Consider the following 60,948-nt stretch of genomic DNA (forward strand, 5'->3'; position numbering starts at 1 on the left):
GCTGGGGCCACCTATCAGAGACTGGTTAGCCAAATTTTCAAAGACCAGATCGGCCGAAATATGGAAGTCTACGTGGACGACATGCTGGTGAAAAGCCGAGCGGTGGAACACCACATAGCCGATCTCGACGAGACATTCGCCAAGCTCAGAAGATACAAAATGAAGCTCAACCCGGCGAAATGTGCGTTCGGGGTCACCTCGGGCAAGTTCCTCGGTTTCATAGTGACCCAGCGCGGAATTGAAGCTAACCTGGAGAAAATCCGGGCACTACAAGAGATGTCGCCTCCGAAGACAGTTAAGGAGGTGCAGCGGCTCGCAGGGCGAGTTGCCGCCTTGGAAAGGTTCGTCTCTCGGTCAGCCGAGCGCTGCCTCCCTTTCTTCAAAAGCCTCAAACGGCCGAAAGACTTCCGGTGGTCAGAAGAATGCCAGCGAGCCTTTGAAGAGCTCCGGAGCCTTCTAGCCTCTCCCCCGCTGCTCACCAAGCCCCAGAAGGGCGAGGTTCTTTATCTATACCTGGCCGTCTCCCCGGCCGTAGTGAGCTCAGTCCTCGTCCGGGAAGAGGACAAGCTCCAAAAGCCGGTCTATTACACCAGCCGGGTTCTCAGGGATGCTGAGACCCGATATTCTAAACTTGAGAAGACCATCTTCGCTCTCATCATCTCGGCTCGGAGACTCTGGCCTTACTTCCAAGCCCACACAATAGCTATATTGACCGACCAGCCTATGAAGCAAATATTGCAAAGGTCGGATCGTGCGGGGAGGATCGCCAAATGGACGGTTGAGCTCGAGGAATTTGACCTGGAGTATCGGCCCAGGCCGGCTATCAAGGCCCAAATACTCGCCGACTTCATCATAGAGTGTACTCTGCCGGACGACCCCGAGTTGCCACCCGTATCCGCGGAGGAAGCCCCGAGGCAGCCATGGGTCCTGCACTCGGACGGGTCTTCAACCTCGGGGGGTAGCGGAGCCGGACTCATCCTCACCAGTCCAGACGGAGTAGTGGCCGAGCAAGCCTTGCGCCTCGAATTCCCGGCCTCGAACAATGAGGTCGAGTATGAGGCTCTCATCGCCGGGCTCAAGCTGGCGAAAGAACTGAAAGTGGAAGACCTGACGGCCTTCAGCGACTCCCAGCTGGTAGTGAACCAGATACAAGGAGACTTTGAAGCTAAAGAGCCATCCATGCAAAAGTATCTCCAAAAGGTGCGGGAACTTACGTCTGCCCTGAATTCTTTCAATATTCAGTACATTCCCAGGGCGGAAAACTTCAGGGCAGACCAGCTGTCCAAATTGGCAACCTCCCGCATGAGCGAGCTTCCCAAGGGAACAACGCTCGAGTATCTCCAGATCCCCAGCACGGAGGAACCCGAGCCCACCATGTGCATCGACTCCGAGCCAAGCTGGATCGATGGGCTCGTCTGCTACCTCCAAGACGGGACCTTACCTCATGACGAGACGGAGGCTCGCCGAATCAAGCGCCAAGCCCCCCGGTATGTCCTGTACGAGAATAGACTTTATCATCGATCATTCACTTCTCCCCTTCTCAGATGCCTCCGCCCCTCCGAGGCGGACTATGCCCTCCGAGAGGTCCATGAAGGGATCTGCGGAAATCACATGGGGAGTCGGGCACTGGCCCACAAGATCCTGCGGCAAGGATATTACTGGCCCACACTCCAGAAGGATGCGACGGATTTCGTCCGGAAATGCGATCGGTGCCAGCGAAACGCCAATATCCAGCGCCGACCTTCGGCCCTGCTGACTTCTATCATCGCCCCCTGGCCATTTGCCCAATGGGGGATCGACATCCTGGGGCCCTTTCCCCAAGCCTCCGGACAAAGAAAGTTCCTGGTCGTCTCCATCGACTACTTCACCAAATGGGTCGAGGCCGAATCCGTCGCCCGGATCACCGAGCAAAAGATGCGGGACTTCGTGTGGAAGTCCATAATCTGCAGATTCAGACTACCCCGTATCCTTATATCCGACAATGGTCGACAATTTGACAATGTCCATTTCAGGGAATTTTGCTCCGAGCTCGGCATTGATCACCGCTTCACCTCGGTTGCTCACCCCCAGACAAACGAGGAAACTGAGGTAACTAACCGCACTATTTTGCAGGGACTCAAGGCTAGGCTTGATCGGTCCAAAGGACAGTGGGTCGAGGACTTGTACAATGTCCTTTGGGCGTACCGGACCACGTTCCGACTGCCCACAGGAGAGACCCCCTTCAACCTAGCATACGGCACTGAGGCCGTCATCCCGTTGGAGATCGGCCTGCCTTCTCCAAGGGTGGAGCATTATGACCCCGACACCAATTCCTCCCAGCTCAGGAGCAACTTGGACCTCGTCGAAGAGACACGAGAGGTCGCCCGGGTCCGCATGGCAAGATACCAACAGCGAACGGCCCAATACTACAACTCCAGAGTCAAGCCCAAGCTCTTCAAAGTAGGGGACCTCATCCTCAGGAGAGCCGAGGCTTCTCAACCGACCAAGCAAGGAAAGCTCGCCCCGAATTGGGAAGGGCCGTATCAAATCGCCCGGGTACAACGATCAGGGGCATACAAATTGAAGTCCCTGGAGGGGACTCCGATCCCGTAAAGCTGGAACTCCGAGAATCTACGAATGTACCACCAATGAAACTCCTAGGGGTTCAGAACAATCAGGACAATGGACTCAGCTTCCTTTTTGCGAATAATTCTCTCATTTTGATGACTGTAATTCTCTTCTAATGTTGGGTCGTCTGTGATCCTCAGATTCTCCGGCCAAAAATCGGGATGCCCCGAGGCTCGACCGTAGAGTCCCAAACTCCCTCGACCTCGAGAAGTATCGCAGGACGACGAAACGTCGACCGACGCAAGACTTCCTCGACTAAGGTCGGGATGCCCCGAGGGTCGACCGTAGAGTCTCAAACTCCCTCGACCTCGGGACGAAGCCGTGAGGGGTGGAAAGGGTGGTTCCACCCGGGGCGCCACAAACTGGACCCCCGGGAGCGGTCGACGATCCCCGATCCCCTGACGAACGATCCCTCGACTAAGGTCGGGATGCCCCGAGGGTCGACCGTAGAGTCTCAAACTCCCTCGACCTCAGGACGAAGCCGTGAGGGGTGGAAAGGGTGGTTCCATCCGGGGCGCCACAAAGTGGACCCCCGGAAGCGGTCGACGATCCCCGATCCCCTGACGAACGATTCCTCGACTAAGGTCGGGATGCCCCGAGTGTCGACCGTAGAGAACCAGACTCCCTCGACCTCGGAAAGCGTCGCAGGTCGGTAGAGCGTGCCCAGACCCACCGACCTGACGAACGATCCCTCGACTAAGGTCGGGATGCCCCGAGGGTCAACCGTAGAGTCCCAAACTCTCTCGACCTCGGGACGAAGCCGTGAGGGGTGGAAAGGGTGGTTCCACCCGGGGCGCCACAAAGTGGACCCCCGGGAGCGGCCGACGATCCCCGATCCCCTGACGAACGATTCCTCGACTAAGGTCGGGATGCCCCGAGTGTCGACCGTAGAGAATCAGACTCCCTCGACCTCGGAAAGCGTCGCAGGTCGGTAGAGCATGCCCAGGCCCACCGACTTGACGAACGATCCCTCGACTAAGGTCGGGATGCCCCGAGGATCGACCGTAGAGTCTCAAACTCCCTCGACCTCGGGACGAAGCCGTGAGGGGTGGAAAGGGTGGTTCCACCCGGGGCGCCACAAAGTGGACCCCCGGGAGCGGTCGACGATCTCCGATCCCCGAAGCGGACAATACTTTCTGAAGCAGAGCTCTGCCATTGAACTAGCGCGCACCCTACTTCGGTAGAGCGCCCACAGGCCCGCCGACCTGACACAAGACTCCTCGACTAAGGTTGAGGCGCCCCGGGGTCCGACCAGAGGGTCTCAAGCTCCCTCGACCTCGAAAAGAACTGTAGATCAATAAAGCCTCCCCAGATCCTCTCAACTTCGGTGGGTGTCGTCGGGTCCGTGAGAAGCCCGAGCCCCCTTACAAGTCAAAATGACTCCGGAGGACGACGAGGAAGGGAAGCAACCTACTCCGCCATGTGGAACACAACTCCGAGAATGCAAGAGGTACATCTAACTCGATGCCCTCCTTGTCAAATTGTATCTACATACCGCTAATCATCTAACGTTGGAGTCCTATCCCGCCCCAAAGTCGGGCTACTCCAATGGGTCGGCTTAAGACCGATCTCCTAACTACATTATGCATGCTCCGTTCGACAAGTCTCCACTCGTCAAGTCTCAACTTGAACAAAGTCTTCGTAAGTTAGGGCCCAACTCGGCCCCCATACATAGACTCCGATGTCTAGCTGAGAAAGCGGTCCCGGCCGCGAGTGCACCAGCCGAACACAGACACTAAGGCGATCTTCAGAGATTCCAGCCTTACTCACTGAAATCTCGGCAGAGTCCGACAACAATAACTATGAAAACCTTCGGCGATAATTTGACTATTAGCCCGCGCTCCCTACAAAGGACCCGGAAGTCAAGTTCGGAAAACCGACTAGACTCCCCCGAGTAGCGGCACGAACAGACCTAGCCCGGTCCTACTCGAAGGGCTAAGGCCCGACCTCAATGCCTTGGGATTTCCCTAAAGGCCGAACGTGACGACTTTCGCGATTCTAAGGTCCGAGTTATAGGACTTAGGAAAATTTTTTGGAAACCTAAGCTCGGAGCTCCCTTTGCTCGGAATGACTAAGATCCGAGAAGGCTAAGGTATAATTCAGGAAAAGGGCAACTTCGTTAAGTGGCCCGAGAACTAAAATACAGAGTTAGAGGTCGTCGAGGCGGTTAGCTAAGACTCTAGCCTCATTCATGACAAGAAAGGGAAAGACAAGCACAAAATGACAAAAGTATTTTTCATTGACAAAGGGCCGGAAGGCCAATTACAAAATTGGAGGTCGGCCATTCAAGAGCCGACCTCGGATACAATGAAAAAGAAAAAATACGCCAAGTCTTAAGCGGCGACAGTAACATCCGCGGGGTCGTCCGTGGCGATGGCCTCAGGACCTTCAGCCGGCACAGGCTCGGGGTCTTCTCCAACTGGCTTAGCACTTCCCAGATCATGCCATCCCCCTTCCCGTTTCAAGTCAGCACCTTTCTTTCTCCCTGACTTGTCTTGCCCACGCTTCTTTAGCATCTCTATCAGGGAAGGATCCATCTTCTCCGCCTGTGCCTCCACAATCTCGCCCGCTGACATGAAAAAATGCGCCAAGCCTTAAGCGGCGGCAGCTGCATCCGGGGGATCGTCTGGCACTGTGATGACCTCGGGATCTTCAGCCGGCACAGGCTCGGGGCGGGGGCAGGGGCCTCAGGTGCCGCCTCCGGGACGTCGTCCGTCTCGGCCGCCGGTGCCGCCTCCGGGACACCCTCCGTCTCGGCCGCCCTCGTCGAAGGCTCGGCGGGGTCTTGTTCGTACAATCCTGCTTCGGATGTCAAAATGGCAGGAAGGTCTTCCGTGTCGGACCCGTAGCCCGCGTCCATCCTCGGACGGACCGTCGAAAAGTCGTACTGGGGGCAGTACCGGATCACCTGCAGCCGGAAGTTCTCGAAACCCCGGAGAAACCCGTCGACCGTCTCCTCCTCTAACATGTCGCGGAACTCCTGCGACCCCTTGAAGAGCTCCACGGCATGATCAGCTCGCTCGAGTGCCCTCCTCTCTCGGGCCTCGAGCTGCTCGATTCGGAGGCGGAAAACCCCGTCCTCATACTTGAGGCCCGCAACCTCGGATTGGACCTCCCCCAGGCGCGCCTCCGAGGCGCGCAAGGCCGACCTGGTTAGGGCGTGAGCAGCCTTCTCCTCCTTGAGCCCCTCCGCCATAGCGAGGCGCTCGGCCTCGGTGGCCGCCCTCCGAGCCTCGGCCTCGGCCAACGCCGCCTCCAGCTCGGCGATCCTTTTCTTAGCCGGCTCCTATTGCCGGCTGACCCGCCGGGTCTCTTCCTGACATCCCCGGGCGATGAACACCAGGGAATCGAGCTCGTGAATATGCTGTAAAGAAAGAGACAAAATGATCGTGAGTTAAAAACATCTGGACTCGCTAATAACTTTAAGAAAATCAAGAAAAGGACTTACCCGAGCAGTGTTGCAGTAGGCACTGTCAACAATGTCCTCCAACGGAATGTTCCGGAACTCGGCCCGGTCCGCCGGAAGCATCGCACGCCGAAACACGACGCGTGCGACCTCAGCATCATGAATAGCCGAACTCCCCACAGGGATAGGGGAGTCCGGCTCATCCGACTCCTCTTCGAAGTACCTTGAGGAGCTCGGCGCGTCCGGCCTCGGGACTCTGGGGCCGCTTGCCTCAGGGCCCCTGGTCGGCTCGGGCCCCGGACGCAGTGAGGAACCCGAAGTCGGGCCCTCCCGCTGGGAAACGGGGGCAGGGCAAGGAGGGGCCGACGGGCCCGCGTCGTCGATGACCCGCGCCCGCCTCGGGTCGGCTGAGGAGGCCCCCGCCTCGGGGCCGCTCGTCTCGGCCGACGTAGAAGCGCCGGCCAGCCTCGCCTTCTTCCGAGGCCGGGGTATAGCTCCCCCGGCCTCGGCCTCCCGCCTCCTCAGGCGAGAAAAAAGCGACGTGTTGCTGGTCGGCATATGGGAAATATCTGAAATCAAAAATATCATCAAGTGTTAGACCATTAGCAGTAAGAATAAAGGACAAAAAAAAAAGGGTAATGTAACTACCCTTACCCTCGGGGCGCGCCGAGCTCAGACCCACGCTCGCCAGGGCGTCCTCCCGTAGGAGCTCGGTCAGGTCGTAGCCCTTCCCGAGGGCTCGGAGAGAATCCAGGGTCCTCTGCTCCCTCCCCGAGGGCTCGGAGAGCTTGTTAAGGGCCTTCAACCGAGGGTGTCCCCACCTCGGATTAAACCCCCACGGCGCCTCAGACGCCAGAAAGAAAAATTTCCCCTTCCACTCGTGTATAGAGGAAGGGGCCCCGCGGAAGAGCGACATACCGCCTCGGAAGGCAAAGTATAGCCACTCCGCGTCCGCCGGGTTCTTCTTCAACAGAAAACACCGGCGGAAAATACTCACTGAAATCGGGACCCCATGCCCAAGGCACAGAGACAGGAACCCGATGATGGTTCTCCACGAGTTCGGAGCGAGCTGTGCTGGGACAAGTTGGTACTCGACCAGCAAGTCGTTCAGAAACCTGTGGACAGGGAACCGCAGGCCGGCCCAGAGGGTCTCGCGGTGAATCGCGATCCGACCTGGGGGCGGCCGCGTCACCCTGTCTTCCGGCCCCGCAGTTTCGAGACGAAACCCGGGCTGGAAGAAAAACCGGGAGCGGATTAACTCCAACTCCTCCCCTGACAGGCTGGACCCTACCTCCTCCGGACCAAGACCCATTTTACAGGAGCGAAGTGAAATCGAAAGCAGAGAATGAAAACTGGGGAAGGAAAAGGAAGGGGAACCCTAGCAGTTGCAGGGTAGGAACCTACTAGACATCGCCAGAAATCGCTCCAGGCACCGACGGCGAGGTTCGGTTGAGGAAGGAAGCGAGGGAGAAAGACAACAAAAATAAGAAGCAGCCAAGTAAAACCCTTAGGGCAAACTCGAGGGGTTTATATAGACCCCCTCGGCGGTCCAGATCGGCAGGGTCGGTTCCCATCCCCCGATCGGATTGCGCCACGTGTTGACCTCGAAGACCGAGGCACCGTATTCACTCCGGATCAATAAATCGGGTACGAAATCGAAGCCCTGTCCCATCGAATCTCGGGGCCTCATTATGGGTCCGCAGAATCGAATCGCCTTGAAGAACGAACGGACGGCACCTCCGCTCCCCTCATTTAATAAGGCCCTGGGGCACGTGGAGCCCCGACGTAACCTTCACCTCGCCGGATCCATGATCCAGTAATACGAGATCGGAAGCGTCCGATCCTAGGTCATGCCGCGTGTCCGTTTTGAACCCCGTAACGGCACGCTCATTGATGAGCGGAGAATTCCGATTACGGGATCGAGGCGTCACCTCGTCGAGCCCAAGGACCCTCATCATGAGTCTGCCGCACGAAGCGATCTTAGCGATCCAAGAGACGCCACCCCCGTTACACCCGCTCCGAGAAACGTAAAGACACGAGCTCCACCATAAGTTCGCTGAATAAAGCAACCTCGAAACGCCCAAGGGCGCGGGTCTCGCCATAAACACTCCGAGAAACACGAGGGCGCAGACGAGATTCGCCCCCCAACTTTAATGATAGACTTTACTTCCCACGTCCGAGCCCGCAAGCCGCTCGAACTCGGAAGTCGGGGGGTAGTGTTGGGGGAATAAGATTTTTCCCCCCAAGTGACACAAATGCCCCCAAGAAGCCGCACAATCGCCGACACTGAACAGCCGAAGTCGGCGTCCGACCTCGGAACGCCCGACCTCAAGACATCCGACCTCGAGACCTCCGACCTAGGAAAATCCTGACGCTCAAGGTCTACCCTTGTCAGCCACCTACTACGGCCGTACTCCTCCGAGGTCCAACTGAGGACCATACCCTGCCACTGCTTCAGCATTTATTGCGCATGGCCGCTGTAACCCTCCGGTTCACTCTACAATTAATGTGGATCTCCGGCTTACTCCACCATTAATGCGGATCTCCGGCTTACTCCACAATTAATGCGCATAGCTCCTGACATCTACGGATCCTCGGCTCTCCACGGCAAGTTAGCCCAGCAGAGTCTGGTCAACCATGATAAGTCTCTGATCTCGGCCATACCTCCAACACCAATGCAATGATTCGCCTGGTAGCGTACTGGTTCGGGTCGTACGACGCCCTCACCGCCGACATCAGCACAATGATTCGCCTGACCGTGCGCCGACCTGAGCCACATGCCGAGCCGTACTATGGCCTCGCCCTGTTACATCACAGGTAAACCGACCCCCACCTATAAAAGGGAGCCTTAGCTTCTCAGGAGGAGGTTGGGAAATTCCGCGCCTTACAAGCACTGTTCATCTCCTCCTTACACTATCTGCCCCCTCCCTGACTTGAGCGTCGGAGGGCCGGCGCCGGAAAACCCGGCCACCGGTTTGTCTGCAGGCACCCAGACGGAGGACGCCGCCCGCTGACGGATCGCTGCCCCGCTGTGAGGACCTCCTGCTCCCTCTTTCCAGCCACCCTAGACGGAGGACGCCGCCCGCCGACTGGTCGCCGCCCAGCCGTGGTGACCCGCAGCTCCCTCTCCCTCGACCGAAGATTGCCCCCAGGTCCAATTTCCAGCAACAGACAATAATGATGCCCTCCGCACCGCGGTGTTCCCCTGGCTAGCCTTTAGCCACATGCTCCCCTTCCTCCAGCTCTCCAAAATGCTAGCCAAGAAAGGCCACCGCATCTTCTTCCTCGCCACCCCAAGGAACATCGATATGGTAGTTTACTTAGGCATAGGCAAGATTCCAACTTTATCATTGCGTACGACAATCCAGCGAGTTTACTAACTAGACTAGGCAGTACCCACTCATTAATTATTTTATCATACGTATTCCACATGCAAGATATAAAATATAAATACAAACAACAGCCCGCCATATGATATGTCTGATCGCAAACAACAGCCCGCTATATACGTAATATGTCAGATTGGTCCACCCCGAGTTGATGAACCACTGCCTTAAAACCAAACGTGATAACGACGGTCATGCAATGCTGTGCACGAGGAATAATTATATAATAGAATGAATGCAAGGTTTCAATAATGCTGCCATCCCATTACAGGGGTCCCAGGGGTTCGTTCATCATTATTGGCAATTATAGTGCATATATCATTGCAATTTGCCCAGTTCAACAATTATTTCACAATATATAGCAAATAATCAAAGCATAAACTGACAAATCACTGCTCATGATTTCGGTGAATTGAACCTCTACATACCTATTTTATAAGTATTACTGTAGAAACAACAACAAGGCGAGGACCTCCCAAGCTGATGCAACCGCTACTCATAAATTCAAATCAGTGATGAACCCGAGATATAGAAATCAACTCAGGGCGCAAGCGGAGAAGTATGAATTGCATGGCACGGACAGCCAACAGACACGATTTTTTTTTTGCTAGACAAAACGAAAAGAAAAGAAAGGGATAAGCTTACCTCCACGTAGCAATCTTTATTGGACCTCTATCCTATCAAAAAAATATTCGATATGGATAGAATTGATTATATGTTGAACATGCCAACTATTTTTACTCATATTTTCTTCATTCGTAGTTCAGCTCGTTTATTTTTTGATCACAATTTGAATTTTTATGTGAGAATATCACATTCGGTATTATCGCAGCGAACCAGTAAGTTCTCCGCGTCCGTATGCTTCGAATCTGGACGGCGTGCATGAATATAAAGGCTCAGTTTCACAGGCCAACGGACACGGTTCGGTGGACAAGACCCGCCACCCTCCACGGACACGGACAGCCAACGGACGCGGTTCGGTGGACAAGACCACCCTCCACGTTTTAGCAAAAAAAAAAGACCACCCTCCACGGACGTATTTGGATTTCTGGGCTTCCACCCACAACGGACACGGTTCGGTGGGCCCCTTCATATTCATAAAAAAAAGGTGCCAGACGAAATTGTCGCATGACTAGACAGTGAGAAGACGCGCACTAATTGAGGATAGGTGTGGATAGTTTTCTAATAAAAAAATATCGATAGATAAAATTTAATATATATATATATATAAAGTTATTTAAAAAATTTTCAATAAATCATAATATTTTATATTCAAGACACAAAAATATAATATATATTAATATATAAATATATAATATAGTATATATAATATTATATAGTATAGTACAATATAATATAATATTATATTATATTATATTTATAGTATAATATAGTAATAAAAATATAAAATATTATAATTATTAGAATAAATTAATTTTTTATTTTCCTAATGAGTGTGGTATAACAAAAAGTTCTTTTTGGCAAGAACTATTATTTTCGGTCCAAAAATTCTGCTAATCGTACTTTGCGATCTCTAATAGCAATTTTCATTTTTTAAAATTTCGAAGATGCCCCACGATCTCACCAAAATGATGGTGGAGGGTTAAACTCCTTACGCAAGAGAAGATGCCGAAGATGAAGAGGGCGAAAATAATGATGGCAGCCAACAAGCCTAAAGATTTGATGAAGTGCAGCGGCTCCACCTTGTTGAGGGAGTTATAGAGGGTGATGGAAGGCTAATTTACTTTTTCGGAGGGTTTGTTATCAAGAATATCGAAACGCGTTGTTAAGAAACGCTTGCCCAAGTTGACAATCATTTCGAAGTTCGCACAACTATTTTTTGAAATACATCTACAGTGTTATGTACAAAATTTGTCACACCTTGCATGATCTGAAGCAACATTTTATGCTTGATATAGAAAATTCAGCACATTTACGGTTCATGCTTCTTTGTTCACTTTTCTACCATGGAATCTGTTTTCCTATGGTCAAATGACTTCCAGTATTCAATAGGCATGTGGTGTTAACCTTGCAGGAAGAGAACCCAAATAAATTGAAGTATATATAGAACGTTATTTCTTGACAACAGACAAGAAAGAAAGAGATTAGGGGCGCTTAGTGTTGTGCAACTGAAGCTCCAATAAGTTCCTTAACTTGATGACATGAATTTGACACATCAAAACCAATAGTCTGCGATAACTAGTTAATACTAATCCTATGACTTGCGGAACACTGATATGGTAGTGAGGCTAATCTTAATATTTTTTGATAATATTAATATTTTCTTCACGTAGCAACCTTTTTTTAAAAAATCTCTTTATCTCTTCAATTTTTTTAAAAAAATTTAAAAGAATTTTCAAAAAAACTGTTTTAACATTTTAACAAAACTAAAATAATTTTTTAATTTTTTTATCAAATATTTTTATTTTATTTAAAAGTATTTGTGAACGATCAAAAAGTACTGGCCTTCAAATATCCTGCCCAATGGACCTAAGCAGATTACAAGTTTGGTCCGAGCTTGAAAAAGGACTAATTCGTATTCTCGCCCTTGTAAATGGCTTCGCTTTCACTTAATTCTTTTTTATTTGAGTAGAACGGATGGATTAATCATCTTTTTAAAATGATTTATATAGCGAACCAATGCCTCGGGAGTTAGCGTCTCTCAACGTCGGCACGATCACCATTCGGCATCTCCTTCCCTCCTCCACCATGGATGATGGCCCTCTTCATGTTGTTGTATTCCCCTGGCTAGCCTTTGGCCACATGCTCCCTTTCCTCGAGCTCTCCAAGTCCTTAGCCAAGAGAGGCCACCGAATCTCCTTCCTTTCCACCCCAAGAAACATCCAAAGGCTCCCGAAGATCCCTTCCCAAATAGCTTCCCGTGTAAACTTGGTTTCTCTGCCCCTTCCGAAGGTTGACGGCTTGCCGGAGGATGCCGAGGCCACCACAGACCTCCCACCACCGAAGGTCCAGTATCTCAAGAAGGCAAATGATGGCCTCGACGAGCCCTTCACAAGATTCCTCCAAGAGGCTTCTCCAAAACCAGACTGGATAATCCATGACTTCAGCCATCATTGGATTCCACCGATCGCCTCCATGTTCGAGGTACCATGTGCATTCTTTAGCATATTTCCTTCTTCCACTCTTGTTTTCATTGGGCCGCCCTCGGAGATGAAACTCGGAGGCCAGCGAAGGACACCCGAGCAGTTCACGAAGCCACCAGAGTGGATCTCCTTCCCTTCCTCCGCAGCTTTTCGCCTCCACGAGGCCCAAGTGTTCACGGAGCACTACCAGAACAACGCCTCGGGGTTCTCTGACTTCAGGCGCCTCGAGCTGATCATCCAAGGGTGCAAGCTTGTGGCTGTTCGCAGCTGCAAGGAATTCGAATCCGATTGGCTCGCCCTCCTGGAGGAGCTCTACAAGAACAAACCCGTCGTCGTTCCAGTTGGCCTGCTACCACCACACGTGCAAGAAAGCATCGAAGATGTTCATACGGACACAACCGGCGCCGTGGCACAAGTTTTCGGGTGGCTCAACGGACAAACTCCAGGATCCGTGGTATATGTTGCTTTGGGGAGTGAAGCCACGCTGAGCGTCGAGCTAGTGCATGAACTAGCTTTGGGGCTCGAGCTGTCTAAGGTCCCCTTCGTTTGGGCTCTTAGAAAGCCGGCCGGCATGGCCAGCGACGTGGAGATCTTGCCGAAGGGGTTCGAGGTTCGGACCAGGGGCCTCGGAGTCGTCGCAATGGGTTGGATTCCTCAGCTCAGAGTCCTGGCCCACCCATCGGTGGGAGGATTCTTCACACACTGTGGTTGGAGTTCCACCATCGAAGGGCTTCAATTCGGACATCCTCTAATTTTGCTGCCCATATTTACGGACCAAGGCCTGATTGCTAGAATTATGGAGGATAAAAAGATTGGACTAGAGGTGCCGAGGAACGAGGAGAATGGATCTTTTGGTAGAGAAGGGGTAGCCAAGGCCATTAGGTTGATCATGGTGGAAGAAGGAGGGGAACCATTCAGATGCAAAGCCGGAAAGCTGAAGGAGGTTTTCTCTGACAAGGAATCCCAGGAATGCTATGTGGACAATTTCGTTCGATGCTTGCAAAATCACAGGGCAAAACAAGGCTGACCGGTGAATCCTTATCTTTTTCTCTTTTCTTTTGTTGGCACGTATATGTTGTGGAGTAATCTTTCATGCAGTTTGTCTCTAATCTCCAATAATGGCCGGGTGGTCCCGTTTGCGTCCTTTGCAATCAAAAAAAATAATCTTTTATCCAGTTGTCTTCTTATCGAAGAATTTAGCAAGGAGTTAGGAGGGGATTTGGTGTTGCAAGCAGTAATTAGTGTGCGATAAATGAGTAAGTATTAGTGTTGAATTTCCAACCCAGCAGTTCTGTACCCAAATAAACCGTTAGTGCCCCCGCAATGGGCACCTCAAGGTATTTTGTATAATAAAAAATATATTCTTCTTTCAATTTTAATCTTCCCTTGAGCATTTGTTTTATAAATTTTTCTATTACAAAAATGCCATAGATGTTAACAGTTTCATCTGATTTATCTTTTCATAGTGTATTTTGCTTCTTTAAATAAACAATTTTCTGATAAAACTAAACAAATTAAACATTAGTTTTGTAACTTTTGTTTCACAATCAGAGTATTTTTATTTTGAGAGAGAAAAAGGAGGGATGGTCCTCCTGTTATAATCATTCTCTATGGGGGTGGACGATAAAAAATTCACACGGATTCTTGTGCCCTTTAGCCCAATAATACGGTCATTAGCTTCAGTGACACAACTATGTTTTATTTAAATATTTAAAAAAAATAACAAAAAATATTTTTCTGTTCGGTTATAATCGGTATATCTAAAAAATTATATATACTTGTGTACATACTCAATACAAAAAAAATAATATAGGCTGATATAGAATCACACTAATAATGAAAAATATTGTTGATTGATACCAGTTGTTATGTAATTTTTAAAATCATTCGAACAACATAATGCTAATAAAAAAATATTATAAGTGATACAGATTATTACGTGATTTAATATTTTTCAAGAAAAATACTATGCCTGCGTATGTGTAATGCTACAGATAACATTGCTTGGGCATGATTTGGTAGCTTCCGATAGCAAATCTTGAAACCTCTCCAAACAACACACATACAATGCATCTAGGATTTCTGATAGCCACAATGTCATGCTGGTGATCGCCCTTCTCGGAACTGCAACGGCTACGAGTCGAATTGGCTCCAACTCCTTGGAGAGCTTTGCGAGAAGCCGGTGGTTCCAATTGGCCGACCAGAAATTCCATGATACGACTACCTCAGGATCTGTGTTATATATTGCTCTAGGGAGCGAAACCGTGCCAAGTATTGAGCAAGTGCATGAGCAAGGCTTTGGTCCTGTGCCATCCAAAAAGCCCTTCCTTTGGGCTCTTTAGGATGCCAGCTAGCATAGCCAATGAGGAGGGGATCTTGCCAGATGGGTAAGGAAAGTGCATGAAATTCTTGGTCCATACACTTTCGTGAATCCTTAAATAATTAAATCAGTATTATTATTATATTTCAAGTAAAAATATGTTGAATATTTCATTAGTGCCAAGTCTAGCATTGCTGCCTAGATTAACTTTTGTCGGTGAGAACCAATTTTAGCCGGACTCGAATTCATGAGTAAATCTGGATAAGAAAAGATCATAGAGCTCTCCATCCAACTTCGGACTCTAGAGTCTAACTCCGATGGAATATGGACTCTTTATCTATAAAAGGAGACCCAATATACCAGATATGCATTAAAAAAATATGCATACTCTCCACTTTCTCTCTCTACTTTTTTAATCTCCTCCTACAGTTCTCCAGAGCTTTAATTTGGCTCGATCGTATCAGTTTTGGCCGCAAGATAGTAGACATATGTAGTTCAGATTTTCCTCTTCCCGGAGCATAGAATCGTTAATGGCTTTCTATTTGCCATATCGGATTTTGGCAGCAATAGAACTAAAAAGTAATTAAGTACTCATCATATCTAATTATTTAAAGATGCCATTTTGCAATTTTTAAAAAGCCTCAAAAATTCAATTCACCAAGATTTTCAATATTGTAGGTAGATAGGTGAGTTACAAATCAAAAAATCAACACAAAATTAATGGTAATATGGAAACTTGCAACATAATGAAGAACAAATATTAAAAAAATTCACAATGAATATTTCAATATTTACAAATAATTACATATGCATACATAGATTTTGTAGATAAACACTTCGATAAATGGGATCATACTTCCAAATATATGCTTGAACAATAACTCGATAGGTTAATAAATTGGATACCTAGAGTTCTCGGATGTATAATAGACTCAGATTTGAGCAAACCAAAATCTGACACAGCCAATCTTATTAAAATTTTAGAATCATTGAGTGGTCCTTCAGCTTGATCTGACTATGGGGCAAGAGCGCAATGTTAGAAGTATGCCCTAGAAGTTAATGTGGCTAACGCATATTTGTAATCTGAAACATAAATTTGTACTTGACCCTTATTATTTATTAATAAAATTGGGCATTATTTTCATTCATGTTCGTATGTATCCATGAATCGTCCAAGAAATTAATAAGATGATGACACATATTTTCAAGAGTTGAAAATTTGAGGCATGTGTCATTAGTGATTAATTCCTAAATACTCCTGATCGATGGATCATCACGAGGATGGTGAACGATCCGACGAGATTAGTGCACAGATCACTTAGTCAGATGGATGAGTCTCGAGTCCACAGTATGGGGACACTAAAGTGATTGTGCAAGTGCTTGTTAGAGAACAAGGGTACTGAGCATGACCAAAGCAAGTAGTCACATTGACAATAACAGTCCATAAATCATAGTCAAGTGCTTGAATAAAAATACGCATACGTGCTTTCCAATAAGTAAAGTGTGTGCCATTGAAAAGAGGTGGTCTGTTGGTAGATTGCCCTTTGGTAATAGAAGTTCCCATAAAGGCTGCCATGACCTTTAACTTTTGATTGTTAGATCAATAAGTTACTGTGAGTATCAGGCTCTGATACCACTTGTTGCCCAGAGGTGCAACCCAAGAGAGGGGGTGAATTGGATCTTTTTAAAATTAATAGCGTGAAGTGAATGAGTTATAGTTATCTTCTAGTAACTTGTAGATTTAGCAGCGGAATTAAAGTTGCATAAATAAAGCAGTGAATAAGATGAGAAAAACAGTTAGAAATATGCAGTAGAAGAAGAGAGATAAACCATACACAAATATTAGAATTTATAGTGGTTCGGTGCACTCCCAGCACCTACATCTACTCCCCAAGCCTATCTTGAGATTTCACTATAACCCAACAGATTACAGCCTGATTGTTTTCCGGGCTCACAATCAAAAACTCAGTTGGTTTTCCCAGGCAACCAACCGAAAACCTATCACCGTTTATTTTTCCGGGCTCACAAGCAACCCAATTGGTTTTCAGACAAACCAACCAAAAACTTTACACCATTTGATTTCTTAGGTTCACAAACAACCCAATTGGTTTTCAGACAAATCAACCAAAAACTTTTTTCCTCGCTGAATACTCCCGATTCAGCAACTTTTAATCAAGGCTTGAAAGAGCCTTTACAAGTTTCAGACAGTGAAACTGTTACAGCAGCAAATAATCCAAATCAATGAATGTTGTAACCAGAAAACTCAAAGCTTCAGAGAATATAGAATAAATCAATAGAAATAAAAGCTGAAGCTGATGAAGAGGTTGGCTGTGGAAGAGTGTCCCAATACTTGAACACCAGCCCTTCTTGATGTGATGAGAAACTTCGACTGATTTTTCCACAGAAAAAGGTTTCTGAAGAATGTCGGTGAGGATGATGAACTTTTCAGCTCTTTTTCTTCTCTCTTTTTGATTCTTGTGGTCTTTTCTCTTTGATTATATTTCTTTTCTCGTTGTCTTTCCTTTCTGAGGTTTCCTTCAATTTATAGACGGTTCATCAGAGGGATTTGAATTCCTTTCTTTCCGTTTTGATGGAAATCTTTTCTATTACAGAAAAAAGACAAAAGTTGTTACAAGCTTCCCGTTGTGGTCCCAGCAGTACAGGAGTCGACTCATGTAACTCAAGGGTCGACTCATGTTTATCCTAGGTTGGCACTTCAAGATATTGAGACGGCTGTTGCTGTTGTAACTTCAAAGGGTCGACTCTTTAACATTAAGGGTTGACTCATTTTCTTCAGGAATCGCCTCTTTAAATACAAGGGTCGACTCATCTAATAATTTTTCTAGCTGACGCTGAGACTGAACTGGGGTCGACTCTTCAATTTTGGGGGTCGACTCATTTGGAACAAGGGTCGACTCTTCAAACTTTGTCTCAGACAGTAAAAGCTCTCTGTTTAATTTGAACTATACAAGGGTCAACTCATGTTTTGCGGTGGTCGACTCATTGATTGTGCCACTTGAAGAAAACGAAACTTGTCCTTTTTGCTTAGGGGTCGACTCAGGTTTCTCAAACAGAAAACTTTAGACTTCATCTTTGATCTCCATGGATTAGATTAAGATTATTTTCCTTTTAGAACATATCCAATAAAGTATTTGTGAAGAAATAATGATTTTGCAGTGCTTCATTTCTTCTGATTTTTCTTGACTTATAAAACTTCACAATTAAGCCAACAATCATTAGTACACAATATTATCTTAAGTGTTTTGTAATCATCAAATTCATCCTTTAGGGTTGACAGGCCAGCTACTTCCTTCATCCGAGCCAAAGAGCGATTCGATCTCGGAAGTCATAAATCAAGTTAGTAACATGTTAATGTGGTCATTTATTTTCTTTAAAAGTTCATAAGTGCTTGATGGGGGGCAAAATGGATTGTCCTGCTCACAATAATAGAATCACCTAATTTCAGCTAAATAAACCTCAGCACCGATTGAGCCGGGCCTCGGTCCTGCTAAGAGCTAATCCGAGCTCGAACTTCGTCGAGAGCTCAGCCAACCTCAGACGGGTCTCTCTACTGCTACGACCTGTGTCAACCTCTTCTGATGCTCATAGCAACGACTCGAGCCCGAGTTCGGGGCACCCAATTGTTTGGATTACGAGCCCAAGAGCTCCTTCGACCACAGGTCTATTTGTCGACGCGCCCCGACCGAGCTCGAGGCGCCCCCGTTATATTCACCGACGCTTCCCAACCGAACCCGGGGCGCCCTTATATTCGCCAACGGGCCTTGGTCAAACCCGAGGCACCCTTATATTCGCCGATGCGCCCTGGCCGAGCCCGGAGCGCCCTTATATTCGCCGACGCACCCTGGCCGAGCCCGGTGCGCCCTTATGTTCGTTGACTTACCCCGACCCTCTAGCTCGGGGTGCCTTACCGAGAAAACCTCAAAATTAGGGATGCTGGGCCGACCTCAGCACCCGCCAAGCCGGCCTTGCCAAATATATGATACGACCTCTCATTGAGCTCGGCCTTGCCCACGGCTGCATCCACGTGCATGCCCACACCCACCTATGTGGCCGTACATTGCGACGCTAGCGCGTCATGCTTTACTTGCTGGCCAACAACAGTCAAGGATAATGCCATGCTGCTCCAGCCATACCCTGCCACACCTATCAACGCTTTACCGTTCACAAGAACGGCCTACATCGTGCGCCTCACGTGAGCCCTAGCTATGCGCCATCTGGCTTGAAGCCATCTCCTCCCATGATGGAAACGGGCCATACCTTCGCCACCTGGGCACCTCTAACGCCCAAGGATCTTTTTTGGCTGTACCAACTGAGATCCACTCTAACTTGAGCGTCGGAGGACCCTCACCAGAAACACTAGTGAGGCTTTGTGCAAGTACGCCGTCACGCGGGAGGTGGCTCTCCTCTCTCTCTTTGCTTCAGCCGGTAGCTCCCTCAACTCTCCCGGCGTGGTCACTCTCGGGCCAAATTTGAGCCACAACAGTGCTATATAAAATTAAATAAGATTACAAATGAAATCGGACATTTGGATACGAACTGGATAGTTGTTTATCCATATCCATATCCATTTTTCTTTGATGAATATGGATACAAATATTAGTAGGATATTTAAATTTTTATCCATATCCGGATAGATTTGGATATGAAAACAAATCCAAATGGATAGGTAGAAACATCATTTGGGTACATGGAGCAGAAGCCACGCAACTGACTGCTAAGTGGAGTGAGCATAGTCTAACAGTAAATTACTTGAAATCCCGCAGTTGCATATGGACTGGGACAAGAAAATTGTTTATAGCTCCTAATTAAACAATAAATTACCTGTGTTTCTCAATGAGCAGCTTCACTTATAAGGAAAATAGTTTGTAGGCCTCTGATTGGACAAAAATTACTTACAAGTCCCTCATTTAAATTAAGAAACGCTCTTATGGCCATCTAATTGAAACTCCTAAGCCTGGTCAGGGACAGCAACAAGTTTTGCTGTATTCTCAAACTATTTACACCCGCAGGGCTATGCTACGGGCCACCAACTTTAGCCTTAAGATTGTATTTCCTCTATTGGCCAACTAATGACTGATATTATTAAATATCCAAAAAGAAAGAACCAGGAACTTAGTAATGCCGCAAAGTAATCAGAACCCTATATGCAATAATAGTTTTTGCAGAGACATAAAATCTCTATACGCTGTGAAGTAATCAAGTCCACATGCACATTATATTTGCAACGTAATGCTCTCTATTCCCTTGACACTGAGTTTTAGTTTCATACTTATCCTTTGAAAAAACTGGATTTCTGAAGCTTGATGGAATTCCTGAAGGGAAGCACAAATGTTTCATCGTTACAAACAAGAAACGAGTTCAACAAATCAGTTTTGTTGATATTTCTTATGCTGTCATTGGCTAAACGGGCAATTGACAAGCCATTTTAGGTGCAAGCTTTACATTATAATGTAAGCAGAAATATAATTTTGCCCTGTGGCTGTTAATTCGTCGGAAAAAAAAAAGAAATATAAACAGAACAAACAAGTAATATCTGCTAACAGTTATGACTTTATGAGCAAAACTACAAGTGTTTTTCCTGCTTTTTTGGTAGAGGCAAGGGCAGAAGTATTCCAAACAAACATTTTACAGTAATCTTCGATCATTAGCGACTAATCTTGGCACATTCTGCGGTAAACATTGATGGATGCATTGCTTGAGGGAAATAGATCACACTTACAACTCTACTGCAGTATTAATTGCCTAGGGGTGGCAAAGTTTTCAGGTACACGGCCATGAACATTAAACTCTCTTAATTCATGGAATGCTCCAAAATGCAAGAAAATAAGATGTCTGCAACCTCAAATTTTGCGATTACCAATCATAAGCGACAACAAAAACAACATGCCTCAAATATTATATTGAAACAACTTACAATCAAAATATGCTTCCTATGTCATATCAAGTTGCCACGCTATGTAGCCAATTCAACCCAACCCTCCTGAACGTAGCGCGTCCATTGCACAGTTAATATATATCCAGTAAAATGCATTCCATGAGTGGCTGAATTCAGCACATTAAACGAAAAACTATGTTTTAGGTAAATCTCAATGTTGAGCATCCACATTGCATATCCAAAGGGAGGTTACTTGAAGGGTGCTGGTGGTGAAAGAGCCATCAAGCAGTGGACTGTGCACGAAGGGGCATGTTCAAAGAAAGTTTGTCACGGAGTCAGCCCAAAAGTTTAAGCTATTGAGTGGAGGGCTGCCAGGCTTATAAATCCATATATATGATATTCTCCAATGAGGGGCCCATATGACCGATAAGGCTATCGTTGGACTTGGCTCTGATACCATATATCATGGACTAATGGCTCAAAAGCTTAAACTATTGGGTGGAGGACATGCCGATCCTTGCAAACCCTACTCGGCACTCCTATATCAGCCAATGTGGGACAATGACATTGTGCTATATATTGCTGAAGCAATATAGAAAATGCGAAAAACAGGCTTTGGAAGGACAAACAAAGGAAGAATTAGTAGCAACATGCTAGACATAAAAGTGAGAGAGATGTGGCCTCCAAAGAGAATTTAAGGGACAGAGAGAACGAGGGAAGGCTCGATGGGATAAAAAAGGGAGTAAAGAAAGGTCAGGTTGTTGGTGAAGGAAGATCATGGGAGAGATGGGATGGGAAGAGAGTGTGAGGGAGGAAGGAAGAGCAAAGATTGATGGAGAGAATGTGGGAAGAGATTGGGGGAGAGGGGGTGTGGTACCAGCAAGCTTGAACAAAAAGGAATAGGAGAGAAGGGAGTGAATGAGACCAAACTGGGAATATGGAAGGTTACTTCATCCTAAGTATTGGATATCCTAAAAATCATTTTTTTTTTTTTTGGGTGGGTTGAGGGTGGTGGTTTAAAACAAGGTCATTTTTTCAGAAGTTTTCATCATTTGGTAATCTAGCAACAGATGTTTCCACGTCTCTTTAGTGAAGAGATAATTGTGGATGCCATCTTATGTTTTCAAAATAATTATCCAAATTATCCAAAAAGAACATGGATAGTGTCATACATGGGCCGCCCACAAAGCAAACTTCCTGGCAAACTCCAAGCGGAGTCAATACAAGGACCTATTCATTCTTGCACATCAGGGATCAAGAATATGAAAAATCATTATCTGCCATGGTGATTAGAAGAACTGTGCGAAAATTATAAGCATGTCAATAGAGAAAAGGGCAAGAGAAGGCTTTTAGGTAGATGAGTTAAAAGGTTAAAAACAATCAAAACAAGAACCTCTCATAACAAATAAAAGCAAGGATTCTAAGCAACATCTATTGTACCGGTAGCGGCTCCATACTGGTTGCCTGGCAAAGGCCGGAGAGCTATAGAGGTGGGGCTCTGCCTCTGGTCCTCTGTTTCATTCAAAACAGAGGTTCAGAGAGGGGCTTTTTTATTTTTGAGATTTTAAGTAAAAGTCGGCAAACTTATTGCCGGTTTAACTTAATTTTCTTAAAATAAAAAATAATAATTTTTACTCTAATCATTGCAAATAACTTGGATGGTTTTTCATTATATATTTGTTGCAGATCCAACATCAATCGCTTACAAGTAAAGCAAAAGAAGTTAGTTTTAGCAAAAAGAAAAATAAATAAATAAAATAGTCAAATAGTCTATTTGATACTATTTTATATAGAAATAATAAATTTGCAGTATAAATCAGTTAATTCTTATAATTGCTTGTTTTTAATTAAGAAAAATTTTAGTCCCTAGTTTACTTAGGCATAGGCAAGATTATGTATGACAATCCATTGAGTTCACTAACTAGACTAGGTAGTACCCACTCATTAGTTATTTTATCATATATATGTATTGCACATGCAAGATATAAAATATAAATATAATCTTTCATATCATACTGGGTTAGCGTTGTAGAATCTAACTATATTTTTATTTTATTCTATTTTAATTTATTTTGCTTTTGGCTAATTTTTTCCTTGATTAAATTAATATGGAAAGAATATTTAGAACAATCACAAGAAGAAACAAGTCTTAATTAGAATTAAGTGAGAAACATCTTAGAAATAAAAAATTGTAAACTAAAACAGATATCATCGTAAGAAATGTCGGAGCAAAAAAATAGTGCAAAATTTTAAAGAAACTTCTAACAAGTTTAAAACATAATTATAATACTATAATAAACATTACAATGATGGTAGAGGCCTCCATTGTTTTATTCTATCAATGATTATATAGTAAAAATCCTTATTTATCATTTTTCATTCTTCTGCTAAATGCATAATATAGAACACTACAGCAAAATGGTGCTTTAACGACTCTTTTTTGCCGACGCTTTTACCAAGCGTCGGCGGTTTTCGGACCAGCGCCAAAACTTGCCGACGCTTTAAAAAGCGTCGGCTATAGACGACGCTAATTAGCGTCGTCGTAGACCGGGGACTAAGACGACGCTTATACGCGTCGTCAGAAGTAAAATTGACATCAAAACCTAGCGGTCGTTCGCCTCCTCCTCATTCTACATCCCGATCAAGGCTAGCCGTAGCTCCTCTCCTCCTCCCTCCTCTTCGGCGACGAGCAGCCGACCCTTGTCCGCTCCGGCGCCGAGCAACGTCCGACGGCGAGCTCCTCTCCTCCTCCCTCCTCTCTCCTCTCCGACGATGAGCGGCCAACCCTTGTCCTCTCCGGCGCCGGGCGATATTCGACGGCAAGCTCCTCTCCTCCTCCCTCCTCTCCGGCATTTAATAGCAAGTGAGTTTTTTCCCCAATCCTCTCCGGCATTTCAAATTTTAGAATTAACCAAATATTAGTAGCTCGTGGATTGGTCCATACAAACAATGCCTATATGAAGTCCTTATTTGTATGCATGATGTATTGTCCTTATTTGCGGCGAATCGTGGTGCTTATTTTTGGATACTTATATGGTTTTTTTGCATTATATTGCCTTTTATATTTCCCTCGGTTGTTATTGCAGCACTTGATTTTTCTGATTCTATGTAGAATTTTTGTAATCCTTCTTTGCATTTTGTTCTTGATTTTATTGGTCTTATTCGAAACCCCCCCAAAAAAAGGAAAAACAATTCAAATGGGCAGCTATTTTTACGGGGCTTGTTTCTTAGTCCTCTGCTACAAGATAGAGAAAGAACATTTCATGGAAGTTTTGTTTAGGCGTGTCTGGGAGCATCACGAGCAGGATGGCCCGCTTGCTGTGGGTGCAGCCACAATGACACTCTCAAAGGAGAAGCCAAGATCCTGTTTGCCCGAAGCATAGGTAGGATGCAATTTGAACATGACCCAATCGGAAATTTATCAAACTGCAATGTAGTGCTATTTTGCTTATTAAAAGGAAAAGTTTACTGAAGGGGATGAAAACATGAGATTTCTTTTCATGATGAAGAAGCAACAATGCAAATTTATATTCAACTTTTAACTAATAGATTTATTTTTTCTTGGCTAGCAGCATGCAAACATTTATGCCTTCCACTTGCTTTTGTCAAACAGAAAGCAAATGATCTTTCTGAAGATGATGCTCAGTTGATAACTTACCAATCCAATCCATTGCATACACTTTAAATCCATTATCATTCAGTTGCTTTGCCAAATAATTATATCTTCCACTGCAGACCACAAAACAGTTTCCTTCAGCAGCACTTCAAAATTTATGCATAAGCTCCTGCAGTTGCCTTAATAAATTTTAGTGGAATGAGATGTTAACACACCTGTGCTCATTCAAGCCATGCAAAAGAACCACCAGTCCCCTGCACCAGGTAAACAAAAAACAACAGGTGTCTTGAATTGAGAGATTTAAAAAATCCTGAATTCTGTAATTTAGATAGGGTGACAAAAGGCAAACCATACAGTCCTGCACAATTGTTAGTGCAAGACACAATGGGCATATACAAGGATTCTAGATCGTACATCCTCCATGATTCAGAGCCATAAAAATTCAATGATGATGGTTATTTACATCGAGAACTTTAAATACAAGGACTAAATGTCAGCACAACTTCCAGAACTCGTAGCAAGCTAACAAACCATGCACTGTTGCATCTTGTAAAGTTTTAGCATCAACATGACATACTCTGAAAAAGATTATATGGTTTAGTAATTTCTAGGAGATACAGTGTAGTTCCTGTAGTCTGAAGTTGTTACATCCTTGCCAATTCAATTGGCATAGGGATCTAAATCAAGGATCAACATGACAAGGGAATAAAATAACAATCCTACTTATGCAACTTGGAAGTCAGAATCCATTTTCTCTTGCATCGATGCTCTTTGTAAAAGTCTTAGCAACTGTTCTTGACAACCTATGCAAAATATGGTAACTGAAAAACAGAGGTCCCTGGCATGGTCAGCAACTGTTCTTGATATAGAAATGTTTTCTGAGTAATATTTCATCAGATAATAAGAAGTACATCATCAGTGCAAGGTCTAAATAATATAGATTAGTTTGGTTCCAATTCTCACTAATTGAATTAGTTCATTTCCAGGTTAAGCGGTTGGATGTCCTAATATTCTAACCCAGCCAGACCATATATATATATATATATATATATATATAGTTTATAAACCAATCTCTCTTTGTGCCATTTAGCACAAAGAGAGATTAGAGTTTAGGTCCTTGGCACGCCAAGGCTTGGGCATCAAGCACAAGGTGTCAATCCCAAAACTTTTTTATGAGGGCCTTGTTAGCTGTTCTAGTTCGGTTGAACAGGCTGTATGTTTATCTATATAGACACCGTTGTGAAGTATGGACGGTTTCATTTTGCTAGTTTTCTGTGTTGAGTATTGCTGGAAATCTTGATGTTTGATGTCATTCAGTGTGCACACATTCAATAACTTCGCTGGATTGAAATTGCAGTAATTATAAACCAATCTCTCTTTATGCCATTTGCCGTATGCCATGTTAGCAATAGAAAGGTTCTTTGTGATTATAGGATTGCTACGATCTTTTTCAATTGCTCAGCTGATCACATTGAATTAATTAGCAATTCATTTAGATTCTAACTCTTATTTAACTAATATTGCTTTTTATTTTGTGCATACTAGGTAACAATATGCCGCGAGAAAAACAATTCAGAGATGTTGAGTTTCAATACACGTCCGTGGGATGTTCTTCCGATCAGTCCCTGCAGTCCCAGCAGCCCGACGAGCCCCAGCAGCATGAGTCCCATACTCAGCACGAGTCTCAGTCTGAGCACGTGCCACCTGTTGATTGTCCAGACGAGGATGACGTGCACATCCGGGGTAATTTGATTTACATTTTATATATTAATTTTTCGTACAATCTAATTTTATTAAATCATTTGCCTTTAATGTTTTAATTAATGGATGGATATTTTATTTTATTTTTATAGATGAACTAGGGAGAGTGAGGAGGACACGAGGACCCACTCGAGCATAGGACGTGTGGAGCCTATGCGAGGATGAGAAGATCGTGGTACATTGCAATGAACTGGGGCAGCCTATCAAGAGGGCTGCAAGCATTTTATCGACTTTTCTAGGATCGGTTGCGCGAAGGGGTCAGTTGTGTCCGCTCAACTATACGAAATGGAATGAATGCTTCCTTCGTATAAGGTTGAGCTTCTTAAAGTTATTGAGGTAAATAATAGAATTTGTTTACTATCACAATTTTATTTTTTGATTTAATATTGTTATAACATTCTTTAATTACTTTGGTGTAGAAAAAGTTTTTGCTCCCTAAAGAGAGCCATGATTGGGTGCTGAAGTCCGTCAACCACAAGTGGAAAGAATATAGGGCCAAGTTAAAGGCGGATTGGAAGCACGATGGTATGACGGAAGAGGAGGTTGCCCATGTTTGTCCTCCTGATGTAATCCCTCATCAGTGGAGGGAGCTTGTCCACTATTAGTTTTCCATGAAAGCTCAGGTTATGTATATTTTTTCAATACCTTAGATTGTATTTACTAATAATTTAAATTACAAATTTATATTGTTTATTCTTTTTTTGGGAAGACATATTCCAACATTGGTAAAGCTACACGAGCCTCTCAGACTGTTCCTCATACTTCAGGCTCGATGAGTTATGCTCGACGTAGAGTTGAATTCGTAAGTTTTTTTGAAACTCTTTGAAACTATTTTAAATTGTTGTATCATATAGCATGTATCATGATAACTAGCTTGCTAATATACTTTTTGTTGTAGATGGATGATAATGGGAGGGAGCCTGGTAAGGTGGAGTTTTATAAGATGACTCACACCCACCGAGATGGCAGTTTTGTTCGGGACGAGTCAAGAGATATAGTTGTATGTATTCATCTTTGAATCTTTCAACGATATTTTTATTAGTTCTATTATTGGCATACATTAATATGAATTTTTCTTTTGAGAGATATAGGACAGGGCAACAACTCTTATTTCAGAGCACGTCGGGGAGTCATCATTATCCGACGCGACCAGTCATGTTGAAGCTCAAGTGCTCGCTGAATTATTGGGCCCAGAGCGTTACGGTAGAGTGAGGGGTTATGGCGTTAGGGTTACCTCCACTCAGTTGTCTGTAGTGGGCATGTATACAAGAAATTCTGGAGAAGGCAGTAGCAATGCAGAAGTTAGTAGACTTCGGGCAACAATTGAAGATATGAAGGATCGCCATCAGGCAGAGTTGGCGGAGCTTAAGCAGAACCAACAAACTTTGCAATCTCAGCTTGAGCATATTTCATATATGTTACAGCGATTTCTCCCTCCCCAGGTAAATAACTATATGTATTTGATGACTTTACATAATTATCACTTATTTTGCATGAGTTAATGATTTTCATATTCCTAACTTCTAAAGTTTCTCTTTTTTTTTGTAGATTCCTAATACTTCAACAGCTCGTAGAGATGATGATGGTGCTAAATTCGATCCCTAATACTTTTTAGACTGTTATTTAAGGAGTTTTATATGTATCTTTCTTATATTTTTCAAAAAACATTATAATTCTAGAACTTATTAATCACGTATGACAATATGAATGTTTTGAATGACCTGAATATTTGTGTTGATGTAAATGTAATGCAGGTTTATATTGATGTAAATATTGATTTATAATATACATCTGTTTTTCTAATATTTTTTTTAAAAAAAATTCCTCTCCCGACGCTTTAAAGTAGTTTATGCGTCGCTTTTTTGGCCTACACCGACGCTTTCGTAGCGTCGGGAAATTCCAGGTTTTACCGACGCTTCTGTTTAGCGTCGGTAAAAAAATTTCTCACTCAGGTATCGCCGATGCTTTTAGGTTTTTACCGACGCTTATTAGCGTCGGTAAAGGCTGTTAAAAATATCGGTAAAACTTATAATTCCTGCAGTGGAATGGCAAGTCTAGCTTGAAATCCGAGCTTAACATTTTCACCATCATAGTACGACCCCAAAGTTGACTGGGATCTATAATAGAAATAATAGTAGTATGGCCATATAATATGCCATGGATAACTTGGGTGATTCATCGACTCACTTGAGTTATTTCAACTAAATAATATATATTGTTCCGAAAAAATTGGCATCGTTTATCCTGAGAAAGTAGAAAAGAAAACGAGAGATATCTTGAGTAGGTAAAAATAGTAATTTAAAATAATTGAGAAAAAGCAAAGGACATGCAAAAGATATGATCAATACATCAAATTCAAGCGGAAATTTTTGAATTATCACAAGAAATCATTCAATTCAATGAGCTTATGAAGAATGTGACAAGTTGTCACAACCCAAAACCTCATCCAAAATAGTTAGTCGGAAAGTATTTTTTTTGAATTTCTTAATCCTGTATAAGTACCCAGGATCTCCTCGGCGAATAACCGATGTAGGACTAAACATACGCTTGCACAAGTCCTCACATGCTCTCCCGTTAAAATCCTAACGTCCTCGTCAGGCTAAAGATTTAAAACCATTCAAATTTAATCGTAAGCACCACGATCTACCCGTGGTCAGCTTCTATGAACTTGTGCTTCAGTGTCTCTTATTTCATATAGGCTATGGGCCAAGTTAGCTTTGATACCATTTGTCACAACTCAAAATCTCATCCAAAATGGCTTGGTGGAAGATATTTTTTTGAGTTCCTTAGTCCTATATAAATGCTCAAAATTACCTCGGCGAATAACTGATGTGGGACTAAACACACACCCGTACTTAACCTCACATAAGTAGTTGGATCATCACTTTTGAGCTTGGATTAGATCGTCAATTATTCCGCTACATATAATATGTCTGATCACAAACAACAGCCCAGAAACTAATCGTTCATTTTAAGCAATAACCTGTTGGTATCTAGATCGGTCCACTCCAAGTTGATGACCTACTGCCTTAAAACCTAATCCGAGAAAACGTGATAACGACGGTCATGCAATGCTGTGCACGAGGAATAATCATGCAGACAGCAGTTATATAATAGAATGAATGCAAGGTTTCAATAATACTGCCATCCCATTACAAGGGTCCCAGCGGTTCGTTCATCATTATTGGAAATTATAGTGTAGGTATCATTGCTATTTGCCCAGTTCAACAATTATTTCACAATATATAGCAAATAATGAAAGCATAAACTGACAAATCACTGCTCACAAATTATATGATTTCTGTGAATTGACCCTCTACATACCTATTTTATAAGTATTACTGTAGAAACAATAATAAGGCGAGGACCTCCCAAGCTGATGCAACGGCTACTCATAAATTCAAATAAGGGATGAACGAGATATAGAACTCAAGGTGTAAGCGGAGAAGTATGAATTGTATGGCACGGACCGCAACTACCCCCAATAGCATATTAAACCTGTCTTTTCTATGATTAGAACACGTAACAAAACAGCCAACGGACACGGTTCGGTGGACAAGACTCATCTCCCACCACCCTTCACGGACGTATTTGGATTCCTCTGCTTCCACCCACCAACCAAACAACAGGCCACCAGAAGGAGATTATTAGAGAGAGAGAAGGAGAGGGAGATAGGGGATGTCAAAGCTGCAGCGATCTTCGGTATCGTTTCGCCGGCAAGGCTCATCGGGCCGAATTTGGGACGATCCTCTCCGTGGAATGGATTGCGGAGGAGCAGCCACGCCGGTGCCCGACCCCGATCCGTCGTTATCCGGCAATCTGTTCCCTGACCCCAGAGCCCAGACTCCTGCCGTCGTCCCTCCTCTCGCCCAACCCCTCAAGCGCACAAAGCAGCCACGGAGGCATCGTTGCTTATGTGCATGTATCAGACCTTCTTCCTCCGCCACCCCAAAAAAATAGGACTTGTTTTTCTTTTGATACAACTCGTTTTGAGCCACATTTGTTTTCGTTGAATTCCATTTTTTTAGTTTTTTATTTCGTGAGTGCAGTTGAGCTCGCCTTGTAAATGGAAATATTGTACATATGGATGACGGTTTCTTTTTCTTTTACGTTTCTTTCTGTTTTGAGTCTTGGATGATATGACAATGAACCGGCAGCAAATAAAGTTGACGAATTTACCAGACTAAAGTTTTTTATTTTTTATATATATTTGATGAATTCAGACTCTTCCTTGGGAAGATGGAGGATTTAGATTTGAGCCATTGATGATGCATCTACAAGTCTTTGAACTTGGATCGTTTGCACCCAATGGACCTACCGATTTATTTATTTTTTTCATTATTTATCAAATAAATTATAACTTGGATTCAAGGAGTAATTTGACTTAAATATGGTATTATGATGATAGAATAGTGCAAAAGTTAAGCATTGGGATCGACAATGCATACAATAGCCAGCGGTTAAGATATTTAGCTGTTAAATAATAATGTGCATGGAAATTAACGTATAATCTTTAATTATCTTTGTAATATATCGATAGTATTAATTAGACCTTGGTCCCAGTAGCTACATCCCTCTTCCTAGCAATCAAATATTCTAATCTTGAATATTACATCCTCAAGCAACAACTGATCATCTTCTGAAACCTTAATATTTGATGTAAGCTTTAGCATAATACTGCAAATATCCCTTCCATCTAGGGTCTTTCAATCCAAACACCCGTGCTTTCAATCTTAGAAATGAAAACTAAAGCACCTTTCTGTTTTAGCTTCTCAGGAACCCAACCGACCATAGTTTCGTCACAAGATGGGATTTATCAATCATTCATCTACATTATATAATAATTGTTGTAAAAATGAACAAGGTTTTGTTAGATAAAGCAGATCAACACCTAGATAGTATGTCTAATTTCAATATTTTCTATATGTTTCTGTTCCAAAAAAATAGCTTGATTAGTTGCCGATCCAGTTTACTGACCATTTTTGAGAAGGATAGTGGAAGAAACATGCTTGCAAAATCTGTCTCTGTTTTTTTAAAAATATTTTTTAATTTGATCACAGAGGTTTGCTGAGCCAAAGGGAAACCATTTGACTCGTTGCTTAAATGTACACTAGTAGGGAGCTTAGAACATAATATGAAGTGAATTTTCATTCATGATATAAACTTGGTTGCAATCCTCCACCATGGTGGCAATTCCACAACAGATTTTTAAGCAAAGGCTGAACCTCGCCCCCCCCCCCCCCCCCCCCCCCCCAAAAAAAAAAAAAAAATTGTAACTTGAGGGAAATCAGTCTCCGCATGGAGCTGTGGCTTCTCGGCTGTTTCCCACGCACGGGCAACACCGTCCACCACAATCCAAGATGAATCATTTCCTGAATCCAATTTGATTCACTTTGTATGAGAAATTATGGTACGAACCTGCGCGTTACCATGCGTTTTCTTCATCATGCACTTTAACCTTGTAAATGGTAAATGATAAGCAGTACGTTTACGGCCAACCCTAAACAGCAGCGGTATACCTAAGGTCGCGAGCCCATTCATCCAGTATCATCAGAGTTAATACTAAAATCTACCTGCTTGGAGCTGGAATTAGAACTTTGTTTATGTGGGTCCAATCCTTTCGGGTCCAAGTTTCTCTAAAATTCTGCCTTTGGTTAACAGGAAAAGCTCACCTAGCTTGAAATCCTTTATGGTAAAATTGATCTTAGGTAAAACAGGAAATTTATTTTGATCAAATCAAACTGCATAGTTTAGAGTTTGTTTGCTGTGGTACATGTCTTGTTTAAAGATTCATTTAACGGAATTCCACTTACATTTTTTTTTTATTTCGATTCTATTTCAATATGGTGTAGACCATTTTCGGGACAAAGGACTATATGTACAGCATCACCTTCAGGTAAGCAATTAAACAAAACCCTTTTTTTTCTTTTCCTTGGGGAAATATAATCTCAGAAAAATACTGCAACAAACATACATTGATAATTAGTGAGATGGTGAATGATAGTTTTTAATCAATTTCAAAATACCCAAATGTATGCTGTGGGGCATGTCTTGTTTAAAGATTTATTTAACAGAATTCCACTTACATTTTTTTTTTATTTCGACTCTATTTCAATAACCATTTTCGGGACAAAGGACTATATGTACAGCATTACCTTCAGGTAAGCAATTAAACAAAGCCCTTTTTTTTCTTTTCCTTGGGGAAAAATAAACTCAGTAAAATACTGCAACAAACATACATTGATAATTAGTGAGATGGTGAATGATAATTTTTAATCAATTTCCAATTGTCATCAACATTTGTACCACTCTGATCTGCAGCTTACCATCAGCTTACTCTTCTACTACTGGCCTTTAACTAGTCATTTTCAGCATACATTTGGGTATTTTGAAATTGAAGAACTGCTGTTATTTTCCAGGGAATGGACACCCTCCTTGTGTGCCAGGCAAAAATCCAATGCCACAAAAGATCTATCCCAAAGAGTGAAAATTTTGGCATGTCACCCTGTAGCTTCTTTAATCTCAGGACTTGTCGACTACTCCAACACAAACATTTCAAGTAAGCTGGTTGACATTAATTTTTCGACTTAAAGACAATGCACCGCGAGCTGGTGGTAATTGCTGTAGTTGATCCCATTTAACCGCACACAGCATAAGAGATGCTCAGGCAACTCTTCAGCTTTGTTTCCCTGCATAAAATCAAAGTCATGTCCTCCTGTCCTATCTAATTACACAGAAAATATAGGTGTTTATCCACATTAGTGCTGAACCAAAAGGTTACCTGTATTGTTAGGCCGACATCCAAGATGCACAGTTTCAGCCTGTCTAGAAATGTTTCAAATCCTTTCCTTGAGATGTAACTGAATCTATGCATATCCAAATCAATCTCAAGGTAATTCTCTCCCTGTCAAAGAGACACAGGGAGCGGCAGTGTCAGATGGTCCTTTTTCCCCCTTTTTTTGGATGTTATATGTAAGACTGTCGTATCATGACACCAAATGTTATTTAGACAGAGGAAGTGTCCCAAAAATCTGCAGGTTTGAGACATCTTCTGGTACAAGTTTTACACTAACTGCAGTAAATTTGTCGAGTATATGGTAAAACCACTCTCTGGAAAATAAAGCCTTTGGAGGCAATGCTCCCCAGCTCTCGCAGCAACAAACTTTCCACACAAAGTAGACTCAAATATAGTATAGCCTTCAGAATCCAAAATATGCATTTTCTCGAGTCTCTACTAATAAGTTGTAGTCAAGCAACCTATTTAGTAAAGAAAAGATGGGGAAAGTATTGCAGTAAAAGTGTGTCCATTTAAGTGCCAGTTTGGTTGTAATAAGTGTCAGAAAGGATGACAGTAAGTAAACAGGGAGTGGACTTGAAGAAAAGTTCCCGTTCTAAGTAGTCGACAGAACAGAAGTGAGTTTCTGAAAGTATCAATTGCAACAGGAACTATGACCAATGATAGCCGGACATTCTATATATGACTTTTTATAAGCATGGTCAAGATATAGTTAAATATAGTGGCAAAAGTCTGACAAGATTGTTTTCAAATTGTTGAAAGTGAAACAGTTAATTACAGTACAAATTCGCAACCAATAGTGGATTACTTAAGTTGCTGATGAGGAAATAAAAAAAGATTGGTTAAACCGACTGTCAGTAAGCAGGTAGGTATCCTGCCTGGTTTGACTTACATAATTTACCTAAAAAACTCATCAGCATTTTTGTTGTTTGGAAAACTATATAAAAAAAAAGAAAAACAAAAAGATTTTTCCAAGAAAAAAAGGCCTTAGGAAAATCTGTTTCTGTATTATTTCATTTTTTCCACCATCCGAACAGCTATAAAACTCAAAATTTTCATATTATCTAGTTTTCTATAGCCTTATTTGAAGCAACTAAACATATACCCTAAGTGTAAGCTGGGAAAGGGGTTATAGAGGAAAGAAGCTGATGCGCCGCACCCCCCCCCCCCCCCCCCCCCCCCCCCCCCAACACACACACAGAGAATAAAATAAAATAAAATAAAATAAGATAAAATAAGAATTGTAGTTTGCATGCTTAAGCCAGAGTTTTTACCTGTTTAGACAAAAAGACAATATAAGGAGTAGACACGAAGGAAACAGAGAATGAGTTTGCCCAATTTCCAGCCTAGCATGAGTGTTGGTCTACCCAAAACAAATCTAACACAGAAGGCTACGCCTTAGAGTCCACTATGTTTGGTCATGCCAGCAACATCCCTAGTTGTTGGCATTAGGCTGTGCAGAAGCATTGGCCAATTGGGAGCATCTTTTTGTGTCTGTGCTGGATGCTAAAACACATGCCTGCTTCATTTCAGCAATTCCATTTGTTTCACTTAATTTCTTTTTTAAAGGCCTGTAGTTAGAAAACTCAAGGAAATGACGATTAAAATGATACATGGGTCTGAAATCAACATTATTTGTGTAGTACGAACTTACCAAGTAAAAATCATGCTGAGGACGAGAGAGCACCGGCTTCTCATTGTATGCATGCATAAGTTTCCTCTCTGCTGCACTTAAAGGAAGATCCTCCAAATTTGCTACACGACCAAGTATTTTTAACCTTTCCCTAAAGGGAACAATCGTATCCATAGGAAAGCCTTTGACCCTTTCTGTCTCATCATCAATCAACCTCTGTGCAAGGAATATCACATGCCATAAGGAACATATGATAAATCCCCAAGACAAATACCAGGAAAATAAATGAATAAACAGATCTACTTCTAACAAAATCAGGATTATGGAAGTAATTCTATAGATACAATAAAAATAAGCTATCTGCCGAAATAACAGACTGTATCAATGATGACAGACTGATATGAGTTACAGAAAAAACAGTGAAACATGCATTAATAACAGCATGGCTATTTTGGTGGAAATTGTGTAGTGATAATCTAAATGGTTTGCACCTTCTCATATTGCATGCTGGGGTGATCCAAAAATCAATTCAATTGTCATATGATAGAGGTTGTTAGACACTCAGGTTTCAAAGATGAACAAATAGAAAGTCTCCACTATGGTATGGGATATCACAGAATAGTTGAACTCAGTGCAGGAATGATGGATAATTTTTCTTGCTTTGCTATAAGATATGGGAGTCCACTAAAACATAAAAGCTAGTACCTGTGTACAAATCCTTAAGATTACTCATCTATAAACACTAACATACAAGGTTTTGCCTATTCCGTTTCCATTGTACATTCTTAACCTTGCAACTATACATGAATTAGATGGGAAACAACTTGCTGGTTGATAACCATATGATCTTATGGTTCATGGTTTGCCTCAAGTTAGGCAGGATCATGTCCAATGGTTACTACTTAAGAGAAAAGTTATATTATAATCAAAACTCTTCATGTAGTCATCAACCTTTCATGAGATAGATATCAAAGAAATCATTGTATTTAATTGATAAAAGTGATATTAAATGGGTAAGGACTTGCTGGTTGATAACCATATAATCTTATGATTCATAGTTTGCCTCAAGTTAGGCAGGATCATGTACAATGATTACTACTGATGAGAAAACTTAGGTTCGTAATCAAAACTCTTTATGCAGTCATCAACCATTCATGCGATAGATCCAAAAGAAATCACTACATTTAAATGATAAGAGTGATATTTAATTTAATTTGGGATTTATTGATGTTTATTGTTTACATATTGTTTCTCAAGCAGGTCTTCCAAGAAGAACAAACATTATAAAGACCCGGAATTAAGATATTTATATATGCAAACAAAATTGGCATGGTTAAAAATCCGGAATAACCAAGAGATCTACTTCATTCTTAACTCAAAGACTAAGCATCCAGCATCTATCATCGGGAACATTAAAACCTGCAAGTTTTGTGTAATGCATACAGAAAAGGTATCAAGTTTTTCTTGACTTTAACATAAGCACTAGGATGTATATTTCTGAATTACAACATGTCACTATAAAGCAAGATATGAAGCAATAAGTATGAGCACAATTCATCTTACTCTAATACTCTCCAGGAAATGAGATGGAAGTTCCTTCGAATAATTTTCAGAGAGCTTAAAATATAAGACAAAGCTCATCCCTTCACCATCAGTTTCACTCTGAAATATTGTAGTAGGATATAATGGAATCTGACAAAATCACAACAAATCTGATATGTGAATCAACTATCTAAACTGCTAAGTAGAAATACTAACTTTATATCCAGATAAAACAAGAACTTTACTACAGTAAATTATGGTAACTTAATCATTTAAAGAAACGAACAGTAAAACTCTACCATACTGAAATGATTTTGAAGTATTATAATGACCAGATTTGGAGTAAGTAACATGTTTAGATTCCGAACCAACTAAATATGAAGTTCAACTCGGACATATTTACAAAATATTGGCAGGTATTATTTAATTTTTCATTATTTCTTCGAGTGGTTACTTTCCTGTTAATCATTACCAGAATAAATTCTGTTATGCTATTTGTTCTTAAGATCATATTCTTTGTTCGTTAGAGGTTCCTAAAGTACATTGTTGCAGCTGCGACCAGGTTTTGCTGTTTTAGACATATATGGCCTTCATGATGTAATTACTAGAATGTATTAGAAACAGACGTACGCACGCACACGTGCATGCGCACAGAAAGAGAATCTTCAGAACAAACTTAACCTTCTCATTTCAACAGCTTCACACACACACACACAGAGAGAGAGAGAGAGAGAGAGAGAGAGAGAGAGAGTAACAAAATCTACACGCGCGCGCGCGCGCGCATGGAGAGAGAGCTACAGAATTTAGTACACTGAGGTATCATCCAAAATGCATAAGAGTTATTCCAAGATTGTATTTCACAAAATAAACTTAATCTTTCTCATTTCAACAACCTCTATGAATAGCTAGGTGGAGGCTTTAATTATTCTGTTAATGGTGAACATATTCCAGCAATGCCCCAGTTACAACAAAAACATACTCTGTGAACATGATATGCAGTGCAAAGAAAAACTAGAAATGGACAGATAAAATTGTAAAAACTGATGGTTACTCAATTGTGCACTGATAAAAGAAAATTGCAGAACAGAAATTCTCATACACACAATTGTTATATATTCAAAACATTTCACCATTTTGGTCAATGTTTTCTTCTTGCTTCCACTCCTCTTCCCTGGTCACCTCTGAAATACTCTCCCCTTTCAGACTATGGTGCTGAACTTGAGCTATCTCTTTGACTACATATTAATATTACTAACTTATCTATCACTTTCCCCCCTTACTGCTACTTCTTGACCTCCTCAGATATACTTGTGTTTCGATTTGTTTTCTCATAATTATATCACACATAAATCCCAAACATCCTCATGTCCAATAAGTTCATATTAGTACATGTGAGCTCCTCATCAATTAGCAGCCTACTCAAAGCAGCTCAGGAGATAGTACAGTTCCGACAGCAATTCAAAAACCAGTACCCAATAACTACAAATAAACAACAACAAACCTTCTTTGAGTTTATAAGACATCCTGATACCGATTTGTTCTTATTCTATCACAAAGTGAAACAATGAAAAATGAGTTTATGAGATAAAAATTATATTTGACCAAAGTTGCAAATCCATTGTTTTTATAAAATTGTTACATTTTCCAATACTTTGCTTTCTATTTGTTTTATTTTAGGGCTTTATTTTTTTACCTTATTTTAGCAGCTTTATTTTTTTTATCTTCCCCCTCAAAACAACTCAGTTCAAATTTAGCCCAACTGAAAAATCACTAAATAGACTCTTCAATTTGAAACTATTCATAATAATTTAAAATTAGCATTTAAATTTTAACCCCACCCAAGAATTATTAAACATGACTGCAGAGCACAGGGTATATGCTCCAAGGGAATCTTCTTGAATATTATCAGTTTAATCTTCTTTTAAAAAGTGACAGGAACAAGCTTAAAGTTGACCAAAATTGTTAATTCATCATAACTAAGAACCTATTTTTGAGAAGCTAATAATTTTGAATTTGTAACTTCTTCGTAAAGTTGACCCTGTTATTACTTAGGCTACTTGATATTTAACAACTGAAAGGGTGTCCAAGTCCTAGGGATTGGGGAAAGCTAGATGTATGCAAACTTACCACCACATGTGGAGATGTTTTTTCATGTTTCAAACCTATAACTAGGGTCAAAATGGAGCAACCTTAGGCCGCCCTCCTTGGTACTTAACAACTAACACACACACACACAAAAAAAATAAAATAAAAAAAAATCATGTACCTTTTTGAGCATAGTAGAAATCATTTGTAGGTACATTCTCCACCCGAAACTTTTCTTTTAACCACCTGGGAACTAATGGTTACCTCAAACAACCAAAAATCAGGGGTTTAAGAACCCTGATACTTGCCATTGTCTCAGTTTTACCATGCAATCTAATAGCTTCATGATGTGATTCATAAGATAGCTTTTAATTGTTAGTTTAATTTGATCCACCAACTTCATTTTTGTAATTATCGGGTAATGGTTAATTATGATCTTGAAAGTATAAAAAATGGCTGGATGATTATTTAGATATGATAAAAAAAAATTGTAATATTTGACAGCACCTGTATCTTTTAGGTCATTGTGGTTATGAAAATTAGTAGGATGGGCCTAACTTGCACGAACCAAAACTAGATAATTTCTCGACCTAAATTTTTCAGCAAGCAAAAATTTTGAAATAGTAGTATGATACATGACTTATAAATGAAAACAAGTCAATTAATAGGTATTTATACCTGAACATTTACTACAAGAATAGGTGGGAGCTTGCCAGATGTATTCAAAATGGGAAGTTCCACGAATCGACTAATGTGATTTATTTTCTGCTGAGACAAGTAGACATCAACACCAATCGGATTATATGCTGCATAATTTGGAGCAAATTCTTTCTTCTTATCCCTGGAATATAATCCCAGATCAATGTTATAATCAGATTATTCATCATATGCATATTATCTCAAATTTACAAGTGCAGAATGGGACTTGATACATAAAATGTCAAAAACAGAAATGCATATAGCGCCCACCTATAATGGTGTTCTCCCCGGACTCTGAACGTACTAGGCTCAATCCATGACCAGCTATCAAATATTTTCTTCTCTGCTAGGCAGAATGGAACTTGAGAACCTGCTAGTGGTCTTTCAAGGATAGCCTTTGAAGAAACTAGAACACAAACGAATGGTCATAAGTACATGCAATTTTTAAATTCCCAATTAACTTTAATTTTAAACTCCATTAAAAAGACTTGTTTCTGGTCTCATATACAAGACCCTGACATCTATTGCACAAATCATTGCTAAACTGAAAGTATGAACTTAGAAAGATGACGATTTCAATAAGCAGTTGGAAAACCAAAATAATAATAACAACCTGTTTAGATTCTAATATGCAGTTATGACTAATCCACATATTTATAAGAGGTAAAACACAAAGCAGCGACAAAGACTTGTTAAGTTCCAAATGACATTTCCAAACATATTACAACATAAACAGGTTCTTACCTGCATATTAAAATTAGATCAAACATACTTCAATGATTTTTTTCGAAGTGTGAGATAAGCATTATTTAAACAATTAGGCTGCTGAAAATTTTGATGGCATCACGATAAGACCATATCATGAGATAGACCAGAAGAATAGAAGAAGTTGGAATTATGCTATTGAAACACCAAAACTAGGATGATTCAAACAAGAGCATGAACACTCACGCAGTGTTGCAGTAGCATGTCCCTCCCCAAGCTTTCGCTTGAAGGAAAGCTTCAAAGTAGTCTTTTTCGTTGAGTTTGGTGGACTGGAACTTAGAGATCTTCTCTTTTCAGCTGTTGGAGCTGTAGAAGCAAGGCAAGGCAAGCAATTGTTTGGCAGAATACCACAATTGTCCAGTATTCCGCCTTCTTCCCTACCAGCTTCTTCATCCAAAGAAAGGCTTGATACGTCATCACGGCTCACATAATTTTTCTCTGAAGTTCCTGTAGATTGCTCCCCTGATTTGTGGCCCCTGGGGTGTTGGTCAGTGGAAGAGATGGAGGAAGCATTGATAGCAGAACCTCCATGGGTGGCATCTTTTAAGGATGAAACACTTAACCTAGCCTCACTTTCAAATCCATTTAAAGAAGAAGCATCTGCAAAAAAATCACAGCATCACAAAGCTCGGAGTCAAGAAATCTGGGATAAATCCTGAGAAGTTAAACAATATGAATCATGTATAATCACTGCCGTGCTTCCAAAATTCAGATATGAAGGTATTTTGTGCTGCATACCATCCTGAAAGCTTTGGAAATCATCCTCGCCATCTGACTCTATTATTGCAATCGAGTCATACCATGCCTCCTCTTTGCTTCCAGATAGGCCTGCTACAATTCCAATTTAAGTCATGCCAAGTGTCAAGAAAACAAAATTCTCGATGGAGCAGCACCAGAGTGTTGCAAACAATAGAATAATTAAATCAAATGTCTATAAAGTCAGTGTCAGCAGGACAAAAGAAAAACTAGTATCAACGAAAACGTCAAATCGCATGTAGTACTACATATTGACAAATAAAATTACAAATCACAAAGTTAAGGATTTATCAGAAACCAATAGTTTCTTTTTATCAAAAAAAAAATCAAATTTTAGTGGCTGGTGAGTTAGCCGGTCTTCATCATAAGATTTGCCCTCTACCTCCATGCTCTCTCTTTAAATGGGCATGCTGAATTCCCAATAACGCCTCAAAGTCGCAAAAAATCTTGTCAGAAATCTAAGCAAAAGGACAGCACCAGCCAAGGATCTTTGATTCCATCCAAGATCTCAGCTTGGATCAACATTCTAAAACCATCAAAAATAAAAATTCAAAACCGACATGTTTCAACGCAAGTCTCATCAAAGCTTTAGGATAACAAAAACCACTTTACTAATTCTATCAGGAAGAGCATGGTGCAGCAAACCGACTCCTAATTCAACATCACAACTCAACGAAGTCAATGCCAGATCAATAAAAAAACTCATCTTGTTAAGCAAAAACCAATCCGGGATGAAAACAAAGAAAGCCACAACCTTGCAACGCGGGGTTGCAGTATGACCCCTGATCCCGCCCGTCCGCGATCTCCACCTCAACGATCGTCTCCATAGACTTCCGGGACGACACCCGCCTCCTGATCACCCTCCGCCGCCGCCTCCGCGCCCCTCCCGCCGGCTTCCTCCGCCCTCCCACGCACCCATCCGGCCTCGACACACAGCCCCCCATCCCACTCTCCCTCTCTCTCTTTCTCTCGAGGAGGAGAAGAATAGGAAGGAGAAGGCAGGCTAACAGAGAGAGAGAGAGAGAGAGAGAGAGAGAGAGAAAGAATAGGAGACGGCGGGCTCTGTGGTGCACTGGCCGCTTTGTCAAGCCAGCCGGGGCCCGAGATCGAGGAAGAAGTTGCGGGCCGGCCGAAAAGGTGTGGGACGGAGTCGCGACGGGGAGTTGGCAAGCCGCGGCGTGGTCTATTGTGGACGAGATGGACGCGTCACGCTGTCGACGCGTGTCGCCGGCACGTCCGGCCTCCCACGCTACCGCGACCGCGCGCTTTGTACTTTTCTTCCCCTCTCTGCGCTTCACGCCCACGAGCGGGTCTCCAATCTGGACGGAAACGGACCTCAGCTGTGGTCCAGATTCCAGAACTCCAGACTCCGTCCTCTTTGGATTTCTTTTATATATATATATATAAAATCAATTTGGTTATTATGTCAAGCGGTAGAACGAGACTACCGAGAAAAGTAGCACGGCTTGGGCGCGTGGGCTAGAGAACGGCTACGCTCGGTTGCCTCGTGGTGGCGCGCAAGGGGATGTGGATTGGCCAGCAGCCGGGGCGGGCTTTGTTTGTGCGGGTATTTGGTGGTCATGGGGCAAGGGGTGTTAGGTTAGCCAGCTAATCCGCTGCTAAATTCTGATAAAAGATTTGACGATGGGCGTGGTTGGTGTTGTTGGTTGGAACGATCTTTTCGCGGGATTCCTACTTTGCTTTTATTAACACGATCTGCATTATTTTGGATAATGAATGGACTTTCCTTGCAAGTTGCAAGTGCATGCGCTTTTTCAAGTTCAATGCATTTGATTTGTAGTAAAAGCGTGACTGCAAATTATTATGGTTAAAAAAATTATAGCCATCTACCTCAATATTGGAGTATTTGCGTTTTAGCCTACCCCTGCTGCTTGCTTCACGGGTTCTTGCCGGCGGACTGAGGCCTTGGTGATATGTTCCATTTTTTCGTTGGATGATTATATGCCGTAATTTTTAAGTTTGCCCATCCTAGAATATTTTTTATCCATATTAATATACCTAAATAATAAAATATAACTATTATAGCAAGTAAAATATGGCCAGGAGCCAATAGGAAGTAGCTTAGCTAATTGGTAATTATAAGTGCGAAGTCCTAAGCTTAAACCTGAGTGGTGATTAATAATCACAACACTCTAAAACTTAAAAAGAGAGAATATAATTAATAGCTAAAGGAGTCATGGTTCATGAGTCAGTCCACCTAAAATTAGGCGAAACAACAGCCGTTAATGCGTTACTGAGACAATTGAATCAATTGCCAGCCCTGCATGATTAGCACCGTTCCACGGACCAGGTTTTCCGTCAAAGTGAAGGCAAAGAAGATTTGGATTGGAGTCGGGGTCAATCGCCAATTTGGTGAAACGGGGTCGACAGCTTCTAACGCATTATATATGCGATATTCTATCCCGCTTGGTAGCTCCACTGGCCCCTCGGCGTTGGTTGACCAATCTCGAATATTAAGAGCAAAGTCGGCGTCCAGACAAAGCTAAGTCGGCGTTCACGGTAATCCGCTTTGACGCTTTCCTTGCCCTCTAATTGGGTTGATAACTTGATATAAAACCGGAACCGGGGCAAACAGAAAAGAGGCGTTAACCATGGTGGCGATCTCTCTCTACCGCGGGAACCTCCACCGGGTTCCCGATGTCCCCCGGCGGTGGCCCATGCCGCCGCCGGCCATATCCCTCCGCCACTTCAAGGTTCTCATGCGCAAGCGATCTCTAGCCCTCTCTCGCCTCGGCGCCTCCTCCTCCTCGTCCTCCGCCGCCGCCACCCTGGTTGGAACTCTAGACGCGAAGGAGGAGGAGAAGGGAAAGCAAGAAGCCGCAGGCCACAATGGCGGCGCTAAACCCGACTCCCCGAAGGCGGAGATTGCTTCCAATCTCAATTCCCAGACGTGGAATTCCGAGCAAAAGAAGGGGGAGGATATGGAAGAGGGCAAGCCGTTGCACGAATCCCAAGGACCCAATGCTCCCGCCTCAAATCCTCCTGTCGGCACCTCTGCCACATCCGAGGAAGTTCGTGGTTCCGAGCTTGGCAAAGGTGGGACGGCTGATGCGAAGTTGGAGGTGAGCAACTTTTACGGTGGGTGGCCTTTCTTGATTTTTAGGTAAATTTTTGATTCCCAAGTTCCATTTTTGCAGTCGGTTCAAGATCTTGATCAATCTTTCGTGTATTGGTTGGCTACCGATCCCTTTCTTTTATACAAATAATAAATCCTTTTTGGTGATAGGAGATCATAGACAACTTTATTAGGGCAAAATATCGCTGGTAAAGAACCAGAATGCCAAACCTTTTTCCCCAGTACTTCAGGGTGGTCTAATCAGAGTAAGCCCATATGCCATTAACTTGAAAGAGAGATAAATAAGTAAAATAATTTTCTGCTAAGAAACCGTGTTACTTATCTTTTAGTTAGGTTAGGCTGCCGCATGTCTTGGCGCAACAACTGCACTAACTTATCTCTCTACCTGAATTGCTTAGCCGAGGGATCCATGCAGAACAACATTTATTTAGGACACCGTGTGTGATGTTGACTGAGGCACGGCAAACTTTATGTTGAATATGTTGGATGGTTATTGGAAAGGAGTGTGCTTAAAAGTTAAAACTAATGGTGGAATACATGTGCTTTAAATTATAGAAGGGTGCTAGTACTGCACTCCTTGACAATTTGTTAGCATGTTAACCATGTTTCTGTATATGCATTGGAATATATTGTGAGGTTTTGAAGTTAAAGCACAAGAAATTGGTGGTTTCTGGATGCTTCTGTTTCCATATTACTCAGCTCTACCATGTTGAGGACTTGCTTGTGTGGTTAGATGACTGCCACTTTTGGTCACAAACATATTCCAACTTGTCTAATTGCTTTTAAATAGAATGAGTCAAGGAGATCTGACCTGAGTCAAGTATAAAGTTCCTTTGATAGCGCCCTGTGATAAGTTGACAATGTTTTACATCCTCTAAGTTGGTTGGCTTCCTGATCATAATTGGGTTCTGTGCTTTGCTACTATGCTAGCTCATACTCTTTCAAAGATGAAATTTTTACATGTCTCCTGATTTTCCTTTCAATTTGTGTCTTTAATGTAACATAAGAAATGGAAATCTGTTATCATTATATTTTGGGCTTGAAGCTACAACTTAGAATACTTATGTTGCTCTTTAGCTTCATCTTTTTTGGGCGATTGCAATTTCCAATAGATGCCCACTGGCTGGTAAACTTGAACGATTATGTGGATGATTAACATCGTAACAATATTATCTAAGGCATAATTATGTGAACATTTGTAAGGGTGAAAAAACACGAGCATAATGTACCAAAAAAAAAAAAAAACCCACAAGCATACAAAACTGCATATCAAGGTATGCTGAACCAATTGGTTCCAGTCGGTTCAGCCTATACCGAATCGGTGCCGTCGGGCACCGGTACGGTACAGCGTATAAAAACGGTTCCGACCCAAATTGCGTCGTAATCGATTGGTTCCGTACTTGTACTGGTGCGAATCGGTCCGGTTCGCGACGGTACAAGCCGGTACTGGTGCGAACCGGGCCGGTTTGCACCGGTCCAACCACATTTTTCCTGAGCGCTCGCGCGCGGGGAAGAGCGCCCACACGGCTAGAGGCCGCGTGGGCCGCTTAATGCCACAGAGTGGCATTTAACGCGTCAGACGTGGCAATTTTTTTTTTTGGGGGAATTGCGCGCGGACGCGCGATTCCCCGCGCAGGAACTGCGCCCGCGGCTGATTCCCCGCGCAGGAACCGCGCCCGTGGCTGATTCCCCAGTAGGGAATCGCGCCTACGCGCGGTTTCCCGCGCGGGGCAGTGTGCCCACGCGGGCTGGCTGGGGAATCAGCCGCGGGCGCGGTTCCCCGCGTGGGGCAGTGTGCCCATGCAGGCTGCCAGCTCGCATGGGCCATTTAATGCCACAGTGGCATTTGACGCGTCCGCTGACGCACGCAGATGCGTTGTTTTTTTTTGATGTCCATGCGCGCGGCTCCGGTTCGGTACCGGTTCAAAGCCGGTACCGAACCGGAACCGTACCGGCCAGTGCTTACCGGTACGCCGGTACGGTCGGTCCGGCGAACCTTGCTGCATATGAATCTGAACTTATAAGATGATTACCATCATGGCAAGTATCAGATTTAGAATTATAATCTTATGAAGTTTGAATACAAGACTACAGCTAGATATAGCTCATCTACTTATTTATATGGTTTGACATTAAAACTTGGAAATCTGAACTCAAACCTTTAGAACTTCCAATTGCTTAAAATTTCCTGAAAGATTCTGAAAATCTTAACCTAGTTATCAGACATTGCTTCCAGAATGTTGAATGCTAGATCTACCATTCATGAGTAGGCACTGTAGCATACTTGATATATATATATATATATATATATATATATATATATATATATATATTGAAATCTCAAGTAAACTTTTATTTATTGCTATCAAATGTTTAAAATTCTGAAACACAATCTATATAGATGTATGGATATTATGACCAGTGGGGTGCTGGACTATCACTGGCATGGTATGTACTGTGCAGTGAAGATGCTTAGCATGCTCTGCACAGCAGCATGCCAGGCACTAATGAGCAGTTGATATTGTATCATCATGGTTTTCTAATGAGGCACCAGCATAGTACAGAGCATGCTAGGTCATATGTGCCAACTGGCGATAAATTCCACTTTAATCCATATTTAAATTTGGTACTCTTATAATTAGAATTGGAATGAGCTGTGAGTTAGAATTTCTGGAAAAATAGTTATCCTAGACGAATTCTTAACTCATGTCAATTTCTTTAAATTGATCTATCAAACTTTGAGGTGATTGTTGACACGCATGGCTTAGAGTTTCTAGTTGTCATTCCTTATTCTAATCATAATCAGTTTGGTTCATCGAGTTTTGTTTTCCTCCTTTTCAACTGGTTCTTTTTGTTGTTGAAAGGTGCATGAATTAATATCATAACTATAGTTTTGTTCTATCTTGATGATTTTGTAGTCAGAATAACTTTTTGAGCTGCTTATTCATACTTAGATTTTAGCTTGTAGTGTGTAGTTATGTGAATCTATAAACAGGGTAAGATGTGCAGCTACCATATCCACTTCTCTTTTTTTTTTTTAATTTTATGTTCAAAGCCAAAATTCTCCTATTCAGCTCTCTTCTTCTTAAGTTTAATCTTCCTGAGGCTAATTGGATATAATAATTGTAATTTATAATAGCCTTAAGTTACAAAATTGTTGAAAACTACTATGTGTATGTGTCGGCTTACTTGTCTGTATATAACATTGTTTTTACAATTTTGAGTATATATCTTTTATTAGGGCTTAAAATGCTTTAGATTTTACTCCCCTACTAAACTAGTTTGGCTATCTTGATCATTTTTATTTGCTAGGTGAGCGACAATCTGAATACTGCTGGTGACAAAAGGGAAAGGAAAAGAGAGTTGGAGAAGAAGTTGCAAGTCTTGAATGAGAAGAAACACCATCTTGTGCAAATGCTGAAGCAGGTAACTCCACTTTCCAATCTTTACAACATTTTGTGTAGATATCAGATCAGAAACACAACACCTGGTAACACCTGGTAGCTTTTTTTAATATATATACATTTCAGAGATTTCATGATTTTAGTAAAGGAGATGATATGTGTCGAGTGATGAGCGTGTTCTTAAAATACAAGCATGCACAACTAGTCTGCTTTCTTGGTCTGACAGCTTGGTTGAAATGATCTACTGGAAGTGATCAAGGAAAGTGATAGCAGCCTTGATAAGGTCCTCTTACTTCTTAAAAGTTATTTATAATTACAATCACTTTTTGTTAACATGATATAAGCCAAGAAAAAATTCAGCTTCACATTATTTAATGTAAGGAGTTGTCTAAATGCATATATATGCTGAGTTACACGCATGAATTTCTGACAAAGAATGCCAGAGTCACCTTAGTTTGGTTCCTAAAAACAGATACCAGTGTAGATTTCATAATATTAATAATTTGTAAATGATAGGGCTATCCTATTATTTTCTAATGCAGCATCAAGTTTATTATAAGATGGGTTTTTGGTAGTTTAATTGCTTATATGTCCTCAGATCTATTTGCTCTCAGTAATACTCAAACTTCATGAAATTTCAGTGAATGTAGGCGTATCTAATGAATTGGTTTATATGGTAGGATGTCTCTTTATGTCCTACAAAGTAAAGAAATTTCTCTTGGCTTGTCTTGACATCATGAATGACTTGTAGTGAATGAAATGCTTATTATATGTGTAACATGCATTTCTGTCGTAGAAATGTTTGTGTAGATAATGCTCTTGTCAACTTGGTGATATCTAGTTGCAGAAAACAGCTCGCATCAGCGTAAGAAATTACTAATGGTATGGAAGGTATAATCAGTGGAGTACAAAATAAACCGACTTAAAAATTTAAATCAAGAAATATTGTTGCAGAGTCTTGTTATGATATGTTATTGTCATGTCAATGAAGCCCTGATATATTTCAAAGGGGCTACATTACTTTCAGCCATATAGTGTTTGTGTGTATCTTCTCTTTATATAATGCAAAACAGTTTGAGGCCAGCCTTTGTGTGGTTGGACAGAATCCTCTGCATTCTCTCTCTCTCTCTCTCTCTCTCTCTCTCTAGTTTGGTTTGCTGCATATTATGGTCTCCTGAGTCATAGATGCAAAATTCTGTCCATTACCTTTCAAACATGGACTCTAAGTAGGCCTGTTAACGAGCCGAGCCGAGCCGAGCCGAGCCGAGTCGAGTCGAGCCGAGCCCGAGCCTGGGAGGCTCGAGCTCGGCTCGTTTCACAGAATCTCAGGCTCGGGCTCGGGCTCGGCTCGGCTCGTTAACAAACCTAATCCTAATTCAAAAAGTAGTAGCATTCCCGTAATTCATTGCTATTGTAGGGGCTCTCTCGTATCAACTCCTGCAGTAAATACCTGTCCATCTACCGAATCATGCCACGTGTCACCTTTTTTCAACCATGTCAGAGCTGCGTTAGCTATCTTCTCAATTAGCATAAAAAAAAAATTCAAAAAAAAATTATAAGAAAGTGGTGATGGTACCGCACCATCACCACTTTCCCGTAATTCATTGCTATTGCAGGGGCTCTCTCGTATCAACTCCTACAGTAAATATCTGTCCATCTACCGAATCACGCCACGTGTCACCTTTTTCAGCCGTGCCAGAGCCGTGTTAGCTGTCTTCCCAACTCGTAGCTTAAATCAGTCCTCTCTACCGTTTTTTCTTATTCCATACCGATGCTACAAAGCAACCTTCCTTATCTCAACATCCAGCTGGCAGCCTCTCAACACGGGATCTACATTATATAAGTTGTTCACGAGGAACATTTAACTAGTAGCTCTCCTCTTCAAAAAAGATATCCATGTTTACTGTTCCACGTGGCACGTTCCGGCGGGCACTGTTAAGTCATGAGCTCCGTTTGGGCTTGTGAGCTGCTCGGGCTCGGGTTTAAATGGGCCTCATTTTAGGCTTGGGCTCGGGCTCATTTGACTAAAGAGCCGAGCTCGAGCCGAGCTTTTATCGGGCCGAACTCGAGCCAAGCCCGAGCAGCTCGGCTAGGCCTAACTCTAAGCCTTGGTTCTTTTTTTTCCTTTTCTTTTATTTAAAGAAAACTTATCACAATTCGTCTCCTGTGGGAAGCAAGATGCTGGAGCCCCAATAAGCTTCCTGATTGGATAGGTTTCCATGCTTGGGTAAACATATTCAATCCTCATGTTAGTATTTAGTTTTCTCAAGCAGAGTGGTTCTAACATTATTAACCAGCATCGTTAAAGATTAAACATGATCATAATAAACCGTTCATAGAAGATGGGATTAGATTGAAAATTTGATACATATTTGAAAGGGCTCATGTGGTAAATATTCCATAATAAACCAAGAAAATAGATCCATGAGAAGGGAAAGTGTCACTCAATAACAAACATAAGCTGCATCTTCATCCATTTATTGCTCTTAAAGGTTTGCCTAGCTTAGTGCATGTCAAAATCTTCTCCAAAGTACCTAGATTGTGCTCAATCTGACATTTTGATTTATGCATACAATTGCATAATTTGGATTCCTCTTTAATGTTTGTTAGATTTGATTAATGCATATGTTTGGGGAAAAACAGCTGACTTTATGCACACATTACCTTCACCAAGATTTTCCTCTTCTTTGAATTGCATTTATTCTGGATAAAGCAGTTGAATCTATGAATATCATCTTCAAACTGGAAGTTTTAGAATGTTTTGGTAAAGTTAAACCTTTGATGATTTTCCCATTATTTTTTATTGTAGTGGCTAACATCCATTATTTTATTCCAACGAAGTTCGATCAATGGTTTAGTAGGCAACCAAAGGCCATTATTGTTAACATGATCTTAAAGAATGGTTTTGGAAGGGTACATTATTTGAAAATATTGCTGTGTTTAAAAGCTTGATGATTATTCTTATGTTTAAAAGGTTGAGTTATACACCTTAGAACTGGGATATAACTTGATGTTGGTTCATAAATTGATTTTCTTCTTTGAATTAAAAAAAATAAATTTTGATAATAAATGTTTTATGCTTAAAGTTTTGAACATTTTTTGGTAGAAGGGTGGTTTAGCTTAAAGTTGTTTTTGTGACCAGCAAAGGTGGGCCTAAATAATCATTATTTCATTGTGAGAGAGGCATGAAATATTCTTCTCATAGAAGATCAATTGCTATTCTTGTATGCTGTATGTGTATGATTATTTTTTTCCAAAATTATTTTTGCCTCCTATATGGGGATACCTGAAAAACCCAGAAACAAAAAAAACCCTCCATAAAACATCTTTAAAAATATTTGAAAGAAGATAAACATAATCTCCTTGTGTTACCTTGAATATGGGGATGATATGGCTTTTTGCCCATCTCATCTGTTGCTGTGATCACCTTTTTTGATTGTCTGTCCACTGTTATTTACAATTAATTGACCGGATCATAACTCATATGAGTTCATTGCTGGGGTGTTGTCAAGTTGTTACCTGGATTCTGAATTTTACCTATTTATTTATGAAAGAGAGCTTAGTTCTCCATGTTTCTCAACATTCAGTGAATTTATGTCACTCACTTTTTGGGAACCATTCTTTTGGACTGGCCAACAGATTTTAAATGCTGAAGAAGAAATAAAAAGACGAAATGCGCAGCCATATGTTATGCGTGCTTCTATTCCTCCACAAGCAGAAACTTTAGTTGACATGGGTTCTGTTACCAGACAGGTTCCCAAGATTAGCGTGGATGTAAATTTCAGTGGTGATTTAGGTGGGGAATCAGATCTTGCTGCTAACCACAATACTCAAGCGTGTCAGTTGAATCACTTGCATGGCACATCTCCATCTGCAGTATCTTTTTCCAGAAATCCATTTGGCTCTTTACAACATAACACAGTAAGTTTTCCATGAGAAGAATGAGTTGCATTTTTTTAATTTTGATTGTCTTCCTGTGCTGAATGTGCTTAAAAGATTTTTTTTTTTAAAATGTGGCCTTCTAGTTTTCTCAAATAATACCTTTGCAAACCGATGGCAGTGATAGGAACATTTGTCCTATTCCATCACATGACAACAGCAAAATACTTGCTGATTTGCTTGGTATTTTCATTTATAAGTTGTTTCTATTAGTTTGCTCCATTGAAAGGTAAGCAAATGTCTGGCCAATAGTGAACTTGCCTGTGGCTGCCCTATTACTCACTTCTTTGTACCTGGTATCTTGGTTCAATCTAATAACTATTTACATGCCCTTATTGACAATTATTGAGTTATGGGACTGAATGAAAATATTGACTTGCTTATTCCGAACTTATTTGCCACTTGAAATATTCTGATTTTTCTTGTATTGAAATTGATAGCCAGAATTTAGTTGGTAGGTTATGACAACAATATTGAGCCTGTAGCATCTAATTAAGTAGTTCTCAGATGAAAACTGTTGTTTTTTGGCACCTTAGATTGGAACAAAAGTAATTCCTAGAATACTGCTGCTTCTCCTCCGCTTTAGGTTTTCTTTAATAGAAGGTCTAGAATTCTATGACATGACTTCTGAAAAGGATTCGGTGATCCTGCATGCAACTGAAAATGATGCTTGACCATTAGCAAATACCAAGACCTTTGCGTACATCTAACTGATGGTAAATTGCTTTAACTTTCTAGGATATGTTTACATCATGAGGAATAGTTGGAAGTAAATTTACATGAAATGTTTGGTTCAGTAACGAGTTATAAAAAATGCCAAATTAGGAAACTCAGATTTGGTGTTGTTTGGACTTTGAAACAAGAGAACCAGAGGATGAAGGCTTTGTATGTGTTCTAAGCCTTGTTTGGCATTGTTGTAGGTAGAAGAGTTTTTGTCTATAGAGTTTTTTGGATAGTAGAGCTTTAAATTAAAAGTTGTTTGCTGTTTGGTGACTACATTTTTGAAATATGTAGAAGTTTAATAATTTTTTGGTAATAAAACTGAAAAAATACTTTTAGTATCAAGAAATAATAATAAAGAATATTCTATAGTTCTTTCAATTGTCTAACCGTTTGCACTATCAAAAACTATTACTATAAAATATTATTAATTTATAAATTATTTATTTTAATATCTAACATAAATAATATTATAAATAATAATATTAAATTTATTGTAAACTATAACAATATTTTTATAGTATTATTATACTATAATAATATGGTATTATTTTAGTATATTATAAAAGTATTCTATTGTAATAGTATAATAAAATTATATTATTATAATATACTTAGTATAATATAATAACAATGGTAATAATATAATATTATAATAATATTAAAACATAATAGCAAATAATAATATTGTTATTAATATTATATTATATTATTATATTGTACTATCAAAAACTATTATTATATATTATCATTGATGTATATATTATTTCTAATTATTTTAAAAAAAATCATTGCTTGGACTTGAACTTGAGTCTCTCGGGTGAGCTTTTGAAAAAAAAAAAAACTTTTCGAAGCATCTTAATTAATGCTTTTGCCCAAAAGCTCTACATTGGGGCTTTTCCCTAGTAGATCTTTTTTGGCTCTTGAAAGAGCCAGAAAACTATTTTCAAATTTTTACCAAACATCTCAAAATCTTTCAAAAGAGTTTTTGACCCTTCAAGAAGCACTTTTTAGCCCTTCAAAAGCAATGGCAAACTAGACCTAAGATGCCTGGATCAAGATCACTGAGTTGGATACTCAATATACATAGCATAGAATATACTTTACCTTAAGAGTTGGTAGTGCTATTTTGAGATGACAATGCATAGGGTAGATACCTCCTATTGTAGGCAAGTATTATAAATGCTATAGATCTTGTTTAAAAGTCAAAATTCTCTATTTGTTCCCTATATCGTTTTTTGGGTAGCAAAGGAAATTTATTAAACATCACCAATTTAGATACTTGTAGCATATACATCCAATCAAAAGATTGGTGGTGTGAAGGAAAATTATTCAACAAAAACGGAAAATAATGTTTCTAACTACTATTGTAATAAGATGCACATTGGTCTGAACAATAACTCATGCTCCATCCAATAGTTTATCGAAGTTATCACAAATAATTTTATATAATCCAGGGGATGAGGGTTCTAAAGAGAAAAAGGTGGTTTGAATTGGAGTCTCCTAGAGGAGAAGGGAATATAGATGACCCAGAGAAGTACTAAGTACTATTTTTGATACATGACACAGCCTCTTCCTATGTAATTTTGAAGAGACATCACTATTGGATAACTTGATCTTTGCTGGTTTAGCTTGCAGCGGCATTTGAACAGTATCAAGGCTAATAGCTTTCTTAACAAGATTAACCATAGCCTCATGGCTTGCTACTTAATGGTCTATGCATGAACTCATCAAGAAAAACTGTTGAATTTTGAATAGATGTAGATGTCAGGCATTGTGCTTGATTCTGAGCTGCATTATTAGATAGTTGACCACAAGTTGGCTGTTTGATGTAAGTTTCTTCAAAACTTCCAAGTAAATCCCACTCCATTTGGTAACTAATCTTCACCAACTCAACTAGGGCTTAGCCCCAAACTGAATCCTTTGCCTCCATTATCTATTTAGGATTATTTATGTATAAAACTCAACTCAACCTACTGCAACCCTCCTCTTTTATCCAGGCTTGGGATCAGCTATGTACAAAACGGAGTCAACTAATCTTCCTCAAGCATTGCTAAAATATCACCACTGTTGCCTTATTCTTCATCTCACTTGCAGATTTTTTATGACTTTTTTGGGCCGAGATGAATAGATGTCATTGTCGATCCCTTGATTATAAGAGATTAAACTCCATTTATTTCTTACTAATTTGAAATTTGTCCGTCTAGCATGACTTATCTTGCTAATTTGAATAATAACATCTTTGATGCTCTCTCATTTTGGTAAATTACAGACAAAAATCAACAATCCCTTCAAACTTATAGGGTGAGAATTAACTTGATTATGTCCATGCATGGTGCTTCACCATTTTCATGTGTCACAGTGGATGTTACTTGGCACGATGCTTAACTAGCCACTGAAATAGTTTCCATATTGGCTTCTGCTTCATATTGGGCTGTAAAGCAACTAATATGGTGCAGTTAGTGGCATGATTATTGTGGTCACGTTTCCCTTGGTCATCGGACGAACACATCCGGTGAGCCTTAACCTCCGTCCAGATCTCCTCTGGGTTCACACTTGAGGAGGTTGATGATGTCCCCAAAAGGTGCATCACTAAAAAGGACCTTTGAGGATCAAAGCTTGGCAATGGTGATTTGCTCCTATAAGGTGATCGAGACGAGCTTCAAACCAACAACCATTATCCGAACAAGGTCTTGTCCTCCTTACCTTACGAAGAAAGGACTGCAATGCTGCCATCAGCTGGGAAGGTACCAATTGATGAAGCAGTATTGTCCTACCAAAGTACTTCTTGTCCAACCGGTGATTGGTGATAGCATTCTTGTTAATGATGTCCAATTTGTTTGCAGTGAAAACATACAACCAAGGCATTTTCATACATAAAGGACTGCAAGAATTGCCTTCCATTTTAGTTCACTATGACTCCAGTCTCCAGGGTCCAGTGGTTCAATGAAATCAATTTGTACACAAGCTCTAGTGTAGTCTATCTTTGCTAGGTGTTCTATACAAGCATCAAGCAAAAGAGGTGTTCTTGTAACTTTTGTGATTTGCAAGAAAAAAGGTTTGGACCAATACTCCATTTGAAGTTGGGGCAAAAGGATCCAAACAGTCGCATATTTAATAACAGCGTCATCAAGCCGAAATCAGGAGGCCATCTCTCCAATGCTAGAGCATGCCTAGTAGATGCCCATGGTCCTTTAGATAGGATGCTGGGGAGGTCATCTTCTGTTTTGTAGTGGAAGAGGAAGAAACAATGATAAAGGGAGAACACCTCAAAGTCATTCTTTAACTTCCATTTGATCTTTAGATCTCGAGTGACAAACTCCAAAGAAACCCTTTTTCCTTTAAATTTCTGCACAAAGGAAAGCCTCCGTGATTTATGTTCATCCTTGCTACATTGTCAAAGAAGTTAATGACCCTATCAAAAGCCTTTTAAAGCCTAGCAACATCCTCTTTAGACACCCTTTGTGCCTCCCACCTTGGGGGACAAATGCCTTGCGCAACATCAGCCCAACTCTTCACATCATCCTTGGTTGAAGTTTGATCCTTTCCTTTCATAGGAATGGCAAAGGTTTCCAGTGGTTGCTTCCCTTCTCTATGTGTAACTTCACCTTGAACTCTAGATGCTTGCTGTTGCTTGGTATCTCCTGTCAGTCCTGGACTACTAGACATTTCTTTATGCCTAAAAGATGCTTCTTTGAAGCTTCTGCTTGTCACTTCCACTTGGGTTTCCTACCCTTTTTCTTTTAGAGGAAGGAAAAATCTTTTCATTCATTAAAAGATGTAATAAATTGTTCTAATTTTATTAATGATTTTGACTTGACTGGTTTTGCCTTAAAATTTGGTCAAGACTGGCCATATCTGTCTGACTTCAGAAATGGTAATTGTCATTTTGCCTGCTGCATGAGAAGAAAGAGCTTGTATCTCACAATGGCCTCTTTCTATCTGCTATCTTTCATTTTATATCTTGGTAACTTTGGAAATGGTAATCTTGGTATCTTGCTAACTTTGGAAATGGAAATCTTGTCATTTTGTCATACTATGTAACCACAGGAAAAAGAGTTTGTATTTGATAATGGCCTTTTCAGGATAGACTTGGAGGCACTAACTTTATCGAACTTGTCAAAGGAAAAGTTAAACTTGCTATCCCGAACTAATTTATACGAAACATCACATCCATTACTACTACTAGTTATAAAGTTAAGTACAAAATATTTATGTCTCCTCTAGGATAAGAAAAAAAGGCTACTTACTTTTGTCTAGTCCAGGAACTAAAATTAGTTTTTACCAAAGATCAAACACAAAAAATGGTGTATTTTAACCAAATGATATGAGCTGCAAGGGAGAACTAACAATATTTATTTAACCTTCTCAGCCTTTTCAGCTATTTAAATCTCTAACTTGTTTTTGAAAGTGCACCAAACTTTCAGAGTTCATCCTCCATCTGTTCGAGGAAAAATTACCAGTATATGATTCAAAACCAATAGCTAAAACCTTGCTATTTTTCTTTCAAATGTTTTGGTTTATAATTGATCTTGAGATGGTCTGGCTTGTTTCAGAGAAATAGTCATTTTCTTGATTCATGCTGGTGGCTTTCCCTTAAAATGGCTCTTCTTATCTTGTTGCATCTTGTTTGTTTTTCTATCTTTGTTTCTTTGATGGTTTCTTGGAGTGCAAAGTGATTTTGGGCTATGCTTCCACTAAATGAGTTAACCTAAAATGATTTTATAATTTTTATCCTTTTAACCTTCAACACATTGACTTTGTAAGCACCATAATCTGTTGATGGTCATGTGCTATATCAATAATAATTCATGTCTCAAAGGATATACTGGAATTTTAATGCTGAATAGTTGAGTTTTATAATTAATTAGCTATTCAAAACATCTAAGCATGGTTTGCTGTATCGGTTGATACCGATGTGTACCGACTATATCGTATCGTATTGGTACCGAATCAGTACGTGGTACAGGGGGTCTACTGAGTGTCGGTAAGCCGAACTAGCCTTTGTATCGGGCGTACTGACACAGTAATGGGATGGTATTTGTATGGAGCCAGTACCAAAATGGCACACTTTGCATCAAAGACTTTTCTTTTTAATTAATACTTATATTATGAAATTTTATGGCTTTTTAGCTTTGATGAGTCTATAGATCTATTGTAAGAGCTTCCTAATAGCTTCATGATTGTTGTATAGTTACCAAGTACTATAATGATACCTTATTCGTATGGTATGTATAGCTTGCATAGATACAGGGTTGGGAGACCCTTTTACCTCGTCCAACCATGGTACTGCTTGAAATGGGATAGTACAGGGTCGATACAATATGAAACCAAGTAGAACTGGTCAGTTCCACCAAATACAAGCGGGTTTAGCCTCTACACTGTACCGAGCCTCGATACCCCTATCGGTGCTTTACTGGTATGGTATAATACGCTTCGTATGAGGCTGTATGGCAAGCCATAGAGCATGTGTTCCGGACTGACTGCTCCTTAGTCACTAGTTTGGTCATCTTATCAGCTAAGTACCATTTCTCTTTAAGATTGGCCATTTGATCCTATTTGTTGATTAATAATGATTTTCATGCTATGTAATACCTTGTTTTCGTCAATTAAGAGACATAGTCCTTGGGCATGCGCCATATCACTAGGTAGATTGGTTATGGTTGCATAGAGGAGAAACTTACCGATTGATTAAATAATTTCTCATATGCTTGATGTTAAAGTTTGACTTGGTATTACATGCAGTTTGCCTCCCATTTCAGATAGTGTTTTAGCAAATATTCTGGCTCTCAATGAGTGGGCATTGGAAGGGTAAAGTTAACCTCTAGTCTGTAGGTTTGATGGAGTGGATAAAGTGTAGCATTGTGACAAAAAGCTGTTAATCTTTTTGTTGGGGTCCTTATAAGGCTCTATCAACATCTCATCCTTTCATAAGAGTTGGGGAGACAGTTTAGATTGAATGAAGTGTAGGATTGTGACAAATGGCCATTAATCTTTTGGCTTGTATCCTTATAAGGCTCTACCAACATCTCAATCTCTTGCAAGAGTTGATGAGACACATAGTTTAGCATTAAGGGCTGCCATTTTTAAATTAATATGAGCTGCTAAAATGGTTCGAGTGATCCTTTGCCTGCTCTTGCTTTTGCCTTCCATTTGTCGCAAGTGGCTGCTCAAGATGGGTTATTAATTTGGACAATAAATTTGATTATTCTTCTCAATATTGCACCTCAAATGCTGCAGCAAAATTCATGCAGGAGATTGTATGTTAAAATTCAGATTTTATTGACAAATAACTGATCAATTGTCTCAGAGCTTCATTATTCAGTCCTTGGGCAAGTAGCATTGAACAAGGTTGGGTCTTTGCGGGCAGTGGTTGAAGTGCATGTCCTTTGTTAAAGGAGTTTTCCGTGTTTCGCAGCGAAGTGGTAGTGGGAGCAAGATCTTATAGAACTTGTACCACTCCACGTAGAAGAATTTGGTTGCTGACATTGGCATTCATAAGTTCCATGCTGATGATGTCAACAAGACTAAGCATAATTAACAATATAAATAAATGTTAAAACAACCAAGTAGAATAGTAGTTTATTTTTAGCATGGCATAGCATCAAGAAAACCATGGATTGACCAGGAGCTGCAAGTATACTCATTAATCACGTTTCAAAAGTAGTTAAGCTTGGAAATACCAAGAAGGGTATCATACTGAATTGTTTAGGGTGGACTACTTGGGAAATGATGAACCAATTGAGAAATATTTGAGGAGGAGGTTGTAGGATGAAGTGATGAACTACATGGGTTCCAAACAGGTTAAACAATTAAAAGGAAAGGATATACAAAGGCTAAAATATTAGATGGTGAAGATATGTAAACATAAATCTATGAAAGTCCAGCAGGAAAAGAAGGGAAAAAGAAGAGAAAATGGGAGTAGGACTGGTGCTGGAGGATATGGATGACAAAGTAACAAGATCTATCTTTAGGAGGATCAGATTGCAACCTCATCCTCTACAAAGCATATGTCTATATCTATCTATCTATCTATAAATATACACATTCTTACACTTTTGTGGGACTTAATCTATTATCAATGTAGTAATGCGGTAGTAATTAAAAATTATTACTTTAATGTTATAAGGAAAATGTGACTTCTTATCATAGAAATTGAAAAAAACTTTAGTTTAAAAGCAAAAGCAAATGGAAACCGTCTTGTTAAGATCAAATGTTTGTAACTTCAAGGCTATCCAACTGTGAAGAAACTGTTGAGTTAAATTATACCTAAGGGATTGTAGAGTTTTCTGAGGGAGTTAATTTATTTTTATTGACTACCTTGTAGAGAGATAAACATAAGGATTTCTCAAGAACTGTTCTGCTAAGTGAGGTTATTTGCAATTTATTAAGACCCATTTTCCCCTTAATTTTATCAATGGAGGGCGGCACTTATTGGTAGATTACCATCTTTTAGGTGAATATTCATCACTAGAAGAAGAAGACAAAATTGAGAGAGAGGAAGGTATTCTATCTATTTCTTTTTTAGTCCAATTTGTGATCTTTGACTAAAAGCTCTGTTAGAGATGAAGGGACATTTGTCGAAGGATTCCCTTAGATGGTAACACTTTTTATCCATATCTCTGCCTCTCTTTCACCTTATTAGAAAAATTTTAAATTACAGAAGGATCCTATGGATCTCAGTGAAATATCCTTAGCAATTATGGTCCATGAATTATATGCATAGAAAATTAACTGAGGAAATCATCAAATGGAACAGACTATTTTTCGAGAGAAAGGGAGGGTGTCCGGTCCGCAATATGACTATCTAGGTTGGGATTCTTGGGGATGCACCACCCATGACTTGAAGCTAGAACTTTTAGTTGCCAAGCAAAGGGGTGTGACAATCAGGGCAAGCCCCAATCGACCGAATGGAGCGAACTATTTATTTTCCATTCTTGCAGTACCTTGAGGCATTTATTTGTTTTTTAATTTGTTTGTTTGATGACTAGTGTGGTAGAAAGCTTGGTCAAAGTTGGTTGAGAGCGGGATGTGAACCCAGGTCACTGGCATCAATGACCAGCAACTTTGCAAATGGAGCCAGTCGGCACCCTCTACTTCTTTCAAGTTTGATTAAAGCTACTCTTGTATGGATAGAATGGTCTATGTTTCCCATATGACTTTGATGATGATAGTGGATTTTATCCGTTGGAAGAACCTCGCCCTGCCTGTTATATTTATTTACAACATGATTCTGATTTATAATTTACTCTGTCGTTCTCTAAACATAAATTTTGCAGGTCCATTCCCCTAGGCCGAGTTTGGCAGCTGTTGGCCATGGGCAAACGACATCCAATGCATTGATGGGTACTGCCATTGCTAGTCCTTCCCGCTTTGCTCCTGCTGGTCACCAGGGCCATTCTATGGGTCTTCCACCTGTCTCATTACCTGGCACCAATTACATGGCATTGTCACCATCGCCAGCAGCATCTGGAGGTGTGTCCTCAGCCTTCAGGGATTCTCGCATTACCCATTCCTCATGAAGCAATACGCTGTCTGTCATGCAGTTTGTCAGCTAGATGATTTATTATATGTCGGTGTTCAAGCAACCATATATGTTGCAAAGCCTGGTCACCTCGTTTTAGGAATTCCTTCTCGTAACCCTCTTGCCTGTTTTCTTGTGGTTGGTAGCGCATCTCTGTTCTTGTGAAAAGATCGAGGTCCTATATGCCAAAGAGACTGAGATTCTTCAGGCCGTGTTACGAATTTAGAACAAACAGATGAATCCAGAAAAAAATCCAACTAGCACTTGTGGATTTCGCTGTCTATGATCATGCCAGTCTCTTGTCCAGTGTTGTAGCTTCTCCTTAATGCATGGGATGTCCAGTGTAAATAATTTTTTCAGCTGTCTAAGTCAAAATATTCTCCGAATCATCATCGAAAGGCTTTGGGGTTTCATTTTGTCCATCGACTTTGACCTCTCTAGTTTCTGTACATCAAACTTTGTTGTAACTCTTCCATCTATAATCTTTCAAACTGTAGCATAATGTCGTAGAGTTGCTCTTTGGTTGCATTAAATTATTACGCTCTACTCCGTCCGTGCCCACTGTCTTTCAGGTCTCTTATTCGGGGACTCGGCAGTGTGGATATTGAAAAATTTCATGGTATTTCAGGTCTTTTATTCGGGGACTCGGCAGTGTGGATATTGAAAAAATTCATGGTATTGGCCAAACCACAGAACTTGGAAACTTGATATTAAGGATTTTGAAGGAAGGAGAAGCTATTGGAATGTTACCCCCCAAAGATTTACAGCAGAAAAAAACTCTGGATCCCTTCTAAACCCTCCCGTATTTTCCTCCTCCCCTGACTTTTCTAATGAATGACCCAGATTCTTCTTGACCTTCCCTTTCGACGGCCTTGCTCTCCTTAGGCTGTTC

General features: G+C 41.3%; 3 protein-coding genes across 6 annotated transcripts; 2 read left to right on the forward strand and 1 right to left on the reverse strand.

Moving 5' to 3' along the window:
* The first annotated feature begins 11,918 nt into the window (after nt 1-11,918).
* On the forward strand, nt 11,919-13,882 carry LOC120104681 (putative UDP-rhamnose:rhamnosyltransferase 1). The gene has a single exon (XM_039116234.1). The coding sequence runs from the start codon at nt 12,040-12,042 to the stop codon at nt 13,528-13,530; it is 1,491 nt and encodes a 496-aa protein (XP_038972162.1). The 5' UTR covers nt 11,919-12,039; the 3' UTR covers nt 13,531-13,882.
* Nucleotides 13,883-32,162: 18,280 nt separating this feature from the next.
* Nucleotides 32,163-41,736, reverse strand: LOC103715731. 3 transcript variants are annotated; one of them, XM_039116235.1, is made up of 9 exons: nt 41,127-41,733; nt 40,355-40,447; nt 39,803-40,216; nt 39,122-39,257; nt 38,831-38,993; nt 36,089-36,217; nt 34,547-34,741; nt 32,878-33,000; nt 32,163-32,785 (listed from the first exon to the last, which is right to left on the reverse strand). In XM_039116235.1, the coding sequence occupies exons 1-9, from the start codon at nt 41,314-41,316 to the stop codon at nt 32,684-32,686; spliced, it is 1,545 nt and encodes a 514-aa protein (XP_038972163.1). In that variant the 5' UTR covers nt 41,317-41,733; the 3' UTR covers nt 32,163-32,683. The 3 variants fall into 3 exon arrangements, with proteins under 3 accessions (XP_038972163.1, XP_038972164.1, XP_026663748.2); XM_039116236.1 differs by having other exon boundaries at nt 40,355-40,444; nt 41,127-41,732; XM_026807947.2 differs by lacking the exons at nt 32,163-32,785; nt 32,878-33,000 and adding an exon at nt 34,133-34,463 and having other exon boundaries at nt 41,127-41,736.
* Nucleotides 41,737-42,958: 1,222 nt separating this feature from the next.
* Nucleotides 42,959-60,552, forward strand: LOC103715733. Of its 2 annotated transcripts, none has more exons than XM_026807950.2 (5): nt 42,959-43,455; nt 46,782-46,895; nt 50,627-50,794; nt 59,812-60,007; nt 60,203-60,552. In XM_026807950.2, exons 1-5 carry the CDS (start codon nt 42,985-42,987, stop codon nt 60,280-60,282), a joined length of 1,029 nt encoding a protein of 342 aa, XP_026663751.2. In that variant the 5' UTR covers nt 42,959-42,984; the 3' UTR covers nt 60,283-60,552. The 2 variants fall into 2 exon arrangements, with proteins under 2 accessions (XP_026663751.2, XP_026663750.2); XM_026807949.2 differs by having other exon boundaries at nt 42,960-43,455; nt 50,513-50,794.
* Nucleotides 60,553-60,948: the final 396 nt, after the last annotated feature.

This window comes from Phoenix dactylifera, unplaced genomic scaffold (genome assembly GCF_009389715.1).
Source record: "Phoenix dactylifera cultivar Barhee BC4 unplaced genomic scaffold, palm_55x_up_171113_PBpolish2nd_filt_p 000076F, whole genome shotgun sequence".
Classification (NCBI taxonomy): domain Eukaryota; kingdom Viridiplantae; phylum Streptophyta; class Magnoliopsida; order Arecales; family Arecaceae; genus Phoenix; species Phoenix dactylifera.

Bases quoted from the DNA above. Each gene is read 5' to 3' on its own strand.
- LOC120104681 (XM_039116234.1), top strand. From the start codon at position 12,040: ATGCCTCGGGAGTTAGCGTCTCTCAACGTCGGCACGATCACCATTCGG.
- LOC103715731 (XM_039116235.1), bottom strand. From the start codon at position 41,316: ATGGGGGGCTGTGTGTCGAGGCCGGATGGGTGCGTGGGAGGGCGGAGG. The intron at 40,217-40,354 runs GTATGCAGCACA...ATTTTTTTGCAG, and splicing joins TTTCCAAAGCTTTCAGGATG to ATGCTTCTTCTTTAAATGGA. The intron at 33,001-34,546 runs GTAAGTTCGTAC...TCTCTTTGACAG, and splicing joins CTCAGCATGATTTTTACTTG to GGAGAGAATTACCTTGAGAT.
- LOC103715733 (XM_026807949.2), top strand. From the start codon at position 42,985: ATGGTGGCGATCTCTCTCTACCGCGGGAACCTCCACCGGGTTCCCGAT. The intron at 50,795-59,811 runs GTAAGTTTTCCA...TAAATTTTGCAG, and splicing joins GCTCTTTACAACATAACACA to GTCCATTCCCCTAGGCCGAG. The intron at 60,008-60,202 runs GTGTGTCCTCAG...TGTGGTTGGTAG, and splicing joins ATCGCCAGCAGCATCTGGAG to CGCATCTCTGTTCTTGTGAA.